This window comes from Echiichthys vipera (genome assembly GCF_963691815.1).
Source record: "Echiichthys vipera genome assembly, chromosome: 20".
Lineage (NCBI taxonomy): Eukaryota > Metazoa > Chordata > Actinopteri > Perciformes > Trachinidae > Echiichthys > Echiichthys vipera.
This window is the reverse complement of record NC_139845.1, coordinates 16,649,025-16,721,113: the sequence shown is the minus strand read 5'-3', so window position 1 is coordinate 16,721,113 and position 72,089 is coordinate 16,649,025. Positions and strand designations below refer to the sequence as shown.

The 72,089-nt window shown below is 40.7% G+C and overlaps 2 protein-coding genes across 3 annotated transcripts; one reads left to right on the top strand and one right to left on the bottom strand.

The window, feature by feature from the left end:
- Positions 1–5,659: 5,659 nt before the first annotated feature.
- Positions 5,660–18,148, bottom strand: LOC310962622 (protein mono-ADP-ribosyltransferase PARP12). The gene is made up of 12 exons (XM_083935128.1): positions 17,814–18,148; positions 16,666–16,801; positions 14,833–15,544; positions 13,733–13,783; positions 13,489–13,615; positions 12,497–12,662; positions 10,687–10,807; positions 10,503–10,599; positions 10,308–10,386; positions 7,774–7,904; positions 7,416–7,567; positions 5,660–6,880 (listed from the first exon to the last, which is right to left on the bottom strand). Exons 1-12 carry the CDS (start codon positions 18,086–18,088, stop codon positions 6,306–6,308), a joined length of 2,622 nt encoding a protein of 873 aa, XP_083791254.1. The 5' UTR covers positions 18,089–18,148; the 3' UTR covers positions 5,660–6,305.
- Positions 18,149–22,539: 4,391 nt separating this feature from the next.
- etv6 (ETS variant transcription factor 6) lies at positions 22,540–45,065 on the top strand. 2 transcript variants are annotated; one of them, XM_083935574.1, is made up of 8 exons: positions 22,540–22,859; positions 27,104–27,230; positions 37,551–37,715; positions 41,867–42,001; positions 43,054–43,656; positions 43,838–43,980; positions 44,338–44,438; positions 44,574–45,065. In XM_083935574.1, exons 1-8 carry the CDS (start codon positions 22,830–22,832, stop codon positions 44,674–44,676), a joined length of 1,407 nt encoding a protein of 468 aa, XP_083791700.1. In that variant the 5' UTR covers positions 22,540–22,829; the 3' UTR covers positions 44,677–45,065. The 2 variants fall into 2 exon arrangements, with proteins under 2 accessions (XP_083791700.1, XP_083791699.1); XM_083935573.1 differs by having other exon boundaries at positions 27,101–27,230.
- The last annotated feature ends 27,024 nt before the right edge of the window (positions 45,066–72,089 follow it).

Here is a 72,089-nt window from a genome sequence, read left to right as displayed (position 1 = left end):
ACACCGACAAATGTTGGCAACAGAAGGTAGGAAGGTCTGTAAGGATGAATGCGCATATTATTTACCTGAGCGGTGATGGGCAAGTGTAGGATGATGACCCTTCTTCTTCGTCTTCTTCTACTTTTTCTGGTGATGCTGATGCTGTTTCTTCTTCTGCGCTCAGGTCCACGGTCCTCCTCAACCTCCCAGCCAAGCCCCCCTCTCTCTCCCTTTCTCTCTCTCTCCCTTTCTCTCTCTCTCTCTCTCTCTCTCTCTCTCTCTCTCTCTCTCTCTCTCCCTCTCTCTCTCTCGCTCTCTCTCTCTCTCTCTCTCTCTCTCTCTCTCTCTCTCTGTTTCCACAATGCATGCTGGGAACACGAGGGGTGTAGTTGTGTTGTGCATTCATTACCGCAGTCGGTCCGTGAGGCTCATTGGCCAACGGGGAAATGAGGGAGCATCTGTCAGTGAAGAGGATAAAAACGTGAAGCAGGGGGGAAATTAATAGATAGAATTCAAAATAAAAATGTCAAATACATATTAAAGCAGATCACAATCATTTAAATATGTATTTTGTTGTTTTATTAGCCGTATCCCTCTGAAATGTATCTAAAATATCGGTAAAAATGTTGTGTCATTCAAATAAACAATATATTTCTGATATATGTCTGAATGTTTTTTTTAACTATAGAGATTCTTTTTCTCATTTAGACCATCATGAGACACTTAAACTAAAGCTGTGGTCAGCAAACAACCTTATAAAAAGCACTAAACCGGACAGATACAGTTAGCAATTAGCTTAATGCACATAGTGGCGCATTTTGCAACGAAAGAGCCAGATACTTGACTAAGTGAAGACCCAACAGTTTAGAGTGAATATAGGACATTTGTCATGTGGCCAAAAACTCCAGAAGTTGCTCTTTCTTTGCTAAATAGCTATGTTACATAACAGCTGGTGGCACAGTGGTTACAACAGTCGCCCCATGTAAAGAGGCTGAAGGTCCTTAAGGCAGCGGCCACAGGTTCAACTCCTGACTGATGCCCTTTGCTGCATGTCTCCCCGGGTCTCTCTCAACCCATTAACTGTTTGTCCAATATATGATAAAGGCTTGGAAAACTGCCAAAAAAACATAATCTTTAAAAAAAAGATACTGCACAACTTAATTTAAGTATTAAAAAAAATGACATGTAGGTTCATATGGATCATAGCCTATTATGTAGTGCATAGTCTCCTCATTTGCTGCAGGTGGAAATTGTAAAACATGCTATTCTAATTCAATTCAATACAATTTAATTTATAGTGCCAAATCATAACAAAAGTTATCTCAGGACCCTTTACAGAGTAGGTAAAGACCACACTCTATGACTTATTTATGATTTAAATAGACCAAAGAATTCCCCCGTAGAGTACGGTGGCAACGAAAACCTTCCCTATAACAGGCAGGAACGTCAGACAGACCCAGCTCTATTCTGCTTTCTGATGTTCAAAATTAGCAAAAGTCAGCTGTTTTTTGCTGTAATAAGACCACTGTACATTATACCTGCCCAGCATTAAATGGCTACACCCTTCTGCTCTGTGACGAGTGTGACTCGGTGTGGAGTCACTCACAGGTAAATGAAGCACTCTTCATTGAGGTGTAGGGTAGAAATACAACGGAAAGCTTCCAAACTAACTTTCTTCCTTTTCAACAGTAAAAACCCTTTTTTCACTCTGATGTTTATGAACTACTGTTAATATAACATTTAACAAGCAAATTAACCATCTTTTAGACTAAACACGTGTTTATTATATCTTAAACGCAAACTGCTCGGATTCCATCATGTGTGCCCAAAAATAGCCAATCAAATGTCCGTTGTAGGTAAGGCAGCTTCTTCTTACTATCCTGTGGAATTAACTGCACGGAACTCACATTTATAGTGCGGTCTGTAAGCCTGCATCGATGCAGACTCACTGTTGGAGGGCTTTGTAACCCACTTCCACTTTACACTAACTGGTTTGGAATGACACTACCCACCACACTAAGTGGAATGAGAGTGGGTAGGAGGAGTGTGTAGGGCCTGGATTGGAATTGGGCCATATTTTCCAGTTGGTGGAGACCAAAACAGCAGTGTGAACATTGCCTTACATTCCTCAGATGGCCAGAAACACGACTTCAAATAAATGGAAATGTAAGCGCGCATCTGCTGGATGTGTAAATAGGCAACGGTTGCTAACACGTTCTGCAGAACCGACATCAACGTTGTGAGAAAATTTGTCCGCAAAGAAAATGTTTGGGTACTGGAAATTTAAATGATGGAGATAGCTGTCAGCAGAGGTAAATATTTCATGACGACACAGAAGAACACGTCGACCCACAGTTGTCACTGATGTAACTGAGTGTAATAACATCATTCATCTCTTTTAACCCACACTATTCAGCCATGACGCCACTGAGTAGCTCCTGCCTGTCTGTTTGGAGTTTGCCCCTGAAGGAGTATTCTCTGTGTGCTTAAAAGCCAATGTGTTGAAACTGCAGGCTGATACCATAAAAGCATAGTTTCATTTGGGTAAATATTAAATCATATGTTGTTGTTTTCAGAGGTTCATTGGGCATCTCGATCATATGTTAGAATGTCTGAATGACACTGCAGTCTCCAGTAAACGCAATACACAACAGGATCATAAGCACAAAGCTGGATTAAGTAATATTTTAATTAATTCATGGATAACTGTGTGACTGACTGTACAAATCCAGGGATTGTGTTGAAGCTAATTACACTTTAATGAGAAGCTATGGTCCAGCTTCCAGCCCTCTGGAGGCAAACAGCACATTCACAGTTGCTGGATAGCAACTAATTAATTTCACATTTTATGTTACACTGCAGTGTAATCTTTCACCAGCATTACATATTTACTGGCAGATCTATGAATCTGAGCCCAAATCACCGTTTATACGTACTGTATGTTTGAGCTCGGAGCCTCCGTTTGGTTGTTTAATGGTGTCAGCCTGAATTCATGACATAACTGACTACTCTCCGCCATGAATTCTTTCATTGCCCCTGCTCCCTCCTAAATCAGTGAAACAGATGTTTCATCTGAGACGAGAACAGAGACAGGCTGCACCCCAAAGTGCAGCAAGTTGTCATCCAATCACAGCAAGACACATCTGCATACAGCAGCAACACAAAAATAGAAACTAAGAAGAGGTTACAGTCTCAGAGGATTGGTAGTCTCTATTTCGCAGTATTGTTAGTGCAAGTATATTCACATCACATCAAGACCCCATTTCCCATTATCCTGGTTGCCTATTAGTATACAATAGCCAACGTATTCTGAAAGTTGCAGAATGATGTATGCTATATATTAGACATTCCCTTCTTCGGTCATTTACAACTGCCTGTTCAGTACATTAAACACTAAGCAGTTTACATACTATATCTATCTATCAGCAACTTTGCTGACATTTGCATTATCACTGCAGGAAATACGATGATTTAGCATCCATAAAATGTTAAAGTCATTTCCGACACAGCCCTGTAAGGCTCTACTTGGGCACAGCCATGCTTTGAGCTAAATGCTAACACCAGCATGCTAACGTGCTCACAATGACAATACTAACATGTTAATGTTTAGGGAGCTATAATGTTTGGCGTGTTGTCAATCTTAATTTTGCTTGTTAGCGTGCTACATTTGCTAACGAGCACTAAATACATCATGACAGTCGTTTTTGAGGGATTTAGACAAGGACCAGAGTATTGGACAGATAAGACCGGATGATGCCACTGAATAAAAGGTTGAGACGTCAGTGACAAAATATACTTCATTCAGTAGTTGTCAACCTTATCGTGGCACTAGAGGGGAAATCAGGGGACCTTGAAAGTCATTAGGATTAAATTGTCGGGGAACCATAAATGTCTGTACAAAATCTAAAGTCAATCCACCCAAGAGTTGTTGAGATATTTCAGTCTGAACCAAAGTGGCGGGCTGACAGACTGACTGACATTCCTGGCTAGGCTAAAAAGATAATAAACCTTCGAGCATACACCTTTAATAACTGGCTGATCAACAGGTGCATCATAGATCTATTGAGGCTACACATACGGTTGACCTGCTGACCTTGGCCATTACTTAACTCAACAAAAACTTCTCCTGCTTCAAGCCGAACAAACACCTGACTCACGTCCAGTTACCCTGGGCTTTTGCCGCTATAGCATTCTTCGCCATTGGCTGGCACAAAAAGAACATGACTCAGCAGAAACATAAACACCTCCAACAGCAGAAGGGGTGCACACAAACAATGGGAAAGGAGTCATATTTAATTCATAAGCTCTTGCAATGCAGGACAACCAGATATTCCTCAGATACCAATGCTGAGGCCTGGAAGCTCCTCGCAGCTGCTTCTGGACGGCAGTCAGGGCAAGACACAGACAGGAAGTAGCTGCTTAGAGTGGTTAATGTCTGTTGATATTTACTGTCACTGTGTGGGCTGTTGCATCCCGCGGGGCACAGCTGCATTTCCCATAGGACAGCTCCATCTTAATGGGCAGCAAATGCATAATGAAGCACGGCTGACAGCTAAAGGGATGCAGTGGTAGAGACAGCCAAATCCATTTTCACCCTGGGAATTGTCTCTTCGTAATCTACTGTACCGTCAGAGCCGTTTGCTTTTTCTGCACAGAAAAGGCAAGATTTGAACCAAAAGGGAATAAATGTTTTTGATAAGTGCTCTAACCATTTACAGTTAAATCCTCTACCACCAGCCCCCCCCCCCCCCCCCTCCCCATATTAGTTTCATAAACACACATTTTCTAAACAACACAATTTTATTTTTGAAACTGTATGGGATTACGTAAATTAAAAACATGTCTACGTGTATATGGATGGACTGCGCATCAGTATGGACAATAGAGCATTTGGGAAACAAACCAAAGTGCTTTATTTCGGTGATTTTTTTTGATAGGATTGATCAAAGTACAAATATCAAATCATATAAATCCACACCTCCAAGGTTTAGTATAACTCATCCATCCATTCATCTTCAACCGCTTGTCCCTATCGGGGTCACAGGGGGGCTGGAGCCGAACCCAGCTGACATCGGTTGTGAGACGGGGTACACACTGGACAAGACCCTCTAGTCTAAAGCAGGGCACATAGAGACTGAACCATTCACACTCGCATGCACACCTACAGGCAATTTAGCCACCACACCAGTGGTGTACCCTAGTATAACTCAGATACTGTCTAAAACTGTTCAGCTAAAGAGTAAATCGAAGAATTTAAAAAAAAAATACATGGCATGATTCAATGAATGCATTACTACAGTTAATTTCCTCTTCACATTCACACTGTGGTTGTCAGGAAACACAACAGGAGGTGGTTGTGTGTGTGTGTGTGTGTCTATGTGTGTGTGTTTGTTAGTTAGCTATGGGGAGGGGGTGTGATTTACAGGCCTAATGTCTAATGTCACAGGAAGCACCAGGAGCCATATTGATCATTTTTCCTGCCCTGCCTCATTTCACTAAGAGGCTCCACCCGGCCGCTGGCGGCATTTTCAATTCACTTATGAGACAAAGAAAACTGCAGCTTCCACGGTAACAAACAAGACCACATAATGCAAGTCTGAGAAATAAACGTTTCTGTGTGCAGTCAGCGTGAATATTACATTGATCACCTCATTTATTTATTTACTCATTCAGTGCACAAAAGTAGCAGTGTTTACAAACAGTACAATTTAGAAAAGGGCTGTTCTTGGTTGCATTGGAATTGTAAATGAAACAAAATCTGCAAGTGGTACTTTCAATAATATTATACTGCGTGAAACAAAAACAGCATGCACACATACAATTTAATTTACCCCTTGCAAGTACATTATTAGATTGATGGTTTATATTTTTATAAATACGGATACGGGATTTTGTTGCCCTCCCCAGGTTGAGGAGCTACACAGCAGCGTCTCTAAATGCACTAAATACAAAATATGTCCAATGCTTCATCAATATTTAAAGGGCATCCTGATCAAATTTCTAAATTCATTTCACAGAACTTTGTCAATCACATCTTAGGCATCGCATGTGATAAGTTTACAATGAAGACGCCCCAGTTACAGCTGGATGAAAAGCTTGGTCATTCATAGTTCCTGTTCACTGTAGTTTTTTTTTCCTTTCTAATTTTAGTGTTACACAGTCCATATAAAGGCAACGCGACTACACAAAGGCCACTCTACTCGTCATGGCACACTTCAATAGATATCTTTGCCAAATTACCCAAAGCATTCAGATCCAGCAAGCTCCTTACAAATTTCATTATCTGTTAATGACAACCCACATCTGTGTTCACTTCACCTTTCTCACTAAGCAATGACACAGGATTCTTTCTTCGGTTTTGGGCTTGGTGTGTAAGATGGAGGAAATTGTTGGTGAACTGTTGTTCTGGGTTGATATTGGTAAGAGAAAGTGCTGGATGCATGCGATGATGTGCTGCGATGAACTGATGTGCTGGGTTGGGCGGCTGGTGTCCTTGCTGGTGCTGGTACTGGTGCTGGTGCTGGTGCTGGTACTGGTACTGGTCTCGGTGCTGGTACTGGTGCTGGTACTGGTACTGGTCTCGGTGCTGGTACTAGTCTCGGTGCTGGCATTGATGCGGCACCGTATAAGCTGACTAACGGGTGCGTGGGTTTGTACTGCAGCAGGTACTCGGGGTAGATCTGGTGCTTCTCAAACACAACAAAGATGGAGGGCGATATGACGTCGTCTACGCAGCTGTCGAAGAAATTGATGTCCCCGTTGTCCTTGGACGGAGGTCTGCGGTACTCGGAGACCCCTCTGGTGTAGTCTCCCACCAGCACACGAGAGACGAACAAGGATTTGACATCAGAGTCACCGGTGTAGTTGTGGGAGTATTTTGCGTCCCGGGCAAAGTAACTACCTGGATTTGAACACAGATTATTGAATTATTGTAATTTTATTATGCTGTGTATGAAAAGAAACTTGGTGCTGCAAAAAAAACGATTATTTTCATTATGGACTAATCTGCAAATTATTCTATTTGTATAAAAATTGTTTATTTGGTCCATTAATTGAAAATAGCAATAAAAACAAATCTACCACCTCAAACGTGAAGCTGATTTCGTAAAATGTGTGTGTTAATAACTGACTGTCCATCAACTTATCAATTAATCAACTAATTGCTTCATCTGTTTGTGAAAATGTAGTTTTAGGGTCATTTTGAGCACTCCATAGTTAATTGAGATCCATTATCTTGGGAGGGGCTATAACCAATAGTGACATAGTAAAGCAATACTTAACAAAAATGGGTTTATGGGGAGAACTGTCCTTTTACCTTTGCGCGTACATAAATAGTGATGTTAAGATTTGAAATAAATGATCTTTTTAATTCAATACAACTGCACATCTGTTCACACTACGTCGAGTAGCGCAGAATGAATATCTCTTCAACTCACCTTTGCCGTAGGCAGTTCCATGAGTTCCACAGATTCTCCAGTCAAAGTTGGTGTGGCAGATGACGTCTACGTATTTAGGGTCAGTGCCGTGAAAAAGCTTTTTTTCTGCCACATCCCTCCCTTTGTTGTTGTTCTTCATCTGATTTTTCTGCCTTTATTTAGGAAAAAAATAGATCAGAAAGTTGAAATCAAGCTGATGCCTTCAGGATGGCGAGCTAATGTAAAGTGAGACTCGACAGTCTCACTTGAACAACCGGAGAGTGGTAGTTATCTGAGCGGATGCAATGATAACAGAGCAAAAACGATATTAAACGCGTAACCACTCCGATGGATGAGAAAATGAAAATCGCATACGTACCACTGAAAGACTTCCCAAAGAGCTTTGTTTTGAATCCTCTCTATGCTGATGATGTCATAACCTCTCATAGTTTTACAGAACAGAGTTTCAATCTCACTGAATTCACCTGAGGAGCGCTGAAGGGGGACTCGCTAGAAAACACAAAAACAAAATAAACTGTAGAGTTGTTCAGATACTCATACCAGCATAGAAAATGCCTCTGATAGTGCCTGAAATGCTCAGTCTATGCAAGAATTTGATAAAAAAAAACAACTTGTGTCATTGTACTCATTATGTAATATATGTAATATAATATATATATATATATATATATACACACACACACACAGTATATATATATATATATATATACAGTATATATATATATATGTTATTTTTCCATTATGACTGATTGTCATACTAGCATTATATCTCTGTAAATGTTTTACAAAGGGTTTATAATGAGCCAGATCATACAAAAATATCTTTTATCACACAAACACACCAAAAAAATCGAGTGCCGTTTTTTACCAATCAAGTTCATTTGAAACGAGGACTACTCGAGGACTCATGCCCTTCCCTAGTTAGTATCATTGTTATAACCAGTAGAAATATTATTAGGAGCCTATTATTTTTTATTATTAATACTATAGAATGTATTATTATTATTATTATTAGGACGATGACTATTTTTTTGATGTATTACATCAGTGTTTTCCCTACCATTATATTAGGGGGGCGTTGCAAACCCCAACGACATCCCCCTACCCCCTTGAAAGTCAAGTTGATTTTAATGAATTGTATTTTCTGAATGGCGCCAGATCCCAAAAGGAGTCAGTTAAGGATCCCTTTCCTATAGAACAGCTCTATACTTTGTCCTTTCAGTAAACAAACTTAACAGCCTTATGTTATTTATCTTATTTACACGACAGCATGTAAATTCTGTCTCTACATGGTTGTATGTTTATAATTCTCAGAAAACTCCGACAGTGTTGGAGAAGGTGCTCCACTCCTAACGGAGGGTGGGGTGAGGTCCTTTATTGTTTAGTATGAGAAGATGATTCACTCCTTCAAAAAAACAACTGAAACAGAATTAGACAAACTGAAATTCTCTCTTTATTTTGTTGTGCTTGAAACCAACAAGTGATTTTTGATTTAACGTTGTTCTGCTATACAAACATTATTTGGACCTTTTGGACAAATATTCAAAATACATTTTCTGATGCCGAGTGTAGCTCATTGTGCAATACACTGATTTAAACTGAGTTTGCATTGTGGCTCTGATTATTGCTCATTTAAATTGTGATCCTTCTGTCTGGTGATTTTTAACGCCTTTTTACACTGATTCATTTATCCATGTGTGGATTGACCTTTCAATACGAACCTAACCATTAAACTGTCTGATTAAACACCGACTGGCACGCTAACAAAAGAACATTCAGGCAATCAGCTACAGTTGGAAACACATGAAAACCATGTTATTGTTTTTGTTATTGTGCATAAAGGGTTGTCAAAAGTGTCGATACTTCAATACATTTCAATGCCATATGTTTGAAAACAAAAAACATATCCACATTCAACAGTAAGAAAGTACCGAACCTATACAAACAGATTTTTAACCCAAAGCTGTGTTGGGTTGTTTTGTGTTCAGTGACTTTTGCTATGCCAGCACTGTGTGCAGCATGATGATAAAAGTAATGAGTCACCACAATTATCCATTGTTGTGTGCCAAGGACTTTTTTTTTTAACCGTGGTATTGAAAGAGGAATCAAGTGTTATTTATACTAGCATTGTATCAAGGTTTAAACTTCTGGTATTGTGACAACCTTAGAAGGTCATGTTTGAAGTCTTTTTCTTTGAACGTATTATTACCAAACATTTTTTTAAACTTAATTTCAACAAAACAACAGGCTGCAGGTTCTCCACAGGAGAGAGTTGCCTCAGTTGTATCACTTGTGACTTTTAGAAGTGCATGTTCTGCTTTTATTTATTGTAAGAAATTACAGTATTTATTCCTTTTCTTGCCTGTGGACGGCTGCAGGTGGATGATGTTGGTCGACGATGTTATGTAGTTCGCATCAGTGACACTGTATGCACTTGTTAGATTTCTTGATGTGTTTTTCATTCCAATTCATAAAGGCATCTCTCTCCCCTCCAGAAAGAAAAAATATATATGTTTGGTTATTGTAAAAAAAAATCAAAAAAAAAAATACATAAGCTAGTGTGTTAGCTAATCCCTTAATACTTTCAGCCTTGGCTACCCTGTCTGTTGTACTGTACCCACATGGTTGTATGCAATTAGTGTAATAAGTACCCGACTAACATCACTTTGATTTAGCTGATAAAAGCATCAGCTAAATATAATGCAAATCTTTAAAAACAAATCATAACATATAGTTTCCTCTTTAAAAAAAAAACTACGACGGCGTATTAGGGCCAAGTATGAAAAAATTAATAAATTAGGGACCCAGGGGAGGGAGGTAATATTTGAGAAAAAAGTTGCAGATTTACGAGTTACCCGAAACAAAATTGAAGGTGTGGTGTATTCACAATACCTTATATCCAGTTTTAGGAATCTGGGTCTTGTCCCAGTGGTCAGGTATAGCAGTGAAATTTGATTGACCAAGAGGCCTCCTGCGGTAAGAAAGCAAAGTTGGGGAAGTTTTATTGTCAGGTGGTCTGGATAAAGCGTTTCTTAAAATGGTGCAAAACATAAATGGGACCAGCGTGGTATATTTAGGATGTCGTACCTCACTCTCTTTGTTTGGACATCAGCTGCAGAGACAAACTGGGGGAGTCTTTTCGCAAGCCTTTTAGTGCCATACTTCTTGTTTGTTTGTATCATGTCTAAGAAAAAAAGAAAAAAATACTGCTTGAATATTTGAAAATGCACAAAACTAAAACACAGAGGACCATAGCGTCCTACGTGCTTACCCTGGAAACTGAGCGAGTACGTCTGTGAACCAGCGGTGAACTCCACCACATCTTTGTCATTGTCCAGAAACCTCTGCTCCAGTTTAGCGCTGTCCATGTCTGCGGCTTTGTGTTCACCACCCTGCAACACAAGACACAGTAAGTCTGTTTTTACCCTTAAACATAACCAAAATGGGAAATGACTAATCAGGAGGCAGTTGGTATGGCATGCACAGAGACTGACCCAATGGAAAACAAAAAAAATAAAATACACATATGTGAGTTTCATTCAAATTATTATTTACTGCCAATACAGCTGAAGTGATTTAAAACAAACAAACAAAAACAAAAAAAACGTATTAGCTTTTCTTGCTAAGACAAGATCGACAGCACTCTGGTGCCAGCTAGCTTAGTTTAGCATGTGGAAAAAGAGGAAAATAGTTGCCCGGGAGTGTTTGACGGGCTAACTCATGACCCCACCGCCATAAGACCCCCCACCACCACAACACATCACTTTTAGACTTTGGAATCTGTACAAATTACACAAGCGAGATAAAACATGCAAATTCATGTTCATTAGAAGCGAAGGTAGAGGATTGGATAGCGGTTTCCCTGTTTCCAGTTTTTATGCTAAGCTAAGCTAACAGGCCACTTGGCCTAGCTACATATTTAGCATAATGACATGAGTGGTATCATTATTCTCATCCAGCTCTCTGCAATATAGAAAATAAGCATACTACTTATTTATGTTGCTTTATAGTGTATTATATAAGAACTTTTGGAAGGAAAAAGAAATGAACATATGTGCATGATTCTTGAGTATGGTGACATTTAGTGCCATCTGTGAACTTTTGGAAAATTGCCAAATTCAAGAAGAATGAAGATTAGATGATATCTTTCGTTTATTTTAGACCCTAAATGTCTCAGAGCATGACTATAATGTGAATTCCCCAACACTGTATTAAAGCTCAAATACTATTATATTTTATTTATTATTCAGTTTGGGGCACATACACCTCATTTCAAAATGTGTCTTAAAAGTCAGAACTTGAATTAATGTGACAGTAATGTGAGCAACAATGTGTATATGTGGTCTGTTCCAGGATTAGAGTTTCATCAGATTTTAGTAGAGATCATGGACTAGCAGACAGTTATTGTCTCTTATTCATTTCAATGCTGTGTTCACGTGCAGCTCTGAAAGTGTGACACTGAATAGGATAATCGGTTCCTCATTTTTCTCATTATGTGCGAAATGTATAGAGTGAGTTTGGAATGCTGCAGTGTGTTGTTGTCACTACAGCAGCATTTGGTCTTGTGTTACGCCTGCAAAATGTCAATGAAATAGAGGTAAAGTGGCCATTTTTAGCCCAAATCAGCTCCACTATCTTCGCTTACCGATGCAATTTGTCAGTCTGCATATGTTCAAGGAAACTGTTGGCTGCTGCTGTTATTATTATTATTATTCGCATGTTAACAGCTAACTCACACTTATCTATGAAACAGTCTCAACATTTACAAGGTTTTTATGATGTTGGGTAAATGGGGAAGTAATGATTTTCTTTTTCCTTTCCTTTGATCAGCCATATCAAAGGTTGAAGTGTTTTCCAAAGCCAAGATGACGTCCTCAACTGTCGTTTTTGTCAACAACTCAAAGATATTAAGTTTACTGTCATGGAAGAGGAAAGACACCAGAAAATATTCCCATTTAAGAAGCTGGAGTCAGAGAATTTGGACATTTTTTTTCTTCAGAAATTACTCAAAACGATTGGCGATAAGTTTAACAGTCGACAACCGATTGATTAATCGACTCACGATCGACTGAGTTACTCACAGCTGAAGCGTACATGTTCCACTTTCCAAACTCATCCTCCCAGTACCAGAGCCACTCAGTGGTGTGGATGAAGTCCGGCTGAAGCAGAGAGTTCATGGTGGAGAGTCGCCGTACTTTGTTCGATCCCTGGGTCATTGTGTCGAAATGCACAGGTGGGCTGCTGTCACTAAAGACCACAAAACCGATACCTATTAATTCATACAATTCAATTCATTCTTACAACAAGTGATCTAATGCACTAGATCACCAACACAGCAAAGCCATTAGATCAATGTCTGGATTGTTCTTATGCTATAAAACAATTACCTTTCAGCCCCGGATCATAAAACGACTTGTTCAATTATTGCCTATAATTACATTAAAAAACATTACTTTTTCTTCCTGGTACAGCAGAACAACTGATTAAAGATCTTTACCTTTGAGTTCATGGTATACATGTAAGTGGAAATATAAACTCAAGCCGCTTGTACCAGGACAGACTTTTAACAATGCCACCCCAAGTAAAGATTATCTCTAGAATGATCTCTTTCCCCAAAACTAATATACGTACAGCAGGTCATTGATTTGCTAAGGAATGATCTTTATGTCTATTTTACTGAAATAGTTTTATACTTTACGTTACGTTTTTGTCCAGATTATACAAACGAGACATAATGAGTTCATTGGTGAGCATTACAGCCAAACAACATGGAGAAGAAACGTGCAGCTTCTTTTAAAGAAATAGAAAGAAATTGAATATGTAGGCTGTAATAAAGTCTTTTGTCTTTGTAAAGTCAAACATTCAAAACTGTCTAGTTCAAAAGTTGCAAACCCTGTATGGGTTGAGCCCTCACAGGTGCAGAATTATAAGCCCAAGTGCTTGGCAGAACAAACTGGAGGAATGGGCTAACACTGTAGGTCTAGGATTGAAAAGTTTACAGCTCCAGATGGTTGATTTTATGAATAACATCAACCCTGAAATACAGTCCCACTGAATGTCGTAAAAGAGTTACCTGCATGTGTTTTTAGGGTCACAGTAGGCCTTCTCAATAATCTCATTATCAGGCAAAGCATGCCACTCATCGTCCCTTCTGACCTCCCATATGTACGGCATCCTGACGTGAGCTTTAAAACATCGCTCTGAAAACATAGGGGATCAATAAAACAAAACTGATGATGAAAATCGCTCTTTAAGTCCCCAAAGTGCAATTATGACAGTTTTGCATGATGATCTATGATGCATTATGGATTACTCACCCTCGTGTATACAGTGTCCTTTGATGAAGAACATGCATATCTCAGTTTTATCTACAGGAAGTAAACAAAAAGTGCAATTTGAGATGTTTTCTACATCTACGTGTTTAACATAGTTCAAACAGCAGCTTTAAAGTGTCCCGGAGAAATCCCGGAGAGACGCCAACAGCTCCAAAGGGCTAACACTGATTAGCTCGGGAGGGGGTACGCTGAACACATCCAAAACAGCATTTTTAACCACTAATACTGCTCAAAAAAACACCAAACCTCTGCAGTAGCATGACTGAAGAGTCCCTACACATAAAATACAGCACCAACAAGGTAGTTAGCGAACCCAGAGTTGATTAAAAAAAAGACTGTTTTACAAGTCTGTGCCTGTAGGGCCATGTTGACAGGTTGTCCAAACAAGTAGATTACCTGCAGCTCTTCCTCTGTGTATTCTGGCTCAAATACGTATGGGCGCCCATCAAAATATATATATATATAACGCAGATGTCATCCGTCTGTTTGAAATCTGTAGACACTGCCATTTCGGTTCCCATGTGTGAGTGTTCAATCTTGCCGTCTAGTAATGCTTGGACACTAATGTGACCCACTGATCTATAGTGACCCAACGCTACCTGTAGCCCGTTCCGGCAACAGACGCCCCCACCCCCTGAGACTTTGGTGCTGTAGAGAAAGCTGCTGTCAGGGATTTTTTCAACTTTTTTATAAACTTCTCCACACTTTTTAGCATCTAGTATTAACTTACATTCCACCAAACTGGCACAAACTACAAAGTTTATGTGTTTTAATGGAAGAAATCATCAATGGACTCCTTCCTTTTGGACTGCATTCGATGATCAACTTTTTTTTTAAATAAACTCCCGGTTCACTAACTACGTTGTTGATGCTTCATTCTATGTGTAGGGACCCTAATCATGCTACTGCAGAGGTTTGGTGCTATTTTGAGCAGTAATAGTGGTTATAAAAGCCGCTCTGGATGCGTTCAGCGTTAGCCCTTTGGGGCTGTGGGCTCGATCACTTATTTGATGTATTTTCGTGCCGAAAAAGACCACCGGATTTACACTTTAATGAAAGCTTTTGCAGCTGGCGCAGTTTACCTCTGACGGGCCTTTGCCTCTGTCTTCTGTCCGGTCCGTCATCGCTGAGAGCACCGGGGATGTCAGTAGTGGAACGGGTTTGTTGCAGCTGTTCACGGCCGTCTCTGTTGCCAACTCTCCCTCTGGCTGCTGTCGAAGCTGTGTTTGGATTTCGTCCTGTGTTGCGACCGTCGGCGCTGCTCGCATCAGTGTCGTTGGCAGCAGCAGATATGCCGCTGGAAAGGTTTGGTTGCTGTCCAGAGTCGCTGTGATGACCTAAGGCATCAATGTCAGCGAGGATTTCATCAGTGGAACTGGTTCGCTGCTGCTCTTGATGGTTGCCCTGGTTTCCCCTGTTGCCTCTGTTGCCCCTGTTGCCTCTGTTGCCTCTGTTGCCCCGATTAGCACCTCTCCCTTTCCCTCCGGCCCACTGCCCTGGTTTTAAATTCAGACCATCGTCACTGCTGTTGGCAGGAGCAGCCGATTGACTTTGACGGTCAGCGTACTTCAAAGCCAATATGTTTGCATAAACAGACTTCAAGGAGAGAAAGATGTCGTCAGGTACGCCCCTGTCTTGCAAGGCCTTGTATGGCTGTACAGCGTTAAAATCGTGAGCCTTGGAGCAGCTGCAGTCACGGTTCAGGAACCGCTCGCAGATATGCACTCTCTTGCAACCTAAACCCTGCTGACACAGACCGAACTCCCCACCACCGTTGTTGTAATTATGACAGATCTGGCATGGGGAGAAAAGGTGGTTGAAAATTACAATCAAGCAAAGCCAAAAAAGCAACAAACAGGAAATTGCTGCGATATTGACCACATTTAATTTATCAGTGAGCAACTCCTTTCAGATGGTAAATACAGATGTTATTCAGATAAGTGTTGATGCAGTCAACTAAACTTCTGATGCTAAAAATAACTCTATGGTCTCTTGCAATCACATTTTCAGCATCTATATACTGGGGTTTAATTCCGGGAAAAGGGATTCCCAAAAATACACATCCAAACTATTTTCCACCGCAGGAGGAGCTGGAAACATCCCTGGGGAGAGGGCCGTCTGGAATACTACAGATAAGTGGGTGAATATGGGTGAAAATGGGTGGATGGATGGATGAAAAATGGTTAACTATCACTTCCATGGGGCTATTCTCAGCAGACAAGAAATTAACTTGGAAGTTCATAGTCTTCGCAGCTATAGAGAAGTTCATACTGCATGTGAAGTTTATCTTAAGTTAATTCTAATATTGATTAATATAAATGGCATTTATTTATTTTTCTTAATACCACCAAATAATACACTAAAGCGGTCAGGTTAGGAATCCAAATGTTCATGCATATTTCTCCCTGTTGCATTTAGTGTTGCTTGAAATCATGTTGGGTTGTCAGTGGGGTAAAATAGTCTTACCTCAGGACGTCTGTAATATAAACGGCCAATTAACACGTACACAAGTACAGAATCGAGACTGTTAAAAGGGCTTCTTTAAGCATTCGGACAGGACTAGTTCTACCTGAGGTATTTTTTCCGGACCGTTTTACAGAAGGTGAAAATCGCCATCATTTTTACTGACATTCTCTGGAATAATTACTGACAGGACTAAAACCTCTGGTAAAAATGACTTTACCCCACGTCCCCACATTAAATTTGTCCCGTCCCAATAGGCATTTTGACTGTAGCTGTAGTTATACTTGTTTTAAGCGTTTAACTACATTTCCCAGAACTCCAGGGAGAACATTTCTAATTGTTTTGGGGAAAAACAGATTTGCCCACTGTGTACCCCTAATACACTTAGCAACAATTTTTAACTGATGCAACAATCTGATTTGAAAAACTTCTCTGTATGTAGTAAAACTGACCTGAGGCAGGAGCCAGGGGTCGCTCTGCATCAGCAGTGTGCACAGCTCTGTCCGGCTCAGACTCTCCAGCCCATGCTCTCTCAGTACCCCTGCGTTGTGAGAAGAGTCCAGAGCATGGGAGAATTTGCACCCCATGCTGTAATCAAAGAACACGACACACATAGTTCAGTCACGACTAAATGAAGATTTCAAATATACAGTAGCTTGGTAGAGAAACACATTTCTCCATGATGTTTTGTGACTTGTGTACTGAAAAATATGAACGTTTTCCATGCATTCCTTCTCCGTTGACCTTTGACCTCAAGATTCCGAATGAAAATTAGGACCCTAACAATATGGGATTTAGAAAATGAGACTGATATCGATTGAAGAGGGGCAAAAGTCACTGCTAACAGGTATGGCGGCTGATACGGTCTAATTTTGTAATTGTTATTAAAATATAGACCTTTTCTATGTGGATTGTGTGCCGATTTTACACCGATATGACTCGGCAAAGTTACTCTGAGGGCGGCTTTCCGAAATAAATGAATATATTAAAGAATATTTAACATCATAGATACAAGGTCAACCATTTCTTGAAATGGACACTGAGAAAGTAAAGAATAAAAATAAATAAACAAAAAATAGCTAAACAAATGTGTTCAGTATCAGTCAATTGCTGACCGCATGTTTAATGGTCAATCGAAAATAGGAATAGATTTTTTTAAAAATAAAATGAATAGCTATATTCCAAGTACCGTTGTCTGCATTTTATGTTCGATATGTCTGTACTCTGTAATAGGATATTAGCCAAGCATGTGTCCCTCAATAGCCTTGCTTACTCACTGTAGAGGCGGTAGAATTGCACTTTATTATGTTCCATGAACGCACCACCAGTGTCAAGGCCTTAAAACAAATTAGGCCTAGCTAAATTAGGCCTAGCTAAATTAGACCTAGCTACAACCACAGATTATCAAACTACAACGCCAAAACAAGTTTGTGACAATGTCGTTCTTGGTTGAAACAGCTTTAATTACAAATAGAAAATTCTGATAATTTGAATTTCAACAATAAATATCCCTTTAAAAACTATATATCTCTCCAACTGCCTGCCCAGCACCCACAGTCACTTATCACCTTTGGCTCCCACCTCAAGCAAACGTATTTACCTGGTCCGAGAGAACGGGCAGGCTCCGGTGAGAAGGAACTTTTTACAGTAGTGTAGCTCCCCGCACAACCCCGGGCACTCTTTAACCCTGCACAGCCTCAGTCTGGTCCTGGCCACCACCTTCGGCTGCCCGAAAGGACAACACAGAGCAAATTTCTCTCGGTTACCGATGAGCTCAAGCGAAGAAGCGCCTGTGCCGAGGTTACACATCAAATATTCCGTGTCAACCGATCCTTGGTTGGCGCAGATGAACTTCAGTATTTCAGACTCCATCATGTCGACGCTCTTCTTCCTGTGCTTCCTTCTTCCAGATCCACTGGAAACACAGGAGAACAACCGCTGACGGCCGCTGGGTTCAGTGATATAGGGAAGTTTCGTTTCTGATCAATGGAAACCGAAACGCCACTCTTGTTTTGCCAAGAGTTGATACTGCAACGCCGCTGTCCGCCACTTGGGGGCGGTGCAGTGTTTCATGACCTCTTACATTTCCCCAAGACATATTTGTATTCATCATGAGATCTGAACAGTAGAGGCATGACATGAAAACACATAATAAACAACTAAATAGGCTACATATAAACATGCCACGATAATTAGATTAATATGATTTCAATAAGATAGAAGAAGAATTCCTTTATTATGGGGAATGGGGAAATTCAATTTTCACTCTATTATTTTTCAGTTTACACACACACAGGACCTATATACATGCAACCAATGGAGAGATGTTAGAGCGAGCAGTTGGGGGTTCGGTGCCTTGCTCAACAGCACCTCAGCAGTGCCCAGGAGATGAAATGGCACCTCTCCAGCCACCGGTCCACACTCCATTCATGGTCCACACAGGGACTCGAGCCAGTAACCCTCCGGTTCCCCGCCCAGTCACCTATGGACTGAGCTACTACTGCCTCAATATAATATATGTATGTAGGGCTGCAGTAGCTCAGTCCATAGGTGACTCAGCTGGGAAGCCGAGGGTCGCCGGTTTGAGTCCCTGTGTTGACCATGAATAGGGCGTGGAGAGGTGCCAGTTCATCTCCTGGGCACTGCCGGAGTGCTGTTGAGCAAGGCACCGAACACCCAACTGCAGGGGCGCCGATCCATTGGCAGCCCCCACACTCTGACATCTCTCCATTAATTGCATGTATATAGGTCCTGTCTATGCATGTGTGTGTATTTCGGGCCTGTGTGTGTGTAACATGTATAATAACAGAGTGAAAATATTAAATTTCTCCTTGCGGGATTAATAAAGTAATTCTTCTTCTCCTATATTAAGGGTGGATACAAGCCTCTAATATATATCCAGCTGGCGTCAGCTGGTGTCAATTGTTTTACCTGTAGCAGTAGTTTACAGTGGTGGAAAGTAACTAAGTACATTCACTCAAGTCCTGTACTTAAGTACAAGTTTGAGGTACTTGTACTTGACTTGAGTTATTCCATTTTAATCTGCTTTATACTTCTACTCCACTACATTTCAGAGGAAATATTGTACTTTTTATTCCACTACATTATATATATCATGTATCACAGACACAGATTATTAATACAAAATAGTATCAACAACTTAAACAACATGTATTGTTATAGATATACACAGCAGTATATAAAGTAGATAAAATGTGCTGCACTTTTATCAGCCGCAACATCAAAAAAAGATATTTACATAAATCTATCAATAATAGAAGAAGATGATTTACTTTATTTATCCCTCAACGGGGAAATTGAATTTTTTCACTCTTATTATTAATCATGTTACACACACACAGGCCCGAAATACACACAAGCACAACCTATACATGCAATTAAGGAGAGACGTTAGAGCGAGCAGTTGGGGGTTCGGTGCCTTGCTCAACAGCACCTCAGCAGATGAACTGGCACCTCTCCAGTCACCAGTCCACACTCCATTCATGGTCCACACAGGGACTTGAACCAGCGACCCTACGGTTCCAAGCCAAGTCACCTATGGACTGAGCTACTGCCGCCCCAATACAATAATACATTACTCTGAAATGGGCCATACTGAATAATAGTCTACTTTAGCTTTTGGATGTTAATACTTTTGGAATTTGACTTAAGTAACATTTTGAATGCAGGACTTTTACCTGTATTTTTACCTTTTACCATGTAGTATTTCTTCAGTGTGGTATGACTACTTTTACTTAATTAAAGGCCGTGAGTACTTCTTCCACCACTGGTAGTTTACAATAGGCCTAATAAAAAGATGGATAAAGAAATGCATTGGATTGCTTTAGAATAACAACCTTTAACATGATGTAATAATCTCATTTAAATACTGCATTTTATCTTTCTGTCAGTAGTAGATGGGAGAGCGTTCCTCCTACCTGTGTTTCAAAGTGTCTCAGCGGTGTAGGTGTGTTTACAGTAGGTGTAGGTAAAATCTGATTACTGTAATCCCATTAATGCATTCTGTCTTTCCAGCCAACTAAAACACGCTTAACTGTGTCTCCCTGTGCTTCATTGAATTTCTGTGAAAACACTGAAATTCAATTAATTTTGCCTTCGTTTTATTCTCACAGTAAAAAAAATAATAATAATGGTGATATGTAATCTATTATTTTGTGATTTAAATGTGTCCTTCCTTTAGATCGATGTATTTGTTTCACCTTAAAATGTATTTTTCTTTTTCTGTAGGTCATGGTAAAAACAAAATCCTTCATTCGTTGTGATTTAATGTTGTAATAAATTTATAAATCAAATAACACAAGACACGCAAGTCCCATTATTTACCAGGGCTCAGTCTGCAGCATCAGGATAAACACCCATCATCCCTCAGCTCCGCTCATCTGCATGTGCGGCACATTTCCCATCAGCCTCATTGCTCCCTGCCCCCCGCCCCCCAAGGGAATATACAGTAGGCTATATGTTGGAAGTGATACTTCCATAGTTTACAGCATCTGCTGCCACCAGAAACGCTGAACCTTTAGGTTCCCATCACTGCAGGAACAGGAGCTTTATGTCATTTATTTTGTGCCATAAGGCAAGTGCAAGTGGTTTGAAGTGTAGGGTGTTGTGTCAAACACCTGTGGGAGATTTTAGAGACTCTTACTCCAACATCAAAAACACCAAATAAGGGGCTATCTTTTGAAAGAATAGAGATAATGACAGAGTCTCAGAGACTTGGACGATCTGTACCACAAGAGCACTTGGAGGCAGGTCGTGGCCTGACACCTTACAAACCACTCTCCCTTTAAGTTGTCAATCATCAAAGGTTAGGTTAGGTTTGTCAATTTAGCGATGTGCACCGTCTGTGAGGAGAGACTTAGGTCAGTTAAGTTGTGTCTATGGAAATGACTCATTGTGCAGCAGTTAAATCCATTCAAAGCAGTATTTACAGATGTTTTGGCCACTTGGGGGCAGTGGAACAAGCTGTAAATACAATGCTGATATTATCAACTACTAGTTGATAACTACTTGTGTAGTTAAACAGTAGATACAGAACACAATTAACATGTTGTGTGTCCAGTTATACCGTACCTGAAGCATTAAGTCTCCTTTTAGCTCTGTTTTGGTTTGAGCACCTCCGTCCACAGTGTACACAGTCATTGAATCCACGGTTTATATAAAAATAAAGAGAGGCATGGCTTTAATGTTTGTGTCAGTATATATTCTGATATTCACGTCTAGGCCTACATCTGAATTCCAACATCATAATGTGGACACGGCCCCCTTTTGAACTTTTTACCCTTCTGGACCAAGCTGAAGGACCCCAGCTGGTCCCTGAACCTCACTGTGAGACTCCATCACTAAATGCCTCTTTTTTTCCTAATGATGAAAAAAAAGGTTAATTATAAGACTTCTTCAGTCATTTTTTTAACAAGTGGGGAACATTGTGCATGTACGTATAAGAAGAGAAGTCATTCTGCATGTACGTATAAGAAGAGAAGTCGTTTTACATTGTCCAGTGCAACTTGACTTGATAGGCTATTGATTTCTAGGATCACCATGACAACAAACATTTTCAAAGAACAGAGTATATTCCCTTTTGTCCTATACTACATGCAACACTAATCCCCTTGCTCATGGTATTCCTCTCTTGACGGAAAGTCTGCAATATTAAACACTGACCATCGTAAAATATGTATTCATTCCTATTCCTATGAGTTCCTATATGTTGGTTTCCTTAATGAGTGACGCCTGTGCTGTTGCTTGTTGCCCTGCATGCTGCCTAACTAAATCCTTGGCGGTTTGCATGTTGTGTAACACGCATTTGCATGCAGCTTTGATTAAAACAATAAAAAGAAAAGGCAATGCGTGTGTCAGTGTGTATCTCAGCCTGTTAGTTGTGTGTGCGCGTGTGTGTGTGTGTGTGTGTGTGTGTGCAACGGCGACCTGCTGCGATTTCCTGCTTCGGGTTTCCCTTTAAAAGGGGGCAAGGCTCAATGCTGGGAATTCACGTCATTTCGCCGTTTTACACACATCCAGATCAATGAGAGAGAGAGAGGGGGGGGGAGAGAGAGAGAGAGAGAGAGAGAGAGAGAGAGAGAGAGAGAGAGAGAAGAGAGAGAGAGAGAGAGAGAGAGAGAGAGAGAGAGAGAGAGAGAGAGAGAGAGAGAGGGGGGGGGGGAGAGAGACAGAGATAGAGAGAGAGAGAGAGCGAGAAAGAGAGAGAGGGGAGGGAGAGAGAGAGCGAGAGAGCGAGAAAGAGAGAGAGGGGAGGGGGAGAGAGAGAGAGAGAGAGAGAGCGCGCGCGAGAGGGAGAGAGAGACTTGCTCTTCCAGGAAGGGATTATTAACCAGCACGCTGCCGACATATGAAGGGAACACACTCGCAGACAAAAGAAGTTTTCGCACTGACTGCCGCGCTATGGAAGCGGCCAGCAGATAAAGAAACAAACAAACAGCAAGCTGTATGAAAAAAGAGCAACTTCTCCCACAGCAACACGCCGAGCAGACGGACCGCCGCTTCTGCCGCTGTGTGGCTTTCTGCCGGGAAAGAGAAGGAGATAAAAGAAGAGGGCACAACGGAAAAGTGGAAGGAGGAGAGAAGTTGACGGGAGATAATGTCTGAATCCTCCTCCGCTGCGGTCAAGGTAACGCGGTCCTCTTTGTTTCCCTTTGACACTTAACCGTGGGTGTGTAAAGCCTCGTAGTATGCCCGTGTTAGGCGACTCGTTGCAGGGTTGTTTTCTCCCTGCGTCGCCTCTCGCAGACGAGCTCGAGCCGCAGCGCCATTCAGTTGAGGCGCGTTTGTTTTGCTAGTCATCTGTTGCTCGAGGCTCCACGCTTTTTTCCTTTTTTTTTGTTTTAGTTCGCCTCCACTCTGCCGACGGGGAAGAAGTCGTGACTGTCCGTGACACGCTCAAATGTTTCATTTTACATCCTCCACAAAGTGGACAGAGCCGGTGGGCGAACACGTTGTTCTCCAGCCCACACGTAATACACGTTCATAACCGCGGGCAGTGACAACACAACGGCAGGGACACACAGAGTCCGTCGGGGCCCGAGGCGAAGATTCCCAAGGGGGGCCCTTGACAGAGTCCATCGCCGTTTAGGCTATGTTATAAGTAATCTGGTGTGTCAACTTTATTTCAAAAGTGCACATTTGAGTTCATTTCAAAGTTGGTTAGTTTCAATATGAACATGAACATTTAAGTAAACTTGTGATTCAGTCAGAATCAGAAATACTTTAATAATCCCGGGGGAAATTGTTTATTTCCAAACAATGTAAAGACAAAAAAAAAACAACTGTAAAAAAGACAGAACCACAAAAACCTGGGTCTTGGTTACTGTTGTAGCAAACTTTGCACATTGTCACACAGTGCGTTTACATGCAGTTTTAAGACCCGATTATATTTGGGTTAAGAACATACCCCGGTTTCTTAAACACCATGTAAACACCATACCCCGGGTAACAGACCTAGAGTACTCAGTACTTCAGTTCCCTGATTATTCGCGCATGTAAACAGCATTCTCAGATTAGTATCGGGTTTCTCGTCTGCGCATGCACAGAAATAGAATAAACCAGGAAGCAACGGCGTGAAAAAAAACAACAATAATAGAGGGTTACCTTTAAACCCTGGGAGGATTTCACACGGCAAGTAACATTACTACCAAGAAGACCCGTTTTGGTCGTAATTTTGTCCTAAAGTCGGCTGTTTGTTATTTTGACAAATCAGTCCAGCTGTATGTTGGCAGAGTTCCACCTACTGTACAGGAGGAAGCGTTACTCTGCGTTTTCCAATTCAATCCCTGCTCATGTATACAAGGGGAACTTCAATAATCCGATCATTCCCTGAACTGGGGTAAGGCCATTTCCAGGTTACTGATGTGCATGTAAACGCACCTACTGCTGTAGTTTAAGGTTTGTCAACCCTTCGGGGGGGGGGGGGGGGGGCAAACAGCCTGGGGCCCCCAAGCAGTTAAAGAATACGGTATCATTATTATCATAAACCCTGTATACTGCAATTTAAATTACCATATAAAAAACAATTCAATAAATGCTCAAATGAAAGGTTTCCTCTGTTTTTAGATCTGAGACTATTAGTGGATGGACAGAAAATGCATAAACTTTTTTTATAACAGATTGGGATTTTTTTATGTGTGTGAAAATGCCGAACATTTGCCAAATCCATCAGGGACCGTTCGCTGCATTTCTTTGTTTTCGATATTGTTATAAACGAATATTTCTGTGTTTTTCTGTACAAAATTAAATTAACGGATTCATCAATAAGGAAAACAATTACTAGTTGCAGCCTTGCTTAAAAAAAATTGGGATATTTTGGCCTGTGTGGCTGCTGATCAGACTGTGTAAACAATTTGAAGACACTTTGTGCTTGGGATTTGTCATAATGTTTAACATGTTGTAATCAAAGTGATCGATCGTTCATGAATCATTAATGAATATAATCCACAGCCCCAGGAAGAGCACGCTTTATGATAGAGGCAATAATCAGCACAGGCATGATCTGAGGAACTACAGCTGAAACATTTGCATATGAATCTGCAACCATTTTTATAATCAGTAAATTGTTGCGGTAGTGCAATGAAGCAAAGCGGGAACATCCATTCCATTGGTTCTGACTTGTCAAATGTGAGGATGTACTGCTTTTGTGTATTTTCAACAGAATATATTTGGGTTTTTGTCACTCAGAACTTCAAAAAAATAATCTACAGGTTACTTGTCCATCATCAGCCCTAATATGACCATTATAGAAATCATTATTGGGAAGTTAGGGTTGACGTCAATGCAAGCTGTCCAATGACAGTGTAACATGGTGTTTTGTTAATGAGGGATGTCTCGTCACTGCTGAGTCTGTGTCACTGCACGGTTGCAGTTGCATGCTGGAATGATCAACGCTGTGAGGAGTTTTCTTCCACAGTCGCGGGTGGACGGGACTCCCCTCCACCTTCATACTGCAGCCCAGTTCTGTCACATATCCCTTTGCATTTTCTGCAGTGCCTCTATCAGAAGCTTTGTCCTAACTGCCCCCACCGCCTTTCCACCAACCTGACCTTTTTGTAGACAACTCGATTTTTTAGAAAGTGATTGGAAGAGAAGCATTCACCTCTGGGAGGAGGAAATAGAAGACTGAAAGATTATTGCTTGGCTTCCACAGGAAATTCCTGGTGCGAGCAGTTGGTGTGCAGGTCTCAGAGTGGCTGGGTGGCAACAGCAGGCTGAAACTGGAGGGAGAAACGGCAAAATTGAGCTTCATTTCCTCAAGAAACTAAAGTGGCTTCTTGCTCTGCCATCATTTACAGGAAAGGAAACTAGTCAACAGAGAATGACCACAAACTGGAAAACTTCATACCTTAACCTAGATTCAACAAGTGTGCAGTGGCAGAGCTAGAGGATCTAAAATCTCAGAGTATCATGGAGAGGGCTGCAGTGAACTGTCGTCATTATGGAAAAATATGCAGAAAATCGAGTATTCATTTAGTCTTATACAGTGGTCTACATTTATTGAAAATATTTGTCACAATGTCCAAAAGCCCAAGGCGACATTCAAATGGTTGTTTTTCTCTTCAAATCCCAAAGAAATCCGACAAAACCAGGGAGGTTTGTCTCTTTTTTTTCTTTTTGATAAATGAATGAAACAATTAATGAATACTTGTTAAAAAGATCTGATTCAACTTCAGACAGGAACATTTTTCTATTGAGGGTTTATGTCCTTTAAAACATCCAAACGCTCACATCTACAACCAATCCGAGTCAGACTGAGGATATTCACGTGTGTGGATGGAGCTGTAACAGGTGTTTCTGTGGCAAAGAAAACTGGAGAAAACCAGAATTTATAAAGTGCTATATTCCCTACTGGTTGGTGTTGCTACCACATCTGACCTGCACTGGCTCATTGAGAAAAGGACACTGCTTTTATCCTCTGTTTCAAAGGGACCAAAGTACAGATACAAAGTATATACTTACCACCCTGAAATGAAACATGAGAAAGGAACAACTTCCAAATGATCTGTATTTCTAAAGTATTTGAAATTAACAATAATTCATGACAAGATAAAAAATGACCCATATTGTCATGATTGTTGACTTCAGATCAGAATAATTTGCTGATTATTTTCAGTATCGATTAATTGTTGAGGCTATAAAACTGAGGCTATTTGACTGTTGTCAGATAAAACAAGCAATTTCAAGTTCACATTTTTGGGTTGTGTGGCATTACTCACAATTTCCCAACATTTTAATGTATTTCTTTAAACAAAAATTTAGATATCTGTTAATATAAGTCATTATTTGCAGCCCTAGTTGTAGACTAGCCTGTGTGCTATAACCATAAATGTCTTTGTTACTAAGATACTGCTGAAATGATTAGTATTGATTAGTTGATCGCAAAAACGTCATCCAAAAAGGAGACCATAGATTAAATGTTTCATTTATTGAGCAAAAATGTCAAACATTTGCAGATCCCCAAGCTGTTAGAAATTGTGATGGAAGTCATTTACTATTTGCAGACATTTTATAGAGCGAATGATGAAAATCCAGCTGTGTTGTCTCTGAGTCACTAATGCATCTTGGAGACACTGAGATTGCCATCTTTACAAACAGAGCATAGGTTGGTTTAGACTTAATGCCCTGCAAAGCAACATGTGAACAAACATGTGTGGCTTTCAGAAATGTGCATCACCAGAATGTGTGTTCACAGCATGACGGTTTATTAGAAGCGCATACTCCTTTGTCTACAGATGAGACCAAGGCTAGCCGACGTTGTGGGTGCATGTTGAGGTGAGGCGAGTTGGCGTGGGGCTGTTTGGGTTCAGGGCCGGTGCATCGTGGAGCTTTGTGAGCCATGCTTTGTGTCTCTGTGTCTATTCATAGCAGGAGAGGAGCTCTTTCAGTCCTTCCGCGAACCCGCTGCCAAACTCCACTTCCTCCCCCGTCCATGCTCCCGCCGCGAGGCCAGCCAGCCGAATGGAAGACGAGCCTGCCAGGCTGCCTGCGCACCTGCGTGAGTCAAACACACACACACACACACACACACACACACACAGATGAGCAGTGACTCCTACAGGCATCGATCATTTCAACGGGACAAATTGATTTTTGTCAGTGTTTTTAGCATCTTGCGCTTTAAATGTTTCGGTTTGGTTAAAGCGGTAACCTAAGAGGATTCTTATTTGTCTCATCCCAGAAATCACCTGTCAGTCAATCTGTGTGGGTGTGACTTTGACATTTTTGGATTTTTCTGTAGATCCAGGTTGAGCTTCTGCAAGTTGCGATATCAGAGTTTAAAATGGCAAACAAAAGGTAGACTGTGTTATCGGGCAACATGGATTAATAAAAATGCGGAATGTTGTGGAATGCCACTTTAATAGTTCAAACCTATCACATCCTATTATGACAACACGCCCATGATTATCACTGCATGAGTGCCAGCCAAGTCAGGCTGGACCTCTCAGCTGGGAGGCGTTGAAGCAGATCTGGGGTCAGACACCTGAACCGTACGCTTCCACTGGACCAGAACTGACAGACCTACTGCACTGGAATAACCAACAGTTACAAAGCAGTCAGGTACAGATAATGTGGACCAGAGAACACAATTAGGCCAGGAATGATAGGAGAAGAAGGGGCGACAAACTGATAGGGGAGAGAATCTAGTCCTGCATGTTTTTCTTCTTCAAGGATCATGTTTTCATTAAACCCTTTCAAAATGCATGACTTTTACTCTACATGTTTGCTGACGGTTATAATAGAGGGGTCCTTGAGCCTCCTTAAATGCATCAGAAAGGTGAATTAGTCCCTGCTTGCAACTGCGCTACGAATAATTGAATGATGGGGAAAAATAAAGGCAGTTAAATGTTCACCATTATGGAAAAAGATTTGGTCTGAATTGTTTTCCACATCACAGATTTTATTGATTCATACATAAATGATGCTTAAAGCAAGACTACGCGTCTTTTGAAAGAAACAATAACACAAAAGTAAAATCCATAACTAACTTTTTGCTGATACAACCTTACTTGGTCTGGTATAGCAAATTGCAGTTGTTGCGATACACCAACAAAGAAAAAGACTGCTAACAAGCAAAAGAAACATGTGAAGAACGCAGAATACGAAATTGTTTTAAAATTGTCTTTGCGAATGTTTTATGAGGAAGTTAATGCTTTTGCAACTAATGCACATTTGTGACCTCAAGTATGTACACAATGGGTTTTTGCTAGTAACACGAATGTAAATGTAACTTATGTTTCTTTACATAAATATACTCCGAAAGGCACCGTTACTATATTAGCTTTGCTTGATTTGCAGGCTTAAACACTGGTTCATTAAACTGGTATGAACCGCTTGCTTAGCTAAAGACGGAGTTGCTGCCATTTGTTTTTAATCGGACAGGTAAACAAGCTCATTTGAAGTCATATGGCTTTTGTTTAGAGGCACCGATTTGAAATTAGCAATACGGCTTTTCCACTTTGCTTCAGACCAAGGAAAGACAATCGTAGGTGTTAGGTTTACCTGAGCTGGTCAGCATTTCACACTACCTGAACCTTCCTGTGTTAATTACACCAAGAGAGAGAACAAAGTGAGACGCCAGTCTTAAGGTGGGGGCAGTGAACCAAAAAATCTTTCGAAATACATGTTCATATTTCAGTGAAGCAACGCTGTGATACTTCGGTCCATTTTTAATCGGCTCACTGTTGCTTAACCAATAAACGAGGAGGCGGGGCTGGAGCTGTGCCAAGAGATAGGCTTGTGTTCAAAGAGTAACCCTGAGCTGCCTTGTCCATGCATCCATCAATATTTAACCAGTTTATTTATTTTTTTCGAGCAGGTGTGAAGTTCAGTTCTTTAGCGGGGCTTTTGTGGGGGCGCTTGCCTGGGCGGCTGCAAAGGCTGAGGCTGGATGAGACACACAGGAAACTCCCTCAGCCCACTTCCTCTTTTGCATTGTTGCAGAAAAAGGAAGAACGCTCAACAGGTCCGTGTTGAGTTTCCTGCCGAGTAAACTGATGGGTCAGTTCACATCCGCAGACATGTGGAAGTCCTACTTTGTTTTAATCAGATCTCAAACACAGTTCCTCACACGGACATGACTCTCGCACATCTGCAGGTCAGGAAAATGTCTCTTTGTGTTTAGTTTGCTGCTGCTGCTGGTCTGGATCCACTTTCAGACAGACAGCAACACGTCTTTGTCACTGAGCGGCGCAGCCTAAAACACCTCTGCTTGTCCTCTCTCCCCCTGCCTATCTAAACACACATGTGCTGGAAAACAAGCCATCCATTAACCCCCACACTCAGAGGGAGTTCTGTCCTGAGGGGGGAGAGGAGAGTAAGAGAGCAGGAGCAGGAGGAGGAGGGAGGAGGAGATGGGGGAAAAAAAAGACAGAAAGAAAAAGAATGAGGGAGGAAATTGCAGTGTGGGCAGAAATCCGCCTTCTCCATTTCCTGGGGAGGAAGTGGATTAGATCGGGAGAGTTGCAGCCTGCTCCTCACACTAAAGAATGCTACCAGACTCGATTTTAACCCTTTCAGCCAGACATCACACTAGCAAACTTAACCTTGTGAAAATAAATATTGGTCTTAAAATATATCTTTATTAACTTACTTTCACTTTGTTTTTAGATCATTTGCTTTATCTTTTTATGTATTTTTTATTACCTCTTTTGCATTTTAGCAGGTTTATCATATTGTCCTCATTGTTGGTTGTCCTGTGAAGCACCGAATCTTCAATTAAATAACTGGAATAATTCTTCCGATTCATTAGAAAAGACATTTTAATACAAACCACGCTGGTTTTGTGCAGTCAAATGTCACCAGATGTGTTATAGTAACATGTGGTAAAATAAATTCATGCATACTATAAATAAACTGCAGATATGTAGTTAAAAGTTTAAATAAATCTGAATAAAATGTCTAGCAGGGTGTCAGTTACAATGTTTTAAATGTGTTACTTTTTACAAAAGTTGACATTTTAAGGAAATATAAAGTATTGAAAATGAAAAAGAAAAAAACACTTAAGGGCCCTTAAGTGTCGAGTATATTTAGTTTACAAAGTGAACAAGATGAGAAGTGACAAAGTAAAAGCTGAGTTGTATTTCAAGACCACTGTGAACCAATGGGATAACAGTCAGGGTAAAGATGCATCAACAATAGTTAAATGATAAATAATATTTCCATTGTATAATATTTACTAAGCGACAGTAACAACCTCAGACAGCTCAAGTCTACAAGAGCAAGTTAATGTGTTCTGTTCTTGTTAGTCAATTCACTTAGTAGTCAAACTATGTTGTGAGGGGAGTAAATTAATCTTTGACACTGTTTATTATCCATCAGGGTTATTTTCTTGTTGCCAGGTTTGCTTGTGATTTCTTGAATTACGGTTTTGGCAGAAAGCAGTTAAAATGAAGATCATGGAGTTTTATTGTAGCATGTGTTAACTTAATGCTTAAACTCAAGCCCCAAGCTTAAAGCAATTCTTACCTTTCTGGCATTTTTACACTATTCTTCTGTAAACTTTAAATGCTCCTAATATGTGTATGGCACACTAAAATGTAAAAGAAATCCACCAGGTGTTGAAACCATAGGTTGAAACTCTGAAAATATTCAACTCTTATATATTTCTGATAAAAGTCCAATTATTCAGTCCGAATAAAATGATTTGCAGAGCTTCCTGCCTGTCATCAATCGCTCTGTTTCAATTTACGCTACTCATGCTGCGTTCCAGTGCCATGGGAAGTCTGAAGTTTCGGACCTCTAACTAGGCAAAGTGCACTGGAAAGCCTGTCAAAGTGGAACCTCTTACTGCCATATTCAGGGTTGATCTCACTCGAATTCGATAGTAGGAGGTTCAACTTTGACAGGCATTCCAGTGCACGTTGCCTAGTTGGAGGTCTGAAACTTCGGAATTCCCATGCCACTGGAATGTAGCATTTCTCTCTCATCGCATGTGTCGGGGGAGGAGGGAGCGTCAGAGTCCAGGCAGGGGTAAGAGGGTGGGACTTTGGAGTGAAGCGCTGTGAGACATGCAAGAAAGGTACGAATTGCTTTAAGGAATAGTTCGGCATTTTGGAAGTGTGCCATTCACTTTCTTACCAAGAGTTGGATGAGAACATTCAATACCACTCTCATGTCTATCGCTAAAGCTACAGCCGGTGCCAGTTAGCTTAGCTTAGCACAGAGACTGGAAACAGAGAGCCACTGCTAGCCTGGCTAGATTTGTCAAAAGATAACAAAAATCCTCTAACTACCACATCACTACCTTAAGCTCACTTATCAACAGGGTGACAAGACTCCAGGAAGTCGTTGTGCCCAACCAAAAACTAGTCAAGCACATACACTAATCCCCCCATACAACATTAAACAAACAAGATATAGCTAATAAGTTGATGAGCTTTAGAGATGCTGGTAGGCAGGTGTTTTTACTTCTGGACAGCGCCAGCCTAGCTGTTTACCTGTGTTTTTTAGTCTAGCTAGCTGGTTTCAGTTTCATATTCAACATACACATATGAGGTATCAATCCTTTCTTCGTTTAACATGGTTTTACCATGTTTTGGTCAAATTTTATATTCATGTTAACTAAATGCTTGGACTCTTTAGCTCGAGGGCATTTTTAAGACGCAATTACATAATTGTTGAAAAGGATTTTTTAAAAATCCATTGTGGTTTAAATAAAATCCCCATTAAACACGTCATTAAAGCATTCATCTAGGAGTAGGAGTGCTGTCAACCACCCGTGGCGTTTTGTTTGTTTCTCTGTGTCAAAAGCGAGACAAATGCTAAAAAGACCCAGGAGGGATTTTAATTCAACTGAAAAATCCAGGCAACATCACTCGATTTGGGCATGACGCAACTGCCAGCTAGTCAGTGGGAGAACACTGAATTATTTAAAGGTCTAAAACACAAGGTATTCTGGTATTATTTTACAATAAACAAGCATGAAATACAAAGAAGAGTTACAAGGCTACGAGAGCAGAAATATCTTTGAATCATTAAAAAAAAAATCCATGTCCATGGAAACAAGACTGACTGGTATCCTGCTTGTGTGTGTGCGTGCGCATGCATTCACAGCTGGGTTTGCACTATGCATGCCTTTGCGAGTGGGTGGATGAGTGTGAGTGAATCTTGTGTCTTTGTGCAAAGCTTGCCAGAGGTTGTGTGTGTCCTGCTGCACCACCTTCCATTGGTCTCTTGCTCTCTCTTGTGTATTTGTGTGTGTGCGTGTGTGTGTATGTGTGTATGTGTATGCGTGTGTGTGTGTTCTTTCTGAGGGGAAATTTCCTGCCCCTGGAAGCAGCCCTTGTCCTCAGGAATTTCCTGAGTGGGCAGACGGGGCTTCCTGAATAAATGTTGTTGTTGTGGTGTGTGTGTGTGTGTGTGTGTGTGTGTTTGAACTCGCTCTCTTTTCTCTTCTGAAAGGGAAACTGTTCTCACATGCCAGCGAGTGAGCTGAGCCCCCTTCTCTTCCTGTTCGCAACACACTCCACATGGTGTTTTTGATGGGGTGGGGTTGGAGGGTGGGGGAAAGGGGGTGGAGTTGCTTTACTCTAAACGTCACACGAACACACACTTATTACTCAATGACAGCGTGTTGATTTAAAGGAAAAAATAGGAAAAGTCTATTTTAGTGAAAGAAAACCTATTTTCTTCATTTTTAGTATAAATAATGTATAAGTGTTTATATTCTTACCTAGAAGGAAAACAAATGTTTACCTTTTTGCCAAATAAATACATTAACGCGTAAATGCATCAATGTCTCTCCTACTGATTCAAAATCTCATTTTACTTTAATTTAAGATTGTTACAGTAATCCCTAAACAAGCTGCCTTATTATTTTAGATTTTGTATGATTGCAATATCATATCTATATATCAGATCAAAAAATAATCTAATTATCAGGCTATAGATCTGATACATGGTATTTTTAGAATCTAAAAGAAATAGAAAATAACAACTGAACTGAACACCGTGACCCCAAAACCGTGATAAGAACTGAACAGTGGATTTTTTGAACCGTTCCACCCCTAATATCAGTGACCAATGTAGGGAAAGCTCAGGCAAGCTAAATGAAAACCGATTTTGGCTGCATAAAATTGATCATGCATAGGTTTAGTTGAAGTCCTTACAGGTCGTAGACATGTGCAACCTGGGATGAGAGTCCACAAGTACACATTATTCGGATGAAAAGGGCTGTGAAAAACTGCCATGGAGGTTTTGCAGTAGAAGTGATCACCTAAGTGTTACACTGCACAAAATGCTGACTTCACTTTCTCCAGACGGAAAGAAAAAAAAAAGAATATAGTATAAGGGTGTGTGTGTTGGTTTTAGACCAAGTATGAGGCCTTTTGATTTAGTGAACAAATGTCTTTAAAGCTTCTACTTTAAAAAACAAACAAAAGGAAGAGCGGCAGTTGACTTTGTATTCAGGAACTAACCTACAAGAGCCGGCATGCTCCTGCGCTCAACAACAGGCTATCAAAAACAGGTCGTGCTACTTCCTGGCCATAAAAGTGCAGTTTGATTGACGATCTGTTTTATGTTTGTTTTGACTGGATGAAGTCCAGATTTGGACAGGGATAGGCGCGTGCATGCCCGTGGAGGAAGCGGAGGATAATTATGAGATAAGGGGGGGGCTCTTAACTGAAAAGTAAAAGTGTGTGTGTGGAGGTAGATTTTCCCCTGCCGCACCCACCTGACAGGGAATCAATGAACAGAGACACACAAATCGGAGGTTGGAGAAGAATAGTGCGTGAGCATTAAGTGTGGAAATGTGTACCTCTCGTATCCACACGTCAGGAGGAGGTGTCATAAGGTCATGGTCAGTCTTTCTCCTCCTCCTCCTCCTCCTTCCTTGTTCCTTCTTCTCTGTCTGGAGAAAGAAAAACCTTTTCTTCGTTGAGATAGCGAGACCAATATCCGCCTACTTGCTGCTCTGAGAGAATAGGCAAACATTTACAGAAGAACTAAGTGAGTAAGGAGCTTTGAGTTTGAGAGCAAAGTCCCAGCCTCACTGATGCAGCACTGCATTTGTGTTTATTTAGTTATAGTTCATTTGAGTCAGGCTGAGCTGAAATCAGTTGTTTCTTTTGTGTATATATTTAGACTGATGTCAGGAGTTTACCGGGAAATAATATCTGAGACTTTTCAGATTCCGGTACGACTCAAAATATGGCATGTGTGCAGTTTTGTTCCAGTTTTACAAATAAAGAGAAAGGAACCCCTCGGAAATGTGTGATGCACTGGAAAAGCTGAACACAACAGCTATTTTGAAATGATCCAAAAAGAATATACATGACCTTTTGGTAATAATGATATTATACTTAATTTATATAGCATATTTCAAAACACAGTTACAAAGTGCTTTACAACAAGAACAGTACTAAATGAAGACGCATAAAGAATAACATGAACTAAAGGCCTAAAATCAGGATACACTCTCCGATAAACTTATGTTTTCAAAAGAGATTTAAAAGAAGACACTGACTCAGACAGCCTTATTTCCAGAGCCTTGGGCCACTGATTGCAAAAGCTCTGTCCCCTTTTTAGTTTTTCAGCCTGGACTCTGGAAGACACAGAAGACCTATGCCCGAGTATCCCGAACTACGCAAAGGTTCATAAAGGTTAAAAAGTCTAAAGTATAATCTGAAACCAGGTCGTTAAAAGCGTTAATCAACAAGATCTCAAAATCATTCCTTAAAAAAAATAGGGAGTCGATGTAAAGAGGCTAAAACCCAACAGCATAACCGGACATAAATACAGTCAGATCAGTCAGAAAGAAATGAACCACATCTGTCCACAGCTGTTGGCACATTTGCCCCCAAAATATGGAGCTTTTTTCAAAATGGGCCATAGAGGGGGTTTCACCTAAAAGTCATTTCTTGTCAAAGTATCAAGAGGCAGTGGTGTCAGTTTTCGGTTGGGTGAGACAAACCTAAGCAGCAGCGTAAGTGTTAGTGAGACGTGCCGAGCTAAACTGTGAGTCTGGATGGGACCTCTAAGCTCCATGGCAGGACGGACCTCATTAACTCGTCTGGCTGCGAGGGGAAGTCGAGGGCTTCTGTACCGCAACAACGAAACAAGATACCAGTGATCTCATCCTCCTCTTCCCTTCATTCATCCCAAGCGCTTATGAGTTGCCTTGGCAACTTGCGCGCTCCCTGTGTTATTGTGTGTGTGTTAGTGTGCGTTAGCGGGGGCCTTAGAAACCACAGAGTGAAAATTATGTGTCATCAGAGAGGATTAGGAGCCCACGGTTTAGTCAAGGGCTTGGGATCCTGAAAGCAAGCACAAGGTTCCTATTACTTGTGTGACAGTGACATTGGCGGCCAAAGATAACAGCTGTCCGACTCCCAGAGGAAGTGTTTGAGGCCGGGCGATAAGTGAGATGTAAGAAATGAGTAGTTATTCTCCGTGTGGGTGTCATGGTTGTTCTGATCGGAGCTATACAGTGTTGCAAGTCTGTTTTTGTGTGTGTATGCGTGTCAAAGGGAGAAGGAGCTAGAAAAAGAGAGGGAGGCGAGTCTGAGTCATACTGTACATCCTTAGGTTACGCTGAGAATGCATAATGATACGATGAGGTATGACTGGGATAAATAAGGGTCCAAAGATGGTCAGGTGTAATGCTAAAAATATAAATCCTGTTGTGTCGACAATATATCAAGAATATGAAAGTTTGAAAACATTTTGGAGATGGTCTCGCTGGTTGGAGATAAACCAAGTCAAATGAGGTTCAAACTTTGTTGTTTTAACTCTGGTGTTAGCTAAAATAATACAATTATGGCATTCTTAGTTATTTAGGTTAGCTCATTTTAAAACATAGGTGAACCTGGGTTGAATTTGTAGTTCTCAAGAAAATTTGGATGGGTTTGCCCATGGCTAATATGTAGGCTAACTAGTACTGCATTTTAGAGGAACTGCATTTTATGCATGTCCAAATTAGCTTGAACTATTCTGATTAGTGGGAAGCTGGCCATAGCGCTACCGATGCTTTCTAATGTGTTAGTCCTGACAAGTCATAGATGAATAACACGATGTAATCACTGTTTGTGTTTTTATTTCGACTTTTGACCAGGTTTTTTTGCTAGCTAGCTTGTGCACCAGCGTTTGCAAGCGCTGAAAACCAAATACTTGTACAAAAACCGTAGAATCATTGTATTTCAGGGCAATCTTTTAATCAAATGCAGACTGCACCATTTCAACTACTGCTGGGAAGAAATAAAAAAATAGGAGTATTTTCATTCCCGTTTTATTGAGGCCGGTATCTTTTTAGTGCCCATTACCTTAACATATTAGTGTTAGCATTTAGTCATGGTGTTTTGTTTCTGCTAGATAAGTCAAATTAGCTATACTAAAGTGTTGCTTTCTGGTTAAGCAAGTTAGATTGCCCTTAAACTTTATTTCATTCATTATGATGTTGAACAGCCATTTTTATTTGCCATATTTTTAATTTGACCATTTTTCTTGCCGACTTGAACACCGGAAAAAAAACACTACACTTTACCACACACTACCGTTTATTTCCTCATTCTCACAGATTTGAGAAATGTTACTAAAATCTACTCTGATGAAATGTTGCTTTTGTTCAGACATTTTTCATTTTCACACACAGTCTTTCCCTGATGCCTGTAAATGCTTGTTGGTCACCAGTGCAGATGTTTTACACTCCTGTTCCCACGGCAGTGAAAGGAACATTTCAGACTGCGAGGGAGGGGAGAAAAAAAAGACACTGTCATTGCAGTTTCCTCTGCTCTCTTTTCCTCTATGTGTCCTTGTTCGTTCATACACAAACTAATAAACTGTCCGTCCTCTGATGTACCCGGCTGGAGTTCAGAAAAGAGCAGCACAGATCATAACAGATCAAATAAAATAACAGTCTGACCGTCTTTCTCATATCCCCCCTCCCTTTTTTCATCCTTTTGATTCATTCTGTACTCTTCCCCTTCACCTATCATCTTCTAATCTTTTATTCCAACCTCCTCTCCCTTTCTGACTCTGTCTCCTCCATCTTTTTTTCTTAATCTCCGCTGCCGTTCCCGTAATCACTCCCTCCTTTTGGCTTTTATCTTCACTTCCTCAATATCCTTTTTACTGCCTCTGCCTCCTTCCTTCCTCTCCCCCCTCTTCCCCTCCTCCTTCCCGCCCCCCCCCCTCTCCCTCCCCACCTTCCTGCCTTTCCTTATTTTCATCCTTCCTCTCCCCCAAACCGCCCTCCCCCTCCCTCCTTCCCTCCTTCTCTCCTTCTGCCTCTTCTTCGCTGAACTCATCCTTCATTTCTTTCTTTCTCTGTTGCTTCTATACCAAAACCTGATCCCAACTCCCTTTTTCCCACCTTCAGGTTTGCAGCCAGTCTTTTGGAGCAGGGAGGACGTGGCCCAGTGGCTGCGATGGGCCGAGAAGGAGTTCGCCCTGCGTCCGATCACCAGTGGCTCTTTCCAAATGAACGGCAAAGCCCTGCTGCTGCTCACCAAGGAGGACTTCCGCTACCGATCCCCCCACTCTGGTACTTTTCTTTCCACCTGTGCATAAATTTCTTTAAGATATTAGAATTCCAGACTGGGAAAAGAACCGGAGATGACAGTGAAAAGTTTTGCAAAAGAGGCACTTTCATAGATCGCATTTGGTGGTACTTTAGTGCAATTAGAGCAGGACTAACAAAACAGGATTTACCAATTAGAAGGAAAGAGCCATTTTAGATGATGGAAACATGAGACTAAAAGTAATTGGAAATTGGATAGTTTGGCTTTATCACAGATGAGTGAAACACTTGATAAATTTACATCCATGAATTTAATCCTTGATCCGCTGTTACTCCCTGTGGTTTTGACCAATATTATAGTTTATTTGTACGTGAAAGCTGTGCCAGTGTAGCTTTAAAATCAATGTGTTTACAGCAAAACTACACCCTTTTAAAAATCAATAAAGTGCGGAGGAGGGAAGGCGGCAGTGTCAGGCGACAGCGGAGGGAGGCATCTATTACAGCGAGACTGGGGGAGGAAGTAAGGGACGGGGGATCAGGAAGTATACAAACCAACCTTATGTGTCCCCCCCGGCAACGCTAGCGCCGGGGTACATGAAAATAATGCTTTTTGGTATTGCACATAATGCATGCATGTTTTCCTTTGCAGAGTTTTGGATTTCTATTTTTTTTAAATGAATAGAATGGATTTAAATGGATTCATTGTCTGATTGTGTGTCCCGGACATTTCACACCACGCAGTTGAGGAATGAAGTCAGTGCTGTGTTTGTCAGGATGACAGTCATGAGAGTGGGATGAAATGAGTGAGCAGTGTTGGGAAATATTAAGATGAGACATAGAATGGATGAACCTTGCACAACCTGGAAAATATGACAATGTAATCATTTAAAGTCCAGAAAAATGTGGGAGTCGTATGGAGGACTAAAACTGAACGCTTAATCAATGCTGAAACAAAATGAATTGATGAAGAAATGAATAAACAAGTGAAAGCTGAACCGACGGCATCAATAATTAAACAAATGCATCAATAAGTGTCACTAATTAGTCAGGAAATTAATCATTCATGACGTCCATTTCTACTTCTTCATTTATACGTGTATTTCTTTATCTCTGTATATTTAGTAAATAATGTAAGGGTAATTAACGTCACTGTAAACAACATTAGATCAATTCAGCTTTATTACTTTTACCTTGTCAGTGGCGTATAAAAAAGAGCTGTATGTTATGATAATTTAAAGACATTAGTTTGTTTTGTTATTAATTGCCAACATGTATTCATTTGATTTAAAAAACAGAATGCATAACCTATGTAATTAATTCAGCTTTTCAGCTTATATTATTATTTTATTAAATTACTTTAAAGTATTGGATTACTTTAAACATTCAAATGATTCATTTTAAAATGTATGTAATGGATTAAAATGCTCATTAATTGAAGTTATTGTAAATCCTCCATAAAAACCGAACAGGAAGTAAGTAAAGCTCACGCCGTTCAGTTCAGTATACATTTCCTAAAAATGGGAGAAGCCGGCGTGCCCCTATAAGTCGCATTACATGTTGTGATGGATAATCTGGAGCTATAGAGAGATGGGGCCCAGCTGACAGCTGTTGTCAAGCCTGTGTTTCCATTTCAACTCTGCAGAAAAATGTTCACATCCTGTTAAGAAATTTAGGACTGGGAGGAAAAAAAAGGAAAATATGATTCATCATCTCAGGTTTTAGAAGTTGTCTTCAGTAGTCTCAATGTGACACCGAGATCATTTTGTTGTAAAAATGGTTTTCGTGCATCAGCAGCCGTAGGTATTTGATCTCATTGGCCGTGGATGGATAAAACCAACAGCGACTGATCACATTTTAACACTGGAAGCTGTTTTGTCATCGGCGAAAACATCATTTTAGGGAACAGAGCAAATGTTTTGGCTTGTGATGTGTCCGTTTCCTCCTTTTGGGGATTGTAAAGGGTGCAGTTCCCATCAGTCCCTGCTGTGTGCAATATTTTCCTTTTGTAGAAACTCCAAGAATAATACTTTTTTTTCCTGGAATGTCTTAACCTCACTTCCCACAATAAGCCACACAGTTTGTAGAGCTTCGTTACAGCTACAAGATAAGACTTGAACATTTTTAATGGGAGAAATGTAAAGCAAAGAAGGGTGTTCCATATATCAGCTACGACTAACTGTAAGATAACACTTCCTCATGTCTTATTCATTTGCTTGTAAATCACAGTGATACAAATATTCTTTTGTGTGCATATAGAGGTTCAAAAGTAGCATTTAAAATCCAGAATCAAAGCCGACTTTAAAGCATCAGGAAGCGGGAATTTTACCCACACTGCAACTCAACGCCACAGGGCCAGAAAGTGAGAACTGAAAGGGGTGTGTGTTACTGTGTTTGTTCACCATCACTTCCTTTATAAGAATCATTTCCTTGTTATGGTAAGCCTTTTAAAAAAAATCAGGTCATGTGTGATGGCCGACTTTGTTCAAATCTCAACCACTGTACCTGAGGTTTATTTGTTAACCATGTGAATGTTTTGTCACGTCGGGAGAGGAGCGGCTGTTGTCGGTGTCGATGCATAACAAACAGCTGTTAATCATTCCGTGAACTTCCTGCTTAGGCTCTCTGTGCGGTGTCACCACTACTGTGTAACCACTTAAAGGAGAATACCAGGGTCATATAGAGCTACGGCCCATTTGCTTTTGTCTGACACGGTTGTAGTCAAGACCAAGGTCCAGTCGAATCCAGAGCAAATCGAGTCCTGTTCAAGAACATAAGAGCGTCCTTCCAGGATGGCTCTATGAACAAGATTGATATATCTTCTCACATCAAATGAATAAATGCAGATAATTAAGGCAACGTTCTGCACAAGTGATCCCAAAATCAGTAGCTAGGAACAACTCGACCAGTTCTCATGGAGTTCAAGACCAGACGCAGGTGTGAGACAAGAGCAAGACGTCTAAAAAGTGGACTCAAGACTGTACTTGATACAGTACTTGAGTCTGGACTGATGCCTGATTAAGAAACATGTATTCCTAAAAAGTAACTAAACCCCCAAACCTCTTTTCTCAGCTGAAAACCAATAAATATGTGTATTTTGTAGTCTAAGTCTTGCTTTGCTGTGCATGGCGTCTGTACGGAAGCCCTGAAAGACAAGGGGAAAAACCTAAGTTTATCTTCTACGTAGGAGATAAACTTTGAGGCTTAATTATTCTGTCTGTTTCTGATGCACGATACAACGGGAATTGAAAGTTCAGCAGAATGCAGCATAAACAACATGTTTTAACTTATTAGTGAACTACAAATGTCTGTAAAACACAATGGGATTGTGCATAGGTGCCGGCTTGTCTGATGGTATCCTATTGGGAAAAGACTTTGTGTTCCACATGGCTATATGTGTATATGATGCACCTGGATGCCAGAAATGCAATATGTCAAATAAATGTAACACCAAAAGCAAGTTAAGTACACACCTCTCTCTAACGCCTCCCTTTTTCAAGCGTGCGTTGCAACCTGGGTGCAACTACGGTAGGCGCTATGTGCCAAAAAGTTGCCTTTTTAATTCACTTTTTCCCTTTTTTTAGCGACGAGGATCCCTTCTCCTGCGTAATCTTGCATTGATCTTGCATTATGAACAAAAGTGCAGAGCAGGCTTTCAAATTTGCTGCGGCAGTGACAAGCGCGTCTCACTTAGCTCCTTCTCCAGTCTTCCACAGTCGCACTGGCTCTGAGCGACAATGCTTTTAGCCTTACCAGTACCACGTAGTGTTTTTATAGACCGGAAGAACATGGAAGCCTCCATAGACCTTACCCGTCCTATGTAAATACAGATGAGAAATTATTCGTTTGGGAGGATAAGTCAGATTGTTGGCAGAGGTAATTGTACACCAATGAGGACTTGAATCAAGACGTTGATTTGAGGTAATAAATTGCTTAAAACGCTACACAGTGTCCCTTTAAGGGTCATAGGGGAGAGACTGAGTGTGTGTGTGTGTGTGTGTGTGTCAGTCACTCCTCAGAAACTCTTCCATTATTGCTCAAGCCCCCTGTTGCCTGGAAAGTGAAGGGAAGAAGAAGGGGAACCAGATTTCGTGGATGACGCTAGCGCTAATTTCCCATTTTAATGCAGACGTCAGATGCTGCCTATTGCTAACTGTTGACCTTTTGCATCTCTGCAGGGGACGTCCTGTATGAGCTGCTGCAGCACATCCTGAAGCAGAGGAAGCCCCACGTGTTTTACCCCTCTGCCTACTTCCCTGGGAACTCCTTCCACTCGCTGCCTGAAAGCGCTGTGCAGCACCTGAAGCTTGAAGGTCAGACCAATAAACATTTTTGTCTTCTTTAATGCAAACATCTTCTTTATTTTCAGCTCTTGCAGTATGTTGATAATAAATATACGTGATCTTCTCAATTCTCATCATTTTTTTAACCACTTATGAAAGGTTTGGGTAGAAATACAATATAGAATGCTGAAAAGAAAGACCAGCTAGGTAGTTTCACACCCACCTATGAATCAGAATGGTAATGTTGGTTGTGATTATTTATATATATATATCATATATCTAAATAGTCTGTCTCTTTCTTCAGATGCACACACATCTTCACTTAGCATCTGTATACGTGACAAAACAAGGAAGTGACGATGACGTTCAGTCAAATACCTGAGAGTGTTTTCTGGCTCTGATCTGAGGAGAAGTGACACATTAACAATCAGATGGGTTGGAGTAGTACCTTCATCTGTCGGCAGTAAAACCTGCTCTACAAGGAAACGCTGTTTTATTTAAACAAGCTGCGAAAACAATACAAAGTGGTTGGCTGGTATTTGTCACTACTGTCTTCCTTGTTTTGAGTGCCACTTTGTAGACATACATTCCATTGCTTTTGACAGAAGGAATCAGGGTGAAAATTCAAACTACTTCCAACACAAACCAGAGAACTTCTACTGAAACAGGAATAATGTCTTCACCACTCTCAGCCTAACTGGCAGCATATTAGTGACACCTAGTGGTCAGAAAGAAACTGGGAACTAACAGTAAAAAGCCCTTTGAGAGACATACGAGCGGACAAAACAGTGAACCACAGCCCTGAAATGAGTGACACTTTTTATTAAACTCATAATATTGGATTTAAGTTGAGGTGTTGATTCAGTAATGTGCCATTTTCTGAGGTCACAGTCAGAGAAGAGTGAAAAACAACCATCATAAGGGGCTTCACATTTCTCTACTGCTTTACAAACATCCAAAGAGTGTTTGAGGAGCTGCTTGAAAAATAACTGATTCATTCTAAGTCTCAACTCTATGTTATTATAACATTGTGTAACTCAGCTGTAGATATTTATCACATGTTGTATCATTTGTTACCCCAGAAACGGTACGGCGGGCACCACGTGGTGCGGAGCCACTCCCCCAGAATCCACCAACCATCGAGTTGCGCCACCGCTCCCGCTCCCCCCACCTTCAAACCACCAGACGATCCCCCCCGGGGCCAAACCACCCCCGCACCGCCAATGAGGACCACCTCCAGACCTTTTCCCAGCTGCCCGACAGTAACCACCACCTGCCCGAGGACATGTACCCTCTGTCGGTGTCCCCTGCTGCTCCCAACGGCCGTTGCACAACGCCCCGAGATGCCCCCTGCCCGGGCAGCCCTGGGGGCCAGGAGGCAGGCCCTCCTCGCGTCATCCAACTCATGCCCAGCCCCATCATTAACCCCCTGCTCCTCAGCCCGAGCAGGAGCGGCGGGGGGGTCGTCATGGACTTCAGGCACAGCCGAGGTGGACCCCAGTCTCAGGCGGCGCTGGAGAACGGCCGTGAGGGCAAAGGCCACGGCCAACATCATCAGATAGCACTGTCCCAGCAGCAGCAGCAGCATCTACTGCAGCAGCAGGAGGAGGCGCTCTACAGGAACCATGTCATCATGCCCGTGTCTCCTCCAGAAGAGCAACAAATACCCATCGGAAGGATAGCAGGTGAGATTTAGCCATTCATAGCGTTAAAGTTTAAAGCTACGAGAGGTGCCATCGCCTCTTTTTCTTTAGTTATAATGTGAGCTGACACAGAGACAGGAAGACGTTATTTACCTTATCCCTTTGGTATTCTCTGAGCATCTCATGCAAACTCACTCTGTGTTTCCCTGTGGTGACCTTGCAGACTGCAGGCTGCTGTGGGACTACGTCTACCAGCTCCTGTCAGACAGCAGGTACGAGAACTACATCCGTTGGGAGGATACAGAGAGCAAAGTCTTCCGCATCATGGACCCCAACGGCTTGGCCAGGCTCTGGGGCAATCACAAGGTAAACACACACCAATGAGTGCTACGTGTGTAGGTATTGTTATTGTTGGGACATCCCGGATCAATCAGTGTCATTTCTCAGTTTGGGTTAGCTGTAATAATCAATATTTTTTCATATAAACAATGGATTGATTCCCCTCCCCTTTTTTTTTTTTTTTTTTTTTTTTAGCTTTTTGGCCTTTCAGCTCAGTGTTTTGGTTTTACGGATGTCTAAAAAGGCAACTGTTTGCCATAACAACATTATATGGTGATCTATTTTGATTTCAAGTGTTTTCAGCTCTAAAGACGTAGAAAATGTTTTATTTAGCAGATAAGTAACACCAAATTATTGACACTTTTTGTCTTTTACCTCTTACAGAACAGGACCAACATGACGTACGAAAAGATGTCGCGAGCACTGAGACACTACTACAAACTGAACATTATCAGGAAAGAGCCCGGACAGAGACTTCTATTCAGGTATATCAACTTATAGACACCTTTTTTTAAAAAACAAAACTAACAAACTATTCATGATGTAGTAACAGTTTTTTTAATATATTTTTCATCAGAAGTTTTAATTAACTCGTTCCCGCATCTGTGTCCTATCGACAGGTTTATGAAAACTCCCGACGAGATCATGAACGGACAGACCGACCGGCTGGAGCACTTAGAGTCTGACACATACGAACAAACCTACATCAAAGAGGAATGTTGAGGAACTCTGGGAAAACACAAGTCCATGAACTACCTACTACTACTACTACTACAGCCGCCGTTGCCTTTCAGAAGCAGCCTGAACAATCGTTGAATCTGGAGCGCATGGACGTCCGCTCGTACCAGACCCGTGAAGACAGACATGAACTCTTTCTTAAGGTCGCCTTAGGATCGTAGTTTCCTAAAGTAAAAAATAAAAGACATAAACAGCATCAGTTGTTGTGATTTTTCCCGACGGACAGAGCTGAAAAGACTTTCTAAGTGTGACGTTTATATTTCTGAATGAACTGCAAAAGCCAATCACTTTGTGCTAATGTCCCTTTGATGATTCTGTCTCCTCACATGCATTATACTATGGAATTATGCTGTTTGTAAAAAGAAAATTGTGTGCGCGTGCGTGTGTGATAGGAATGTTTTCACCGTGGAATAAACATTTTTGATCAAACTGTATTCTATTAGTGTGGAGTATACTTCTAATCGTAGATATTTACCTGAATATTAATGCGCCTTTGTTTCCTCTAGTGTTTCCTGTTTGTGTTTTTGGTGAAATACAGAAAATGCCCACATGATGGCAATACTGGACCATTTTTGATAAGAGAGGAGCAGCACTGGACGCTGTCCACAGCTCCAAGAGCTCATCAAACACGCCTCTAATTTAAAGGGTCATTAAGGGATTAAACATGGCTGCGGTTCATAATATTTTTGGAAAGATGGATCAAATTTTAGCCTTGTGTGAGTCTCTTGCTTTTGGTGGAATTGATGATTTCTCTGAGAAATAATCACTATTGAGCCCAATTAATCAAATACCAGTAATTAGTTATTATTGTTTTACATTTCAATGAAGTGAAATGTGCCCTAGAACTCGATTTCGCAACATTAATTTTGCTTTAGACTTCCTTAATAACTGTCTTCAGTCTTCAGCCAAAATCTGAATTATTGTATTTTGTGAATCAATCCTCAAATGATCGAATGAACCTTCAAGTATATTGATCATAGTGTGCTAGTTTGATTAAAAAAGTAATATTAGTTTTTACTTTTCCATATCTAATTACGTTGTACTGCATTGTTGTTCATTGTGCTATATAAATAAAGCTTATTATTATTATTTCTCTTAATGGATCATAAAGTGCGCATCATGAAAACAGACAATCATAACATTTATGATAAGACAATAAAAAAGTAAACTAAAATAGAATTAAACCAGAATAAGTTAAAACAAACTAAATAAAACCCATCAGGAGAAAGCACTTCCCACACTGAAGTGGTATCAGGAGCAACACACTTCTTTCCTGATTATTTCAATGAACAGGTCAACTCTCAGTGTGACACGAACCCTGGCAGTAATCAGAATACTGTAACGCGTTACCGGCGGAGGTAGCGGCGGTGCGCTGAGCGCTCCAGAGTCTCCATAAAAGTTAGTGCGCACACAGCCGAGCTGTCAGACTGGGCAGAGACGTGGCGGAGCAAAGACTGCACACTCAAGTGATTGATGAGGATCGATTCCACTTTGAGAAATCCATAGATTCATACTGCGTGTGAGGTGTGATCCTCTTGGTGACTGCCACCCACCAAAGGCGCGCCAGGACGCAGTTTAAAGCCTATTCTCCGCCTGAGTCCTACCAGGCTGCTGGTTGTTTCTGGACTATAACGGAATTAAAAGAGGGGAGATTTGGTTGCAGGAGAATCTCGGCTGCGCGGCGGAGGAGATGCCCACGCTGCTGCGATAGAAGGCGAATAATCGTGTCTGATTCTGACAAGGCTGTTTGATTTTATTCCGGGGGGGAAAAAAGAGAGGCACCACTCCCGGTTTTATTTCTCGCCAATCCAGGACGCAAATGTCTCCACATCACAGACACACCAGTGGATTGTAGCAGCAGCAGCAGCTCCACCGATGGTTTGAGAGGGCGTCAAGGTGCGGGAAGGGAGAGGGACAATTACAGGTAGGAGCCATTTACGCGACCCCTCACAGCTGTTTTCTGCCCTTTTTCGGGGGGCTGGTGGCCGGTGAGTGCGCACAGCCAGGCGCGGAAACCCACTCAGCCACTGCCGAGTGTTTTATTTGTAGACCATCAGAACCGCATCAATAAGCAATCAGGACTGAAACAATTAGCACTAAACAAGTAAGGCCCGGGTTAACTCCGAGTCGCTCCCCATTCTCTTGGGTAGAGCATACATTTCTATTTCTCCTTTTAATCCAGTCATTTATCTGTTACTCATTCCTCAGATATATTTCTTGGAACAGGAGAACTCACTCATTTTTACTTCTTTTGCCCGCCCATTAACATGACATAAACGTTTTCTTGCAGTCATTTTTCTACATGCTTGCAGTGCAGTGATGCCTCAGATTTGTTTCCAGTGCTTCTTTTATTTTTAGCAAACTGGGTTTAGGGACAATTACTTTTTTATATCATTACAGGATTTGTAAAATAGCCTTTTTTTCCTCTCCAGGAGGGCTCTTTCAAACACAACCCCATAAAACTAGAAAATTATTATTTTAGTTCAGTTGAGTCCCTGTCATGGAGCTTTACTGTGCAGCCTTATTTCACCAAATCAGCACTTACTTCCATGAAGTCCTGGGGATATAACCAGCTTGGGTTGAGATTAACCTGTATTATGGAGATCAATAGATTGTAAGTCTAATCAAGTAGTCTGTAATAATCTATGTAGTCTACTACAATATCTCTGTTTTACTTATAGTCTTCCTTAAAACTCTATACTGCATGTTGAAATACATCTTTGGGGGGTGTCTGCTGTCAGGAAGTCAACTCATTTTAATAGCGCTGTATCGATTTGACCTCCTGCACTGAGACTAATGCCAGCTCACCTGAAGCAAATGGAATAAGTCTTCCGATGATGAAATAGAGTGACACAGGCACTTCTGCATCAACATCAGATATTACCAAGTGGTATATTTCACAAGGAATTTAAATTGGTGTTTGGTGCATACAATAAACTCATTAAGAGGAAATAAAGAATGAAGGTAAGGCACTGCAACAATCAACATCATGACTATGGAATAGAAAATGACAAGAACAATATAAAAACATATATATTTAAATAATAGCCAACTACAACACATTTGTAGGGGAGACCGGGGTCGGTTGCCACGCATACATTTTCTGGCTCTTTGAAGGTCATAGAAATAAAAATGTACGATTAAGACATTTGCTTTCTTCACCTTCTTCACCTCATCTATGTGAAAGCCACTAACCTTTCAATGTTACATTTCAGTTTTATAATATCTAAACAAAATGGCACGTGGACTAAATGTTTTATGAAACTGTGTTTGATGGAGATATTTGAAATGTGTTACTTCTGGTTAGTCGACATAGGAATCGGCAACATTTGTAACATTTGAAAGTCTGTGATGAGTGATGTGGGCTAATGTTTCATCGGCAAGTTGGGTCAAATGTGAATGGGGTTGGTTGCCATATGTGACTGTTTATTCTGAGCTTTAATACAGCAGCAAACATCTATTCTCCATGTGAAGGTATAGCGGAGTAATGGCGTCCCGAGTGGAGACTGAAATCACTCTCCCTCTGTGTCTGTTGTAAATGTTATTTCACATATTGGAATGAGAACCATGTGGAGGCAATCCTAGCAAACTTTTTTTCAGTATTTCGAGTAGAGCAGCTTTAATGTAGACACTTTGTTGGGGTATTTGGTATAATTAAAAACTATTTTGAATGGTTAAAAACAATGTTTATGTAGTTAGTTAATTAAGATTTTGAAATAATCGCACATTCCTAGTTACGAATTTCTTTAAAATGTTGTTTGACGGGCAAATGAGCATATAAAAATGGGCATATATTCTATTAAATGTTCATGTTTTCTGTTTTTTTTATCTTGTTTGAATCAATTAATTAATAAATTGGTTGTTTCTTGGCTGGTTGGCACAAATACGCAACAATGACTTTAATCACAAATTGAATCACCTCATTTTAGAAAAAAACTTGTGTACATTGACATATTTATTTAGAGCTGAGACCTTAACCTTTCATTTGCTGCCGGCTACATAATCTGACATAGATTATGGCAGAGAAAGACAGCACAGAGTGAAAAGGTTCCAACCGACCCCGGTCTCCCCTACAATGTATCTGTTTTAGAACAAGAAGGCTGTAGAGTTTAGCGCAGGACGAGCAAATTATAGATCAGCTTTCTCCTCCACCTGCATCCACAGAAACAAGGCTTTAACTTGCTAAATACAGAAACACAATGAATTGCAAATGCTGTCATTTTTACAACACCGGGATGATACAGTGGACGGAGGACGTCAATTAAATTCTCACGGAAAGTATAAAGCAGCTAGGCATGTGTGCAGATTGTAGTATAATTTGGTCATTTCTCAGAGGTGGAGCCGATCAAAGAACAACACAGTTTTACAGCATTAATTAGAAGCAAAGTTGAATGGTTGAGACTAAACTGTGTTCTGGTAGCTGTATCAACATCGGCCTCCTCCTCCCACAGAAAAACTGAGGCTCCACAGTTAGACCAATTAATCATTCATTAGAACATTTATGACTAGTATGAAACTTCAAAGAAATTTGTGTAGCCGAGCAGAGTTTTTTCTTCTTTGTTACCCCATTAATCACGAGGGCCTGACCCTTGGGTGGGGGACTGTATATAAAATAGTTATAACTACCTGAATGTAAAATATAACATCAGTCACAGGGGCAATTTTTACTGCAGAATGAGTACTTTTACTTTAATTATTCTAAACTTTTGACATTTTGTTATCCGTCATCAAAAGTACAAAGCAAACATAAACAATAGTTACCAGTATAGATGTTACTGATCATAGTGCATACATATACTGTATATATACATTCATGTACCATATAATACAGAAAAGAAAAGAAAGACATTTTATTTCATGTAGCCTAATTTTACCAAAGTGATATTTGGAATGCAGTACTTGGAATAGAGTATTTCTAAATGAATGAATTGGGACTTTTTCTTGAATACATGATGTGGATACTTCCTCCACTTCTACTGTCTCCCAGCGCAGAGCAGAGGGATGCAGCAAATCACACATGATGTCATCTGGCAACCTCTAGCAACTTCCTAGCAGCCAACAGCTCCTTCCTAAGAACTGGCAGCTCAGGCAGTCCCCGGTTAGCTGGAAGCGTTAGCAGCAGCTCCTCCTCCATGAATGATCAGTCCTAAAGCTTCAGGCCGCCTGGCTCAGGTCAGACCGGGCCCTCCTCCAGCTGGGAGACCTGGTGGCGACTGTCTGGCCAGCGCCGGAGGATCAGCCAATGTCACCTTTTTTTTCAGCGGGTCAGGCGACCTCGTCCCTGTGCCATTGATCCGCAATGACAGAGAGGCTCTACGGTCCACTGCTCCTCGCCAACTTAGCCCTGCCTCTGAACAGCTGTCCTTGTGGGCGCTTATGCATGAAACTTCTTTACTTTTTTAGTTTTTTCATAAACGTGATACATTTTGGACCGACATTTACAAATATGTGTTTTGAAAAGTCTAAGCCAGAAAGCTAAGATATTACTATTGAAAACAAAAACAAAAATAAGCATTTATATAATAGCATCATGACATAAAGGTATTTAATCTGACACAAAGAGACTTTTCAAACATTTTAAGAATTAAAAAGTCCTTCAATATAAAAGAGACTGTACACTATTTAGACATGTCAAAATAGGAAAATCACAGGTTTAAACAGATGTTTTAGAAGCAACACCGCCACGGATGTATAGAAGAAGTGGTCACAGTGTTGGAGGCGGGGCCACATTTCTATGAGAGCTGCTTAGTGGCGTCTGAAGCCAAAAAAGTTCAACTGCCGCATCTAAAAATACCTAGATGATGAGCATTAATCTTGTAATGTCAGTCCCATAGATCAGGTGCATCAGAGAGGGCTAATTTTGGTTAAGCGCTTTGCTAACTTTATTAGATTATTTTTTGGCAGTTTTTCCAGCTTTTATCATGTGTAGGACAAACAGGAAATGGGGCCCAAAAAAAAGCTTTTTGGGCCCCATGGCATCATGTGACGACATGGAAGTTGAAATCCTACTATGTCAAATTGGCTTCGAAGCCCGGTGCACTTCTTGGAAGCTTGGAGACAGAGCAACTTAGTAACTTCCCGTATCTGTGTCATGTGGGTTTTGCGACCACCCCACCTCTTTAGACTAGCGGCAGGTCCTAAGTGTATTGATTCCAATGGAAGAAGTGATCGTGAACACAGATTATGAAACCCTATAGTGATTGAAGTAAACAAATAAGGAGAATATTAACTTTGTTTGAGACCTGTGTCTGCAACAAAGTCTCACGAGATCTGACAACACAGCTAAGCTAACGTCAAATCACATTCGCCTCCGATAACTAATATTTGTTTTTATCTATCCACATGATGTTAATTTTACTTTCAAACAAATCCATTTAGGAGACAGGGATTCTACGCTATTTCACTGCATTGTTGCAGCTTGTAATGCTGTACCAATCTTTAGTTTAGAGAATCTTTGATGGAATAATTAATAAAGTAATAAAATTAATCAATTCAATTTATCTGCTTCAGGTTCAGGGTCTTGGTATTATGCATGCTGCCACACTGTCATTGCTTACTGGGTCAATTGGGAAGGTTTTCCTTGCCACCATAAAAAAAAGAAATAATAACATGAAAAGAACAGAGCCTTTGTTAATGTTAAGACTTCTGCTTTTCCTACGACAGGTCAAACGTCTGCTGTGAAATAGGCTTGTGTGAGATTTAGAGGTGCTGGGAGGTGGATTTTGTCCCTTCTTGACAGAGGTGTTGGTGCAGGGGTTAGCACTGTCACCTCACAGCAGGAAGGTAAATTTTGCATGCTCTCCCTGTGCCTGTGTTGTGGCTATGTTTCCTCCCGGTGCAGCCGTTTCCTCCTACAATTCAAAGACATGCAGGTTAATGTTGGGTTAATGGAATCAAAAATTGCCCGTAGGTGTGAATGTGAGTGTGCCAGCCCTATGATTGACTGGCTACTTGTTCAGGGTGTACCCCGCCTCGTGCCCAATGCCAGCTGGGATTAGCTCCAGGTCCCATCCACCGGCAATGATAAGCAGGTATAATAGATGGATGGATGGATGGAAATCAACTGTAAACTGTGATGTGTTAAATGTTACACTATTTATTGTAGTTTACAGGACATTTGTTACTCAGCCCGGACGCCTGAAAAAAACATTTGTATCGTAGGTTTCTGCAAACCACAGAAACGTTGATAGGAACGTTTTTTCGATCCAAACCACAGTTGTAGTTTTGTTGTCTAAACCTAACCATGTAGTCTTGTTGCCTAAACCTAACCATGTAGTCTTGTTGCCTAAACCTAACCATGTAGTCTTGTTGCCTAAACCTAACCATGTAGTCTTGTTCCCTAAACCTAACCATGTAGTCTTGTTGCCTAAACCTAACCATGTAGTCTTGTTCCCTAAACCTATCCATGTAGTCTTGTTGCCTAAACCTTACTACGTAGTCTTGTTGCCTTACCATGTAGTCTTGTTGCCTAAACCTAAACATGTAGTCTTGTTGCCTAAACCTAACTTTGTAGTCGTGTTGCCTAAACCTAACCTTGTAGTCTCGTTTCCTAAACATGTAGTTTGTTGCCTAAACCTAGCCGTCTAGTTTTGTTGCCTAAACCTAAACATGTAGTCTTGTTGCCTAAACCTGATCACGTCGTTTTGTTGCCTAAACCTAACCTTGTAGTCTTGTTGCCTAAACCTAACCTTGTAGTCTCGTTTCCTAAACATGTAGTTTGTTGCCTAAACCTAGCCGTCTAGTTTTGTTGCCTAAACCCAATCATGTAGTCTTGTTGCCTAAACATGTAGTCTTGTTGCCTAAACCTAACCATGTAGTCTTGTTGCCTAAACATGTAGTCTTGTTGCCTAAACCTAAACATGTAGTCTTGTTGCCTAAACATGTAGTTTTGTTGCCTAAACCTAACCGTCTAGTTTTGTTGCCTAAACCCAATCATGTAGTCTTGTTGCCTAAACAAGTAGTCTTGTTGCCTAACCATGTAGTCTTGTTGCCTAAACCTAAACATGTAGTCTTGTTGCCTAACCATGTAGTCTTGTTGCCTAAATCTAACCGTCTAGTTTTGTTGCCTAAACCTAAGAGATCTATCATATCTGTGCTTTGTAAATGTACAATACCCTCATTTTATCCCGGTGACTGGGTTGCATGACTCCAGGTGGCAAGCTGGCGATCTCTGGGTGAATTTAAAGTCACACATTTGGCTCAAACGTCCACAACAGTCAATATGAAAAAAACAGTGAAAGGACCAGTCTATATAAAGCCCCGCCAAAAACTGTCAGCAGGCGAGTGGGACAAAAATCTAATCATAAGAAGAAGAGGGAGAATCAGGCAATGAAGGCAGAGATCAAAATGAAAAATGGGTTGGTACCTTTACTATTATTTTTTTCATCTCTTCTGCAGAGCTCCTGTTTATTCAATGGCTGGCAAATTTGTTTTACTCCAAATGAAACAGAGGGAGAGCAGAGCCGGCGATCAAATAGAATGTGAAAAAGAGTTGGAAAAAAAACCCCTTTGCTTTCTGCTTACATCAAACAACCGCACAGTGGGTGCTGATCAGCCGCCGATATTTTACACAAATTCCAATAATTTCACAAGAAGACAAGCACAAAGTCTCCAATCAAGGCGCTACAGTGGAGCACCTGACCTCGACTCCGGGCTTTCATCTGGAGCCACGATGAATAAATCCCTGTGGCAGGTTCCATCTAACATGTCCAGTCTCATCTTCAACACTAGAACAATGAGGAAAAAGCTGCCAGTGGTAATGTCGTCATTTCTCTGACTCCACTGTGGTTCCACCAGTTAAAAGCATTTTCTTGAAACCAGTGATGATGTGCTGTCAAAGGTGGCTCCACCATTTTTTAAGATAACAAGTTATGTAAATGTGGATGGACTGAATGAAATAGGATCTGTTCACTGTTCACTTTGCTCCCTGCGACACTTCTTTTATCAGAGATGACACCACGAAAACAAACAAACAGTGAGAGATCAGTGTGCAGAGCTTTTCCACTCTGTCCCTCTAGTTGTTACATTTGTCTAAATTATTCGTTTTGATTTTGACTTTGTCTCGCTTTAATATCCTCCGACCTCACTGCTGTAGTGGAAACCTGCACTGTGAGCTGGAAGTTGATGTCCAATACTAAAAAAATAACCATATTGATTTTTATTTTTTTTTTGGCAGTAGTTGCAGAAACATAGATATGAATTTACAGGCTGGCAATATTTTTATTTTGAATAATTTAAAGATAATGTTTTTTAATGCAATTAAAACGGGTCCATTAGAAGAATATGATTACCATCTTAAGCAGCCAGCGTCGATACAATAATAGAAGCATATTTGAAAATCAAAGTGGTTCATAATGGAATGTTTATCTCTATAACTGACGTTAAGCACCAGCAAAAAGCTCCTTTATTCACTGCACATTGGGACAATTTTTGCTTTTATTTTGAAAGTAGAGGTGACAGGAAAGGAAAGATCAGAGAGAAAAAACCTGACCTGAATAAGGACCGCTGCATTTATGAGGTCAGTGTTTTGAACCTTTTTAAACCACTAACAAAGAGGAATGTTCAAAGTAAACCCAACTTGTCTGTTGTAAACATCTATTTGATGTTGCAGAACATAATAATGATAATGATAATGATTTTATTGAAATATTTCAAAAAAAGTGTTGTAAAAATTACAACATGCATGGTTCTCCATTATGAAAGTTACACACCCATGCCCCATACGTCTTGTTAACTCTCGTTTTTTGTCTGTAATTCTGTATAGTACATGGAGTAAGCACATGCAAGGAAATGGATGGCTAGAGATGGGAGAAAGTGTAGTGCTGTAATGGATGTAGATGAACGTCATAATGAACTACTCCCACTTTTATTGATTGAGGTGATGTAGTCAAGTAGTGTTGGGGCAGTAGTAGCTCAGTCCATAGGTGACTGGGCTGGGAATTGGAGGGTTGCTGGTGGCTGGAGAGGTGGCAGTTCATCTCCTGGGCACTGCCGAGGTGCTGTTGAGCAAGGCACCGAACCCCCAACTGCTCAGGGCGTCTGTCACTGGCAGCCCCCTCACTATAACTAGGTCCTGTCTGTGCATGTGTGTGTATTTCGGATCTGTGTGTGTGTAAAATGAAAAAAATAATTTCCCCACTAATAAAGGAGTTCTTCTTCTATTCAGCAAAATAAGATTCCTCAAATCCACAATTCAATTAAACTTTTTAAATTTACAATTACACAATTTCACTACCTATATTCAAGCAACTGAATTCAATCAAATAGCCTCTTTCTGATTTGTTAATTCCACAGGAAGTTAACATAAAATGCTATACAGTGCGTGTACATGTGCGAAATCTGCCGCAATCTCTTGAATCTTGAATCTTGAAACATGTTTAATTTTTTAAATGTAGGCCTACTAAAGGCAAAATGACACGTTTCACTATCAGAATGTGATTCATTCAGTCCGATAACATGAAAGTCGGCTCAGCTGGCGGAAGTCTCTAGCTCTGATCATCCGGGCATTTTTAGACGTAGAAATTGAATTGTTTCGGCTTCAAGCACCACTGAGCGGCCGTCATAGGAATGAATGGGGCCCCGGCTCAAACGCTGTATCCAGTTTTCTTTATACGTCCATGGGAGGAACTGGTGTACTTCTGTACTTTCTGCACAGAAGGAAGAAAAAAAAAAGAAAGATGGGATGCGTGTCTGATTGAAGAGGTAATGAAATTCCATAAAATGCCCTCACATATGGATCTTTGTGGTTCAGCTAGACCTTCATCATACTGGGCGGCTGTGATTACATGGAACAGAAGTGAAGTGGCTGCGTTTCACCTTTGTACGGGGCTGTCCCGCCTTCAGAAATCAAGCCTTTCTTAAAGTGACTTATGTTTTCTGTGCACATAATTCGACGGCCTACATTTCTTGTCATCTAATGCCATCCCAGAATCCTCCTGTGCTGGGACAGCCCTGGTCTTTGTAGCTAGTAATCACTCTGTCTTCCCCCTTATCCAGCAGTCCTATTCCAGTCAGCTGTGATCCTATTTCATGCAGAGGGAGAAGGAAAGGAGGAGACAGAAGAAGAGTGGGAGAAAACTGAGATCCACTCGTCTGTGTCCACGTTTCTCTCCCCGGCGTAGCCCGTTTTATCTCTTCAGCAGTGTCTTAGTGTTGCTCTGCGTGTGGCCCAGTGGCTCATAAACGTGTGCTCGTCATGCAGGATAACTCCAGCCTCCGAACAAACACACCAACGCACATTTTGGACAGCAGAAACATCTTTGTTCCGCGCTCTCCCCTCCCACCAATCCCCTTTCCTCCATTTCATTTTTCGATGGCTGATGGTTTGTGCAGAGCTGTGGGCCTACGGTACTTTCATGATGTGAGCCAAACCCATCTGGGACTCAATATCCTGTTTACCAGCTCTCAGCACTCTGAAAACCACAACAATACTGAGCTGAGGCAGAAGTTCAGAACTCATTACAGTTTGTTCAGGTCACGGCCAAGGTCGAAGTCCTCTCCTTCTCTGTTACTCTGCTGCACCATCTTCAGAGAGCAGGCTCTGTTTCTAATGCTTCCCCCCTCTTTTTCCAATCTACGCATGTTGTCATGTCATGCTTTGGGAGCAAATCACCTAGAAACCACATCTGAAGGTGTTACGATGGTCCAGTAGATAATTGACTATACTCGAGAAAGTCTAAGCTATTTGATATTGTTGTTAATAGAAAAATAACACTATCTGATGTGATCATTTTCTCTTAAAATGTTTACTGCGAGTTGAGATACGTTAAGTACATCATTTCCTGTATTCCAATGAATGTCTCTTACGGATGCTCGATTATGTTGTTCTATTTTCTATTCTTCTTTGGATTCCTTCTTATCATTCAGCTTACCAAAGCCATTGCCAGCTGCTGTATTTGTTAGTCAAAAGTGGGGTGTGATATGTCTGCTACATTACAATCAAATGAGACAGGAGCTAAGCTGACAGAGCAGAGTAGAACAGAATGGAAAAGACTAGACTTATTGTGGTTAGCGTGACTCACAACATGTGAGAAACTTGACTTCAGTATTCTAAGTTAAACTAAAGAAATTGCTTCTTTCTAGCCACCTAGCTCATGTAAAGATGACAATGATGCTAATGTAGCTCACGCTATTTTCCATCCACATCTGTGGCACTCAGCCCCACGCTAACTCCTTTTGGAGACGTAAAAGGTAATTTCCTTGAACAGCTGCAGACTGTAGATTTTAGAGAGCACTACCCACACAGCACCAAAAAGTGAATTTGTTGCGGACTATTTTAACTGCAGATTAATAGAAATTTGCTACTAAACTTTGGTACTTAGCAGAATGGTGAATGACTGCAACAGTCAGTCTGGGTGACTAATGGATATTTGTTGGTCTATTCAAAAAGAAATAAGCTTTATCAGTCTTTGGCCACACAGATTCTACTTGTTCAGCTACTGGGGTAAATTCCTCAGACTGACTTATCCTTTGACGAGACGAGAGTGGCTGCCTTTGAAATTAATCCCTCATTCATCATATAACTCTCACATAATTAACACTCAACAGTTTACTCTGTAGTGAGTAATAAATTGAGATTTTGGACACTTATGAATTCTAATTACCTAGCACCATCAATGACGGGCGGGGGGAAGCACCAACTCCCTCAACAACTATTTGCTAAGCCTGTTTTGTTAAGAAAGGTCACACAGTTGTTTTTCTTTTCTTGATTTAAGTCATAGTTTCAATGCCAGTTGACAAAGACAAAGAATTTTAATGAGCATTATGGTTAATTCATAAAAATCCATCAGCGTTCCTAGTCAAAGATCTCTCTGAACCCCAACCTCAAAATTAGGGCTGTACAGTATAGTCTAAAATTTATATCAGATATATAAAATGTATAATTTGAAGCATAGACGGTGATGAAATTATTCATTCATTCATTCATCTTCACCCGCTTGTCCCTGTCGGGGTCGCGGGGGGCTGGAGCCGATCCCAACTGACATTGGGCGTGAGGCAGGGTATCACAGGGCACATAGAGACGAACAGAGACAGACAACCATTCACACCTACGGGCAATTTTTTAGAGTCATCAATGAACCTAACACGAGCATGTCTTGACTGGACCGATTGCAAAAACAACAACAGCAGGTGCGAGCGATGCAGGAGCACACGAAGAAGAGCGTGGAGGGAGCGTAGTGTTGTGACCACGCGTCTACAGGAAGAGCCTGGAGCAAGTCTCCAAGTTTGCCGGTATTTGACGCGGGATGAACGCAGTCAACATCAGCTACTATGGCCATGAATCAATTTTTCACATAGGTTTCTACTCAAAGGGCCAGTAAATATTCCCTCACGGTCTGGATCCGCACACATGGTGTGGTAACATCAGAGCTGCTCTGCCAATTACACAGTAAAAATACATACCGTAGCGCAAATTCCTACTGGTGTCTCTCTCTATACCGTTTATACCGTACACCCCTACTCAAAATGCACCAAGCATCAACAGAATGAATGAATGAATGAATGAATATATTTTTGGTTATACATAAGATGTTAAATAAAATGACATAATATTTTGACAATTTCAACCAAAAAAAAGGATTGGGCTGAAGCAACTTGCTTTTATTAGCCCATCCTAACATCACTTATGATTAAACATATATTTGATTCAAAGTATATTGGTAAATGGACTTGTGCTTATATAGCGCCTTTCTAATCTTCTGACTACACAAGGCGCTTTCACAGTGTTTGTCACATTCATCCGTTCACACAGACATTCACACTGATTGCAGTGGACATCTACAGACCATCTAATCTAATCATTCACACCACATTTGCACACCCATGCGCAGCACGGGGAGCAATTCGGGGTTCAGTGTCTTGCCCAAGGACACTTCGACATGTGGACCGGGGGAGGTGGGGATCGAACCGCCAATCTCTCGAGTGGAGGACGATCCACTCTGTCCCTTAGCCACAGTCGCCCACGTATACTTAAATAAATGAAATAATTTAATTATTTTATATATATATATATATATATATATATATATATATATATACACACACATATACATACATACATACAGATACTCACAAAGCAAAAATCAAAATCTGCAAAATCAAAATACATATTTGCTTAAATAAGGTTTACTTTTTTCTCATTTACATGTATTCAATAATCAAAATTAATAACATTTCCCTTTTTTAGTTATTTATTTATTTTTCTCTTTTCCAATTATAACATTTATACAAATGCAATAATTATTTCAAATTTCATGGTCTTCTTAAATATCAGTCGTGTTGTAATTACTTTCAGTTTATCATTAAGGTCATTCCACATTTTTACAGCAATAGCGGACACGCATCTTTGTCTAATGTTAGTTCTTGCTTTTCTTGTTTCAAATCGCAGCAGTCCTCTTAAATTATAGCAGTTGTTTCTTAATTTAAATAAATTAAGAAACACACTGTTTATGCATGCTTGTGTCTTATGTGTCTCATTAAATCAGTTGCACACACCGTTCTGTCTATATTCTATCTGTGGACATGTTGCTAAGGAGTTCGTTAGCACAGAATACAGCAGACCTTTTGACACATTGCATAATTATGTGTTCAGCATTTTCAGATTCATTAACAATGAAAATTGTGTGATCAAACCTTAATCTGGATACAACAACCTCCTCTGCTTCCTTTAAGACCCTGTGCTGTAACTGTATTTTGTACTTTATGGAATGTTCTGCCTTTACTGTCCTCATCCCATCTTTTCTGCCACCATAGTTCAGATATTTTCTTTTTGATAGTGCTTTACCTTCCCCTTTTCCGAATCAAATGTCCTTGGTAAACATCACATTTATCTCTCTACAGGGCACATTCAATCTGAAAACCTTGTGCACCGTTTCACTACGCTTTCCAGGTTGAACTATATGTTTCCTTGAAATGGTGTGCAGCAAGCTTGGAGGTATGTTTTCTCTTGTTTAGTGGGTGTTGCCCAGCAGCAGCGACGTCAATGTAAGTTTTAAAAGTCAGCTTGCTTGTGTTCAACACACCACCGTTTCAGTTTAAATACTCCTTTTGCCACATTTAAGTCAGGCTGAACGTGCCCATGGATGAACTATTTGCAAATAATTTGTTTATTGTTAATGTACAGTATCTATGTTAACATGTTGAAGAATGAATTGGGGAATTGTTGATATGAGTGAGTTAAGAAAACAATGTCACCTCTTTATTGTGGACCTGAAAGGCCAGTTACGCTATTTATGCAAGTTAAATGAGATGGAATTGGTTGGTTTTAACGAGCAGCACCAGAACTGTTTTGAGCAGAAGAGGTACTCCCTCCGGGTTTTTGGCTGCGCTGCAGGAGGGCCAGCACTGTGAACAGGAATGTCCATCATTGAGTGACGTCAATCAAGTTGGAGCTTCCATTGGCCGTTGCTCTTTCAAAATGATTGGCGCAGCTCTCAGCTATCGTTATCAATCAGCTGATCCACTTCCTTATTACAAGGTTGATGTTGCTGCAACTGCTATTCTTTATTGCACAGTGTGTGTGTGTGTGTGTATGTGTGTGTGTGTGTGTGTGTGTGTGTGTGTGTGTGTGTGTGTGTGTTTGTGTGTGTGTGTGTGTGTGTGTAGATGAAACTCAGATAAGATGAACTTCTTAAATAAGACACAGGAGTCTACACGTTATGAAGAAAGGACAAATCATCGATGCGTAAGGCACTTGTTCACGTTAATGATAAATTAATTGAACTGTGCAGCTATATCTTCTATAAAGCTGATGACCTCCAGCCTGGACGTAAATCCTCATGATGATTAGTTTTATTGTAACATTAAAGCAAGTTCTAGCTCTGTATTTTATCCCTGAATACGCTGTGTTGAGATCATATTTCTCCTGTCTGCCTGAACAAGCTTTGATGTGCCAGCATGAACTACTTCACAGAGAATTTGTTTTGTTCGATATCATATGAATATATCATACTGTATCTGTGCATGGCAATTTAAATCCACATACATGTGAACAGCTTTTCAAACACAGAAAGGCATCCTTTTTATGCATTTACCCATCTTTATTCATGGCGATGGTTAAATATTAATACTGGTGTATGTTGGTTATGTGGAAAACATACAGAGTGCCTTGTGTGTGTGTTTCCCTCTGACAGAGCCCCTCTACACACTCACACCGAGCTGTATGCCTCGTTTGGCTCACTCGGCACCCCCGGGCTATTTAACCCGGGGGCTGTAACCTAAAGACCTGATACTGGCAGCCTGTGGCTTTCAATCTGACCGCTCTCCCCCACTTATCTGGCAAATAAGCTGTTTTAATTGCTTACACACAGAGCCCTATCAGGCCATGTAGTGAGCATGGAGATAAGGGTTACACAGACTCAGGCATTAGTAACAGGATGAGAGGACCGCGGAAAAACAGAGCTGCGGGGTCCCAAGAGGACAAAGAGTCAGGAAATAGCTGTGGCCATCCTATTAATTTCAAACTCACAGTGCCGTACCTTCAGCTTACTGTAGGGCTCAGGAAGCTGTTGTTGTTCCCCTCAAAATCAAAGCAAATTTGATTTATCTCCTTGAGATGATGGTGTGACATTGTCACTGGGCATACTGGGAGTAACTAATATGTGAAATCACAGGTTATTGTGTAAAACAACCGTAGCAATTTCAGGGATTCATGATCTTAATTAATGCAGCTGCCAGGAATTTATCATGCCAACCGTGATACAGATGCTTAAAGATGCCCTAGTATGCTATTTTTCAGGTTCATATTTGTATTTTTCAGGTCAGCTACAATAGGTTTATATGCTTCGATCTTTAAAAACACATTTGATTTCTCATATTGTCCATTGCTGCAGCACCCATGCATGTTACGCCCCTTACCATAAACAGAATCGGTTACCTCAGCAGCTGAAAACACCCTCTATATGGAAGCTAGACACGTTAGCTGTGCAACATGCCTACATTAGCTTTAGCCTAACAGGTTAACCTCCAAAATAAATACCAGAACACCATAAAAGTGGCCAAACTTACAGCTTACAGTTTGAGCCTGTGTGTAGCAGCATGACCAATAGGAAAGTCAGGATTCTTCTACGTGGAAATGCGAAGAAAATACCGGCTGACACCCTAGCGTTCAGAGCGGAGCACAGCCAACATATACGATCTGCAGGGCTCACGTCTAAATGCAAGTACTTTATTATTTGACGCTTCGGTATTATTTAACATGACTATAAAACATTATAACAACATTTATAGGTCAGAAAAGATGGAAAAGCATAAAAGGTCCTCTTTAAAGTACACACAATACAGCAAGGACGGGACATCACAAAAGCAACGCTTCAGATCAAGAAAGGAATATGGATGGATTTCTTTTTACATTTTTAAGCTTACATTTTTTATTTTAGTGTTATTTTTTTTTTAGTCAACTCCTGCGACCTTCCTTTCCAAAGAGATTTGGATTGTTCAAGTTTCACGGTGTCTTGTTTTGACCCATGTGGCCCGCATGAAGAGCTAGTCAACACCACGGCTGGGTAAATGTCAGCTACACTAGTCTTTTAATGAGACCAGAGAAAGGAGAGGGCTGACACCATCATAGGCTCTGTGCTGAGAGGCTCATTTACATTCTACGCGGCGACAGCTGGAGATATGAGGGGAGAGAGAGCGAGCGAGGTGGGGACAGATAGTGAGGGAGAGAGACTGAGAAACCAAAAAGCAGGAGAAAGTTTTAGGTTTGCAAACATTTCTCAGAAGCAAGAATTATCTCATTGGTTGAGTTAAACCTCAGAGGGTGCAGCCTAGATTATTATTTTTCTGCCTAAAGAGGCAAAAATTCATTTTTTTCATTAGCAATTGAAAAGTTGCAGTTTCCCTCCACTCTACGGAGCATTTTAGTATCTTTTGGCTCATGTTTTACTTTGTATAAATTCAGATTCCTAATTCCTTACCACCTACTTCTGGGGCCGTTGCTTAAACAACACCTAACACAACAACATCTATGAACTCTCAACTACTCACCAGTTGCGTCATCGTGACTGTATCTTGCACAGTTATCGGGCCAGGAGTGTAAAGTGGGGGCACAGGACCAGTGCTAGGATCGACCCCTTTTTGGACCTTCATTTTGATCTCAAAAATACACCTGTACCGAGGCTGCAAGGTTGCGCCGCTATCACGGTGACAAAATATGTCCACAGACAGACACACAGATAAACACCTGGCAAAACACCCTTAAACCGCTTCTGTGGTAGTTCCCCTACAGTAGGTGTCGCCTGGACCACACAGACACACACACACACACACACACACACACACACACACACACACACACACACACACACACACACACACACACACACACACACACACACACCCGCCCACCAGCATCGCTGTCGCAGCTGATAATAACCTCCAATACAATACTTACTATACTATAAATAAATATCAATTATACTATAAATGACTGTTTTATTATTATTAAAAGGCGTGTGTGCTATCATGTAGCTAAGTATAACGATGTATGATGTGAATGCACCATTACCATCAAATGATTTGCCAAACATTAAAGAAATAGTTTGAAGTTTTGGGAAATACATTTATTATATTTAATCACTTTCTTTGGAGAATCAGATTGATACCACTCTCTACTACAGCCAGAGGCCATGCCCAGGGCGTGATCTAACATCTGAACATTACAACAGAAAGTCTGCCTACTCTTTAATGAAATAAAAAAGGGTACAAAAGAGAAGACAGACTGATCCATTTTTGTATCAGTCCCATTGATGCTCAAAACAAGACTTAGAATTGATATTATTGATGCTTATTGATCCACCCAACCCTTGACTGTACCTTAAGAAAAAGCATGACATACGTGAGCAGAGAGGTAATATTATGAAGCCTGGAGCTCTGCTGCTCAATACAGCAAAACTCTTAAGTTGGGCCCAGCCAGATTTGCCCACAGCTATCTAGGTAATCTAGTTCGCTAGCTTGATGACCTTTCCACAACATAAATGCCATGATCATCAATGAATAATAAAATAAGTCCCTGTATTTTCATATATACGTGTTGACATCCCTTTAAAGCTTCTATTTTATAATCCAAACATGTTTTGTCAGTTTTGCACTTTTGTAAAGTCAAAACTAATCCGTACAAAATCTGCTCCACTGTGGGCCAGTAGAAATGTCACACAAACTGACTTACATCTTACATCAACTGGCATTCTCACAGTCTCACACAAAAATATATATCTGATGGAGAATAGGGAGCAGTGGAGGCAGAGATGAATATACTCCACATCACATCCTTGCCTCTGAACCTCCACATCCACTTTGGCTCAACGTCAGGCTACTATACACTTGGGAGAGAGAGAGAGAGAGAGAGACAGAGAGAGAGAGAGAGAGAGAGAGAGAGAGAGAGAGAGAGAGAGAGAGAGAGAGAGAGAGAGAGAGAGAGAGAGACAGAGAGAAAAGGAGAAATGTAGTCATGTTGGCTTGTGAGTACAGTAACATGGCAGAAATGACTAACAGCAAACCTCCAGACTGCAGGACCCACTGAGCTCCAGTCTCGACACTCTGGGGTTCGTTGATTTGTTGATGTACACGCCAGATGTTGCAGATGCCACTTGAGATGGTTGCCAATCTGTTATAGTTGCGTGAAAGAAACCTGTTCAGATTATTAAATAATTATTATAACTTATTATAAATTATTATCTTTTTTGCATTGCAGATATTCTGGGTTATCTTATCTTAATGGATTGTATAGGATAGGCAAAAATAACCCTTGGCCTTTTCCTTTTTCGGTTGCTGAGTGTACATTTTTATTATGTGAAATAATTCTTGCTTTATTTTAACCAAAATAAACAATTAATTAATTCATTCATAAACTGTTCATTCATTCATAAATGATCCATTTTGCCTGTAGATAGCATGACTGAAAAGATTTTTAGAATTTTTTGTGTAACTGGACAAAACAGCTTGAATTGATCTGTAGACCTGATGGGCCAGCAGCTTAGGTCGAGGTCTCATGCAAGGGAATGGTTTACTTGCTGCTGTGTGATTGAATGATAATGTAATCACTGATCAAACCAGAGATCAAAGTGAGTTTTAAAGTTTCAACAGATCGATATTTTAATATTAACGAAGGGTTAAATGTGTGACGTCACTTGATGAACACACAGAGAAATGAAAGGGCACTTGGAGAACACAAACTTCCACAAAGGGCAAATACACTATTTTGCAATGTTAATGTTAACATATGTGAAAATAACTAGTACACCCAATGCTACACCGTTCAACCAAGTTTCAAGAAGATAGTTGTTGACAAACAAAAACGAGTGCGACCGTCTATTTCTTTGACTGAATCTGTATCTGCGAGAGTTGGCTGACATTACATACAGAATTTTTTAATAGATTTTTGGGAAACATAAGGGGACTTATAGTGTGTTTATTAGTGATCCTGAGCGCTGCTGCTAATCAGATTTTACTTTTACTTTTGGACAGCTAGTTTGCTGTTTCTCCTTGTTTCAGGTCTTTGCGCTAAGCTAAGTTAGCCAGCTGCTGGTGTAAGCTTCAGATTAAGCTTCCATGGCCTACAGCTTTATTGTTTTGATTGTCTCATCACTGTGACAACATTGTTGCAATATAAAGGTAAACAGCATACAGACATACAGGTAGTTAGCTAGTTAGTGAACAAAGTGGATAACTTTGGGTAATAGCTAATGAGCTAGGTATTTCCCCTAGATGTTGATGGAGACCAACCCAGAGCTAAGAGGAAAGTGAATATATTGGACTTTCACACTGGTTTCTAAAGGTCTCATCCAGGCGCGTCGTTCGACCCTGGCATTCGGGGCTATAGCCCCGGATATCTTGGGTATAACCCCGGACCTCTGTGCCGTCAAACAAAAGCCACAGGTGCAACATTGTAGCAGTGAAAACTGCAAAATTCTGACGTGTCCACACTGACGTAAAGCAGACGGACATGCAGGTGTTTCAGTTTAACGAGTGACTCTTAACTGGCGAGTTTCCGCTGAGTGACTCTGCGGTTGCCGTAGTGACTTCAGATGATGAAAACAGGATTATGTTTTTAAGAGAGATACTCAGACTGTATACAAAGGAGATACTCTGAGATATGATTTACTACATCAGGGTGTCAGGCTGGTGGTGCACTGGGTTAATCTCTTGACTTTTATTTATTTTCCCACAATTGGCAGGGCTAATCTCCTAAAAAACTTGTTTTTGTGGTGAATAAAATTCTACATGTTTACACAAGCACGTTTCAAAGACAAATAGATACATTCAAAATAATTTTAATATGAGATAGATCACTTTCTACTTGTTTACCGTAACAACAAGCAACATACAAAATGCGATTGACACATTTCCTCAAACAAAACTATGAGGACTAATAAGGTAGGTAAGGTTATGTTTAACATTCATGAAAAAACTAAACAGAGTAATTATCTTGCTGTAATTAACATCTGCCAACCGCTGACGCTTTCAGCTGAAAGTGTCCAGTTAACGGGTCACTAGTTAAACCCAAACACCTGTCGGGAGAGAAAATGTCCGCGGAGCAGTGATGTCTTCTAGTTTTCACAGTTTCAGGGGACCTGCAGTGGATCCAACCTGGTCTACTTGACATCGGGTCAGTGCATGACAGTGTTTATTAGGCTGGCTGCTGGTGTCCGTGGTGACCTATCCTTCACGTAAACATTAACCTGCTCAGTAGGCCTGCCCCGGCTGGAGTCAGACATGACCATTGGTCTTTCCTGTCTCTCAAACTACGTCACAATTGCATGTTCATCAGCCCAATTTCAAACATTGTCTGAAAAGGACTTACGTCTGGGCTATAACCCCGTATGTTTTCACTAGCTAGCGACGCACCTGGTCTCATCATTTAATAACCATAAGTTGAGAACCTAGTAGAACCTTTAATCTAGACATACAGTGGGCATTGTAAATGTGCAGACTTTCACAACATTTCTCATATACAGGTATATGCGTCCAACACCAGAAGCCTGGCTTGAAACAGTTGGTTTGTAAATTGTTTTGGAAGTAGTTGTTTTTTTTGTCTGGTACAGCAGATGCCATCTCAGGACGAGCTGTGGTGAAATCCAAAAATAAATGATAAACTGCACAGGTGGAGGGTGTCACATTTATCAGTGATATATGAAAAGCAGTGCTGCACAGTGCCTTGTCCAGTGCTGGATCTGAAGGATAAAGCAGTAAGCTTCTCAGCTATCTGCGCACATTGGTGGAGGATTGGTTTGCTCCTGATGAACTGGATGTTTCCTTTTCAGTCCCTCTGAAGGACACAGCGCAAATCAAGTTCTCAAATAGTCAACTTTAATGAGTTTAAGGCAGCATAGAAACCAATTACGTCGTCAAGCTCAAGGTGCTGACAGCTAATTACAAAACCAAAACCCAGAGTGAGAAAACCTTTGCAGTGAGCGGCCTCTCTTCCTCTGACAGCACACCTGACTGTCCAGAATCATCATAATCATGCAGTACTGAACAGTATGGGAAAATAAACCACTCTTATCAGTCCTAATTATAATAGAGGCTGTCCTGTGTTGAGCAAGTAAGCTGTTGTAGATTCACTAGATTAGCCAAAACTAAATTCTGCAGAGGAACGATTCTAAGGGCACGTGTTCGTCTCCTCTGCCCTGCTAACCTTTTTTAAAGTGTTTACTAAGTGGAGATTTACAAGTCATTACCTTAAATTGGTTACACCACACCCAGTTACTACTAAATCTAGCAGTTACTAAACTAACTCACCTGACAAAACATAAGCTTGCTAATCAAAATGTTGTTTAACAAACGCGAACTAGGATAACCCAATCTCACATCAAAATGTGTATTAGCTGCATAACGACTCTAAACATGTAAGCTATCTATGTTTTTTAAGCCTATCCACTGGCCTGTCACATCGACGTCATGTGTCGGGCAAGTGCGTTCTGTGAAAAAAAAAGAAAATCGCAGACATTTGTTTTATTGTCATTGGGAAATGCAATATTTTAAGATAGTTTTGGCATTAAAAAGGATTTGACTGGTCCTTTTCTGCCACATTATAGACCCCTTTTTACCGAAGACTTCCAAAAGAGTTACTGACTTGCATTATGGAAATTGTAGGATCCTGCCTTTTCGGAGCTTGACCCATCCTAGAGACTAAAAGTCAGGTATCTTGCATAGATTTGGGTCATTCTTCTTTGAGTCTGCTTTGTGCATGTCTCACAACTTCACAGAATACTAAAGAACTACCTCTTATATACAGTATATCAATAACCCGTGAGTATTTTTGGTGTTACGCTAAAACCATGCTAATATTTAAAATTTATGGGAGTATTGGTTATTATACATTATTGGTTTTGGTTATGAAAATATGTGGTATGATTACAGAAGTGATGACTAACAGCTTTAATTAAATGTAAATGTTCTCTTTACTCTATTAATGAGGGCACTCAGGGTGTCAGCAGTTTGCTTCCTGAGGAGGATTATGATGTAATTTTTTATGGATAAATCTTGTTTTTGGGAAATTACAAACACATTTTGATTAGTAACCAGCTCCCCGGTTACCAGCATAATAGTATCACTAGCAGCGCTTCATAGGAATTTTCAGGATGGTCCGATCAGACTGTGTTCTATGATTCATCAACCACACAGTTTGACTGCTCACTTTTGTGATGTTGTTGGTCTGTTCGCTCCAGTCTTCTGTCTACAGAGCAAATAATCACAGACAAAGAGACAGTCGACTTGTAAATGTAATGGACTGTTCTCTGATCAGACGCTTGGTGTCGATTCGAACACATAATGAAGCCTGCAGGTCACAGTACAGAAATCAAATCAGTTGTCAGAAATTCATGACTCAATAGCAAGAATGATTCTAGGAGTTATTCTAGGGGCATTAAGTAATTATCACTGTTATTGACTGCTATAGGCGAAAGTAGGGTCTGCAATAAGTTTATCTCTTCTAACCAAAGTCTGTGGAACACTAAACTACTGAACTATCACAATCTCCTCTCATTTCCTTGGGCTTGAATAGTCCCCTTTTTAAACACAGTTAGATAGGTAATCTGAGCACAAAAAAACCCAAAACGTTTATACGATATTATACAATAAAATAGTGTTTTTTAAAATCTTCCTGCACTGCTGAGCACTTGAAGCTGTAAAGCTGTTTGAGCATGGAAGATCATTTTTGACCCTGGGAACAGTACGTGTGATACTGTGCTGTCATGTTAGTCATTTTCTCAACTCAAAGGTCTAGGCTGATGAAGACAGCTGGTGAAAAAGCTTGTGAGGCCATTAGTGCTGCAAGTGCAAGCTCTTTCATTTCAATTTGACCACGTCAATTTTGACACTTGCAGAGGAGTCTGGCAAAAGAAGTGCAGGCTGGTCTGCAAAAATTTTGAGTGTGGCCCAACTTCCTACTGCAATGTAGGGGGAAAAAGTCTACTGATGGATTCCATAGATTGTCTAGTTTCATGTTATACACTCTAGCTTTAAAACTGACCTCACAACAGTCTCTGAAAGACAAAAAGTCGTCGGGCTGTTGGAACGTCAAGGATTAATGGAGGTTTATTTTTATGGATACTTTTAGGGTGTGCTTGAGTCTAAAGTTGCCAGTGCTCCATACCAGGTATAGTGTTGATAGTAGCATTTTGCTAATTGCATGATATACCCCACAAGCATTAAGATGGAGGAAGAAATGATTGCTCATTCTTGTATAAATCTGCATTAATGGATAAGTCATGCAGTGTCTTGATGTCTGACAACACACCAACACAGACCCTTGTAATGATTTGCTGGGGGCTATATTCAGTCTACTGTGTGGCATGCCAGTTGGTCAGTTTGTCAGAAGGGTAATTGCAACATCCTCCTTTTTTAGAGAGGTTCTTTCCTTCCCTGTTTATTGTCTCCATCTAGTTCTAACAGTCTAATAAAGGCAATAATACCTAAAAATTACCTTAGGAGCAAGCAACAATGTATGCCAATAAGTATTGAGGGTGCAGTTTTAAACACAAACTGCTAATGTGTGGGAAGTGAATATATATAGTTGTGGCTCACCGAAGCTGATTAACAACCCTGTTACCTATTCCATACAACATTTTGGGCAATTAGGCAGAAAAAAATCATACTTAGTCATACAAGATGTGATCAACAGCTAAAATAGCCTACTTTTTTGACATGATTGACTAGACCTTACAATGTGTTTGAGTTTGCATGCAGCTCAACCTGTGTCTCAAACCTCATGTTTTCCAGGCTTACAACACGCTGATAGCAATCATTTACCGGTCCAAACAGCACGCCAACAGCTCTCAGAGTGACAGGCCCTTTAATGGCAGCGTTTCAGGAGATTTCAGTTGTCGGTTTACCAAATGTGTCGAGTCATGTGGCTGTGGAGGTTTTTAGAGGGAACTTCTGAGTGATAGTAATGAGCTCTCGGAGACAGCAGGGCCGTGGTTGAAACCGGCACGGCGCCCAATTATCCCCCGGCACCTGTCGAAGTTGGTCGTGGTTGTACGGAGTTGCGCCTTCAGACGGCATGCTTGCATTCCCACACCTCTGCTTTATACTGTACGTCCTCTACTGTTATAATGAGGGGGCAGGGGCTATTGTATATTTCAAATTGGAAATTGTTTATTTCAAAGACTCTCCATTCACTTTACGGAATTCTCCATTTTCCCCCCATTAGTTTTCATCAGATTTGGAGACTGGTTCTGCTCACCAAAGGGTGACTGAAATCAGTTTGCAGCTGAAAAGATTCCATTCAGCATGTTTGCCTAATTAGTCAGCTGCTGAGCAGTGCTGCAACGGGTTTGTGTGATATTTTTCAAAATGTGATGCTCTATTTAATGCTTTGAATTGGGTTTGTATGATATTTTTACGAAATATGAAATTCGATTTAAAGAGATAGGCTACTTTAAACCATTTTTATGTACCTGGTCTGTGTTATGGCAATGTAGGCATTGCATTCATTGAGATGAACAGTGTTTGACCTGCCTCAGTGGTGGAAGTTCCTGCAGAATGGAGCATCGGAGATTTGCTGAAATCTATCGAATAATGCGAAAGTCAATACTTTTGAGTCATCACGCTCTGCCGAAATCTCTTCAATGCTTTGAAACGGCCAAAGGAAGGTGGCCGTGAAGTTTAGGCATCAAAAAGTGACAGTTAAGTTAAGGCACTGAAATGACTTGGTTAAGATTAGAAAGAGGTTGTGGTTTGGCTTAGTACTTAGGAAATGAAAACAGCCCTTTGAAAGTTTTATGTTTTGGGACTCACCCTGACACTCTTCCCTACGTCAATTTTAGTGCTCTTCAGGCTTTTGCGCATGAAGTCTGTATTTTTTATTTGAAATCGTTGCACTTTTAAAGATAAATACAAACTCACATTGTGTCAATCACGTTTACACTTGTCATTAAAGTTTTCTGGAACTGGTAAGATTCTCTTAGTTAGGGTAAGGCATGAAAACCACTTGGTTAGGACTAATAAAAAGGTTGTGTTTTGATTTAGTACATCCGGGACATGAAGGTAAACAGGAAACGAACCCTGCTCAGCTACGTGAAAGACGAATGTTTGGGGATCCATCCACCATCCCAATCTGCCTCCTTAAGCGGAGATTTGCCGTCTTCTGCTACGTCTTCTGCTACGTCTTCTTCTACCAATACGTGAATTATACACGAAATAAATATGTGACTTTTCACATGAATTACAGCGCATTGCTTTCTTCAGTTACAAATAAATGTATATTTATATACAAAATAAATACGTGGAAAATGTATTACTTTTTGTTGTTTTATGTAAAAATGCACGAGAACCACCTGAACCATTCTTGAAATGCACAGATGACATATATAACTCTGGAATAAATCATATTTACTGACTTTTTGACTTTGACTCTGAATGGCTTTATGTCAGAATGTGTAACTTTTGTATTCTGTGCATTTTAATTCCATGTCTCTCATGTGTCAGACTAACACAGACACATGCACATATTCACACGCCGGTCTGCCCTTATTTTGTTGATAGATGATGTAATAACTTGGTGGAATTTCATAAATTGTGTCTTTACATGGCTTAAAAATGCAATAAAGTTCGGAGAGGCGATCAATTCTCTGTTAACATAACATCACAGTATTACATTATCTGCCATCATAGGCATCAGATGATGTTAAATGATGAGCCAATAACACTAACAATATGAAGGGCCACTAATGTGATGACATTCTTCCTTTTCTTACAACTTGTCACGTATAATTATTGCACTTCAAGTCGAAAACTTAACTTGCACTATTCATCAATAAAGTTATTTTTTGCCAAAAGGCGGTAAAAAGTCGCCTCCTTTTAATTGCTAGAATAAATCATTTCAATCTTAATGACGCAAAACTGTCTGTGATAACTATTCATTTCCCCAATAAGTTGAAGTAAAAATTCTGCTAATC

Excerpts from the sequence above, each read along its gene's own strand:
- LOC310962622 (XM_083935128.1), bottom strand. The coding sequence starts at position 18,088 with ATGATGGAGTCTGAAATACTGAAGTTCATCTGCGCCAACCAAGGATCG. Across the intron at positions 10,387-10,502 it reads GTCCAAACAAAGAGAGTGAG|GAGGCCTCTTGGTCAATCAA; the intron begins GTACGACATCCT and ends TTCTTACCGCAG. Across the intron at positions 7,905-10,307 it reads TTCCTAAAACTGGATATAAG|CGAGTCCCCCTTCAGCGCTC; the intron begins GTATTGTGAATA and ends TGTGTTTTCTAG.
- etv6 (XM_083935573.1), top strand. The coding sequence starts at position 22,830 with ATGTCTGAATCCTCCTCCGCTGCGGTCAAG. Across the intron at positions 22,860-27,100 it reads CCTCCTCCGCTGCGGTCAAG|CAGGAGAGGAGCTCTTTCAG; the intron begins GTAACGCGGTCC and ends GTCTATTCATAG. Across the intron at positions 42,002-43,053 it reads GCAGCACCTGAAGCTTGAAG|AAACGGTACGGCGGGCACCA; the intron begins GTCAGACCAATA and ends TTGTTACCCCAG.